Consider the following 72,089-nt stretch of genomic DNA (forward strand, 5'->3'; position numbering starts at 1 on the left):
CTCGGCAAATGGTGAGACCTTAAACAGTCCAAGAACTGAAAACAAGCTATGAAGTGCTGATATATTCTCAGACAATTTGGTTTAGTAGGAGAGAAAATTTAAAAGTAAAGATATATTCCTCTTTCTATTACATTATATTGTTTGTACTCCTAGTATGATGCTTTAATAAACCTGGAATGCCTTGAACAATTTCAACCAAACTTGATACACAGATGACTTACACTCTGGAAACAAATATTATGGGGGTAAGACACCCCTAACACCTCTTGGGGTGTGTGTTCTGTTAAAATACAGCCTGTTGTGCCTTAAAATGGCTTCTATAGTACTGCCTTAAAATGGCTTCTACTGTACAGCACAGTGGAGTTGCCATAGTAACGGCTTCATAGTACAGGGGACTCTATCTGATAAGGGGGCTTCATCTGGTAAGGGAAAAAATCCAACATTAGAAATTACATTTGGTCCGAACACAGGATTGGGATAAACAAATACTCAGGCAACGCCAGGTTAACAGTTAGTAATGTGAATAAAAGTTTACCTTTGGTTACTGTATCTACTTGCAAATCTGAAGAACATGCACATTCATATTTTTCTCCCATAGTTCTGAATACCATGAGCACTAACTTAATACTAAAGGATATTTCAGTGAGATTTATTATATCAAAGCTTTCAAAATTACTTAACAAATGTGTGTGTGTGTGTTATTTTGTACATTTGGTTCCTAAGAAGAACATTCTAAGACATGATCAATCTTGAAGTCTTTTGAAGAAAGAGCAGTGTATTGACTTTTAAGATGTGATTTTTACATTGATTTAAGGCTATCTGTTGAACTACACTGGGGGGGAAAAACCCACAATTTAAATACTCCATGTTAAATAACTGACATGAAAAAGACTACATGGCAGTAATGATGGTCTGTATTTCCTTGGAAATACACCACATTTTTATCTAATGCACCTGTAATCTGTAAACCTTTGTAATATTGCAATCAAGTTTGCTATATAAGAACTTTATTATTGGTTTTAAAATGCCTCCAAGAAAGGTTGTAGTCTTACATAGGATTCCCTGGGACTAATTTTTATTTTACTTTATTCTACTATAGCAAATAACATTCCTCTGTAAATTGCTTTGATTATTACTTTGTCTAGTACATTTTACATTGTATGTGATGATTATCTTTTAATAATATAACATACATTTTAGCTTTCTAGTTTTAAGAGGAAACATGAATTTGTCTTAAAACCAAAAACATTGTTTTATTTTAACTATTGTGATTAGGAATATAATACCGGTGCTTGTTTATGTCTTCATTTACCATAATGTCCAGAAGAGTGTATTTATTACAATAGTTGGTGTTGTAGTAAAAACAAAGCATTTTATAAAATTACTACATTTATTATGGCAAACATCTTTGTGAGTAAGAGTACATTATATCAGATGAAATTGTTTATAATTCACCAAGCTCTACACTACACATGAAATTAGGTTTTTTTTTTTGTATGAAAATAATCTAGTTGACTTTTGTTTCTTGAATGAATATAACAAAATCTAAATCCTGGTTTTTCTATTTAAGATTACAGTACTTAATTTTATATTTTCCACAGCCAACTGCAACTTTCTTGACCTGGCTGTTCCCGCAGGCCTGGGGCTGTTGATTGAAATCCAGCCCCACGTGATTGAATGGTTGATATCTTATTTTAAATAATTGTATTTTTAATATTTTTATGTTGTTACTTTTGTTGTGAGCCGCCCAGAGTCCCTAGGGAGTGGGCGGCATACAAATCTTCGTGACCCGTCAAAAGCGTGAACGTCATAAGTGCACCGACAACACCGTGGTGCTAAAACCGCGGTTTCAAAAGCGCGCCGACAACAGCGCGCTGACAACAGCGCGCCGACAGAAGCGCGATTTCATTTAAGGTAAGATTTACAGTTAGGTTTAGGGTTAGGTTTAGGGTTAGGTTGAGGGTTAGGTTTAGGGTTAGGTTGAGGGTTAGGTTTAGGGTTAGGTTTAGGATTAGGTTTAGGGTTAGGTTTAGGGTTAGGTTTAGGGTTAGGTTGAGGGTTAGGTTTAGGGTTAGGTTGAGGCTTAGGTTTAGGGTTAGGTTGAGGGTTACGTTACAGCGCGCTTCTGTTGGCGCGCTTTTGTCGGCGCGCTTTAGGGCTAATTAGTCGCTAATTCGGTGTGCGGTTTTGTCACCGCGCTTTAGACACCACGGTTTAGTCAGGCGCGCTTTTGTTGTGCGCGCATTTGTGGTGGAACCACAAATCTTATTAAAGTTGCAAAGTTGCAAAGTTCTAGCTACTGTGCTCTTATCTATCTATCTATCTGTCTGTCTGTCTGTCTGCTTGCCTGCCTGCCTATGTTTCCCCAAAAATAAGACAGGGTCTTATTTTCTTTTGACCCTTGAAATAAGCGCTTGGCCTTATTTTTGGGGAGGTCTTATTATTTTTGAGGTGCAGGAGGTGGTGAGTGTGGTCATCTCATGGTTGCTGCTATGTTGCAATATTTTTGGGAAGAGCTTATTTTCGGGGGAAGGCTTATTTTAGTGCATGTGTTCAAAAGCCTGATTGGGATTATTATCCAGAAAAGTCTTATTTTGGGGAAAACAGGATATCTATCATCTATCTATCTATCTATCTATCTATCTATCTATCTATCTATCATCATCATCATCTATCATCTCTCTCTTTCTCTCTCTCTCATCTGTCTGTCTGTCTATTTTTCTATCCATCCATCCATCCATCCATCCATCCATCCATCTCTCTATATATACATTCACCTATCTATCTATCACATTTATATGGCCATCCCTCTCATAGAAGCAATTCTAGGTGGCTTACAACTTTGAACATGAATTAAAGATGGAATTTATTGTAGTGAATCTGATATCAACACAGTAAATTTAAAAACTAATGTAGAAAAGAGCAAAAATGATTTTACAAAATATGGAAGGCTTTCATTTCTGTTTTAAAAGAAATGATATTTCTGTCAAATTACTTTTTATATGCATAATAAGCAGTGTTTGGGAGGATAAAAAAATCTAGAGGCCATCACCATGGTTCCAAGTCCCCACCCTTTTATTTACATTTCTCATGGCTATCATCAACTTTTTTAAAAAACAAACCCACACTCTGTAGACATCCCAATGGATAACAGTTGCTTTTATCACAATACACTGTCAAAAGCAACTATCCAATAAGTTACACATAGGACATTTTGTATCCTCACACACATTCAGAGGATTCTCTACTAAAATGATATGTTCTTCTGAACAGATGTGCCCTTGTTGCATGCTAGTATGTTTGTACTGTTACATTGTGAGGGGATCTTTAGGGTTAGCATAGATCAGGGGTGTCAAACTCACAGCCTGAGGGCCAGATGCGATATGTGCTGGCCACACCCATACCTGGTTTAGCGAACAGGAAAAAAAGTTCTGATACGTCACATAATGCTGCTGTGACAATGCAAGTTTGACACTCATGGCATAGATGATCTTTAAGATGGCTTTTGAAAGTGAATTTCCCTTCCCTGGTTCCTTTTAGCAAAGGTCAGAGTTTGTTGTAGAAAAATCAAATCCAGAAAGCACATACAGATAACTGATTCAGCTGGACTCATTAACTTCTTTACATACATAATAATAGATGAATAAATGTACAATACCAATAGTAGATTCTTTCAATGTGGTAGAAGTTACAAGCAGAACACAAGCACAGAGAACAGGTAGTTTCATTTCAGAGTTAAGACTTAAGTTTCTGTTTCAATTCTTTGCACAGACTCAGAAGGTTGCAGGCTAAACCACACCCTGCCCCATAGCTCTTTCAGCTCCCATTGGCTGACCTTGTTGCTATGCCTATTCATTGGCTTGTTATCATGTCTCTCCCAGTCATGAATATTCTAACATGATGGGTTATGACCCAGATGCCACATTCCAACCTTATAATGCCTGATACCAGTGAATCTGAGGCTGCCCAAAATGAATAGTTCTTCACAATTATTCAAGTGAAGAGGTCAGTCAAAGAAATATGAATATTGCATTGCTTTCAGAAATAACAGTACAATCATATATCAGAGAGTTAGTACGTCATACCTGTGTATTTCACTTCCCACACTATTATGCATATCACCTCCCTATTCGCTCAGCATTGCCTTGAGCCATTTCACAAGGCCAAAGCAGCAAGTGGAAATGTAATGAAGTAATAGAAGAAAGCTATAGGCATTTTCTACTAAGCAAATTAATTAAAATAATTCTTCATTCTGAAAGACCAGAACTCTATTTATTTGCATGGCTCAATCCCTTTCTTTTGACTTCCTCTTTACTTAAGATCAGAGGGTGTGGTGGGGAGAGACATACAAGTCTTTTAAATACATAGAACAAATAACTAAAATAATTTATTTTAATTAATCCTCTAGATCCCAGTGTTTATCTATGCATGGCTGCCCTCTCTAAGGGCAAGGTACGAGGGAAAGGAATAAAATGTGTATTGTGACTGTGATGTTAATTCTACCGTGTATGTATTTTCGTGTGAAGCTGACCCATATTTTGGCATCGTCATGGTTGGGAATTGTGCTGAATATGTGAGAATTGTCACTACTGTCAATTGTTTTTTTAATGGCTACTGGTAATAATCTATAATCCAACATTAATGAGTTAGACTTGCATGGTGATAAGATGAATGATATCAGTGTGCCTGAATCTGCAATCTATTAGGTACTGTATTTTTCAGAGTATAAGATGCACCTTTTTTCCTAAAAAAAAATAGGCTAAAAATCTGGGTGCGTCTTATACACTGAATACAGCATTTTTTGCCTCTCGAAACCCCACCCCCTTCACCAAAATGGCTGTGCAGAGCCTTTAGGAGCCTTGCAGAGTGCTCCTGGGGGCTGAGAGGGCAGAAATGAGCAAAAAATGGGCTGTTTTTTGCTCAATTTTGCCCCCCAGCTCCCAGGAGCACCCTGCAAGGCTCCTAAAGGCTCTGCATGCCCCTTTTTTTGACAAAAATGGGCCCATTTTCACAAAAAATGAGCCATTTTTTGCTCATTTTGGGGGGGGGGGACCTCCCAGGTGCACTCTACAAGCCTCCTAAAGGCTATTCATGCCCTTTTTTGAAAAAAAAAACTGCCTTATTTTCGCAAAACGCGGGCCATTTTGGGGAGCTCTGCAGAGTGCAAAATTTTTTTAAAAAAATTTGCCTCTTTAAAATCTTGCTGCATCTTATACTCCAGTGCGTCTTATACTCCGAAAAATATGGTATAGCGGTTGTGAAAGTGCTGATTTTCTGCCTGTATGGCAGCTTAAACTAGAACAACATGAGCAACAGCAACAGTACTTAGACTTATATACAGCTTCACAGTGCTTTAAAGCTCTCAATAAGCAGTTTACAGAGTCAGCATATTGCCTACAACAATCTGGGTCCTCAGTTTACTGACCTCAAAAGGAGTTGAACTGGTCAGGATCAAACTGGTGGAAGTCGGTAGAGTTAGTCTGCAATGCTCCATTCTAACCACAATGCACAACTTCCGTTGGCTCAAAGGTTGCACCAGGCTTTGAATGATATGTTGAGGCCCAGGGAATAAATGTAGTAAATAAATTTTTGGCTCACTTTGCCTTTCAATTAATTTTTAACAGTGTTTTAAGTATCTTTGCTGCTTATAACGTTTTGACTTGGTTGTATGCATTGTTTTTATATTTAAATATTTTTGTGGCCCAGATAAGCTGGCACTATTGAGAAGTGAAAGGGATGTATTATGCTCTTGTAAGGATTTAGGCACCCCATTTTGCTTTTTAAAGCTTCCTAAATTTTGACTTAGTCAGGAGAATTTTGCTGGCCACTAAACAGATGTTGGCAGGCTGCATGTCATCCTGAGGATGTACTTTTTAGAATAGAAACAGAACAGGAAGGACGCCACCTTGAACTATTCTTTCTTGTGAAAAGGTTTTTTTTTAAAAAAAGGGTTAGGAAAAGCTATTCCAACAAACCAAAATAACTGTGCAGGGCAATGAACAGATGGGAGGGGCTGCTCCTGTCACAGCATATAGGAATCGGATGGAGTGCAGTCATTTACTTACAATTTACTTGTCCCTATCAGAAAATGAATATATTTATTCACAGTCTTAAAATAAGGCTAATTTAGAAAAAAATATTATTGGATTCTTCAATGGATATTCAAACAGAATTGATTGCCTATCTTCCTATGCCACAGATGCAACTATTCTAAAGGGACACAAACAGGGATGGGTTCCTGCCAGTTCTAACCTCTTCTATAGAAGAGGTTCCACAAATCTACAGTGCCGTTTAGAACCGGTTCCAGCTCCCTCCCCCCACCCGTTGGCACATCATCAAGATGAAGAGCGAGAGGAGGAATTCTGGGAGTTGAAGTCCACAAGTCTTAAAGCTGTCAAGTTTGAACACCCTTGGGGTTCTTTTTTCTAAAGGGTTAGGTGTGCAAGGGTCTTGTAACTTGACAGCTTTAAGACTTGCGCACTTCAATGCCAGAGTTCCTGAGCCAACATTTTGGTTGCTAAGCAAGAGCGTTGTTAAGTAAGAGCGTTGTTAAGTGAGTTTCACCACATTTTACAAGTTGGCCATGCCCACCCAGTCATATGACTGACAAGCCACTCCCACCCTGTCACATGTCCAGCACACCATTCCCACAAAGCAGGCCACACCTACAGAAGAGGTACTAAAAAAATTTGGACACAAAACATACATGATTTAGCCATGTATACCATTTGAAATATATGGGTGAATAGTCTTAAGTATGGACACACAGACTCTATAATGGGCATTAATATTTGGTTCAGATATCTGGAATATATTTATTTTTGAGGAACTTTGGAACTATTGTGTCTGGAGTGTGCAAAATAAATTTATCAGAGACATATTAGTAGTTGACATGACAAAATGTGTATAAACCTTTTAATTGCTCCTATGTCTAGTAATTATCTATACTTTTACAGCCCAGGTATTGTAACCCTGCACACAATAGTTTCTGAGTGATGCCATTGTAGCAAATACTAAGTGAACAGACAGAGCTCTTGTAATCTGTAACCTTTCCTTGCCTTGTTGTTATGAAGATTGACAACTTTTGGAGAAAAGTGCCAAGAAACTTTTCAAGGATGTAGCTGGATTGATTCTGTTGTCAAAATGACAGCCAGAGGCATAGTGAAGTTGCAAAAGGAAAATACATATGTGTGGGCTGCCATCATAAAGCAGAGGTGCTACTTGACAATTGGAAAACTTTTGCTTCGGAAGCAGGGGAAACTAAAACACGATGCTTAATGTTTCTGTCAAATTTGTTAGATCTTGAATGATAAGTATTCTAGTTACTTACGTGACATGTTGCCTTTTCCAAAAAAACATTCTAGTTATTTGCACTACCTGTCACCTTTTCCAGGCAAACCTTCGTGTGTATGTGTGTGTGTGTTTGTGTGTATTGCAGTCCCATATTATTAAATCGTATTTGACATTGGTTTGTCATCTTCGAGAAAATTTAAGTCATTGATGAATAATGGAGTTACATGGTTCTCAGCAGTTCCATAATTCTATTATAATATCTAGTGTTTATACAACATGATTGAATGTGTGATCCTAATAGCTTGTGGTCATGCTGTGCTTGTGCGGTATATTGTTAGGCTTACATTTTATGTTGCTGCTGCTGCTGCTGCTGCAAATTGGACCTTTTTCAATTCTACTTCATCAAATGAGGGAAGCTTTAAATGAGATGACCATTCTGTGCTACACAGAATTGAGCTCTTGGTTTGGCTTGTGGCTGGAAGTGAATCATTTGGCTTTGTAGCTTCTGAGACAAACTGCAGATCAGAACATTCTCCAAATTTGGAAAAATTTAGAATATATTTTTTTGATTGCAAAAACATACCTTCACAAGACATAAAAATATGTAGCAGTTGGTTAAAATGGATCTGATTAATGTTTATACTGTTTTATACTAATGAATACAGCCATGGTTTAATACATAACCAGGGCAAATGAGTTTATCAATGTTGATATATCAATGGCAAACCTAGATAACATATTAGAAAGCAGAGACATCACCCTGCTGAGAAAGGTCTGTATAGTCAAAGCTATGGTTTTCCCAGTAGTAAAATATGGACATGAGAGTTGAACCATAAGGAAGGCCGAGCACCAAAGAACTGAAGCTTTCAAATAGTGGTGTTGCAAAAGACTTTTGACAGTCCATTGGAATGCAAGGAGATCAAATAAATCAATCCTAAGGGAAATCAATCCTGGCTCTTCTTTGGAAAGACAGATATGGAAGCTGAAGCTCAAATACTTTGGTCACCAAATGAGAAGAGAGGATTCATTGGAATAGATGTTGGGAAAGACTGAAAGCAAGAGAGAAAAGGGATGGCAAAGGATGAGATGGTTCGATAGTGTCATTGACTCAATGAACATGAATTTGGGCAAACTGTAGGAGACAGTGGAGGACAAGGGGACCCGGGGTGTTATGGTGCATGGGATTATGAGCAGTCAACATGACATAGCAACTGAACAACATTAATATATATATAAACAGCAATAGCAATAGCACTTATATACCATCCCATAGTGCTTTACAATGTCAGCATATTGACCCCAAAAATCTGGGTCCTTGTGTTATTAACCTCGGAAGGGTGGACGGTTGAGTCAACTTTGAGTCTCGTCAAGATCAAACTCCTAGCTGTGGGTGGAGTTAGTCTGTAATACTGCATTCTAATCACTGCACCACCACATCAAAAATGATTAGCTCATCTCTAACTGAGAAGTGAGAGATGCTAATGTTCAGTAGAAAACTCCATATGACAAAGCTACATACAATGTCACTTGGACATTTCTACAGCAGAATCTCATACCTTAGTAACATTAACCCAGTGATCCATACCTTAACATTTTTTACTGCAGGGGGAAGAACCAATCATGTCATCATTGGTTAAGTCAATTTTCTCTCCCTCATTCCCACTTCTATATAAAATCAATATTCTTACAGACAAAATATTCAGGAGATCTCTTCTAGATTGATGTATAACCAGAAATTGAGACTTGTGGGAGAGGTAGAGAGTTGTTTTAACTTTTTATGAGTAATCTATAACTTTCAGAACAGAAAAATTGATAACTTCCATTTTGGTGCTGATAGCATGATCCATTGGTACTTGTCTTATATGCTCAAAAACAGTATTTCCTGTTACTTGTTGCATTTTCCTTTGTTTAAATCAAGAGAATGACAATCTAAATGCTACTGAATTAAATAGGTTGATAGATGATGTGCATATAGTTTTAATCACTGTTATAATCAGTGTTATTTCACTCATGTGGAAGATTTTTCTTAAGCATGCTGATTTTCAAGGACATCATACTACATGAAGAAGTAACTCATTAGTATCCACCAGCTCACAAAATAATCTGATTCAATGCATTCATTAATAGTACTGCAGCCTTTTACTAACTTAATGAATAGAAGAGACTAGAATAGAAGAGACCTTGGAAGTTTCCTCTTCTCTTGTAATCCTTTGCTTGTAACTATTGAACATCAAGTAACTTAATGATGCCCTGTTCAGCATTTAAAGAATGGACAGCTGACAGCTGAATTTTCCTGTCAATTAAGATTACATCTTAAAGGAACTCAAGAATAAAGTAGTTTGTGTCATAAGATGGCTCCTAACAACTTAAAAAAATTTTTTTTTGCAGTGCCTAGTCCTGTGATGGTGAACCTATGACACGTATGCCAGAGGTGGACCATAGAGCCCTCTTTGTGAGCACTTCAGTGGTGGGATTCAAATAATTTAACAACCGGTTCTCTGCCCTAATGACCAACTGGGTAGGTGTGGCTTGGTGGTCATGTGACTGGGTGGGTGTGGCCAACTCAACATCACTTGTGTCGATGGGCACTTCGTCTTAACTGTTAGAATGTAACAAGGGTTGACTGGAGAGGCAGTTTCTGTAAGCAGGGCAATAAAGATTAGGCTAGAAACAATACCAGAATGTTTCCTTCCCGCCTTCCTTACAGGATTAGCCTTGTAAAGTAGAAAAAAACAAAATGAGATTTCTTCCGACAACCGGTTCTCCGAACTTCTTAGAAAGTTAACAATCGGTTCTCCTGGATAGGTACGAACTGGCTGAATCCCACCACTGGAGCACATGCACTGTCACCAGCTGGGTTACATCACATGCATGTGTGCTGGCCAGCTGTTCTCTTTTGGGTTCTGGCATGCACATGCTGCCAGCCAGCTGGTCTTTGCGTGAAGGCCAGGTGGCTGCACCTGCATGTACCAGATCTCAGAAGAGACCAGCTGTCCAGCACGCATGCATGCAACAGAACCCAGAAGAGCAGCTGGCCGCCCCGCACATGCGCACCAACCATCTGTTTTCAACTGGGTTCTGATGCTTCCAGTTCACATGGAAGCTCCAGTTTTGGTACTCGGTGCCCAAAAGGTTAGCCATCACTGGCCTACTCAGGGTTGGTTGATCCCAGGAGCTAAATAGGCCCAGTCTTGACTTAATACTTGGAATGCGACCATTCCAGAATTTCAGGGCTATACACTAGACTGAGAAAATACAAGTAGTCATCCTGGACTACTGCAAGAAATAGTCATCAGAAATGAACCTCAACTAAAGGAAATGCTACTATTAGTTCTGCCTCTTGCATTCACACATATACATCAGATTGCATTATTTACGGTAACAATAACCAGCAAGTTTTATTTTTTTTTAAAAAAAATCCACATAATTAACTTGCTATGAGTTTCTTTTGTTTATCTAGAAGAGCCATAGCAGAAATCTGAGCTAATAAATAAATAAAAAGACATTGGGCTGGAGAATATAGAGTCGGCCTGAAAGATAAGATACACAAAGATTACATTCTACTGTAGATAAAATGTGAGGGGAGCAAGCTTTGGAATATTTCATGCAATAGATTTTAGGATAACATTAAAAGACAGGAAGCTATTATTCATTTAGAATCTGAGCTGAGCCAACCAGAAGGCAGAAGAATAGGGTGAGAAAATCAGGAATTATGCCAAGAAGTCATCAGAGGCAAAGAACAAAAACAAATCAGTGCCACCAAAGAATATATAAAAACTAGTGCCAAGAAAAAAGTTACTGTTCAAAGTCCATTTCCCAAAAAAGTCTTATGTAGATTTTTCCAATCAGGAGTTTGTGTATGCATGTGTGCGTGTGTGTTTTGGAGGCCAGTCCAAGGGATGAAGTTGGTCTACTGCTTGAGAATTGTAAATTGATGTACTCAAAATGGTCCAGACCAGTAGTGGGTTGCCAATTTTTTTACTACCGGTTCAGGTACACTCCTGAGCATGCTCTCTCTCTCGTGCAACACTTCTGCCCATGTGCCCACCAGAGTCCAGGTGTGTGGGCGGAGCCTCCCGCCACCACTATTGGTTTGCCCGATCCAGGCTGAATCGGGAGCAACGCACCTCTGGTCCAGACCATTATTGGGGTAAGAATACCCATCTCTTTAATAGTTCAGGGAATGTCCACTTCTAGAGGGAGAGTTGGTTGGATTATCTGTTTTTGGGCACCATAACTCCCACAGGAAGCTTGAATAAAATTATAAACCAATTCATTCCTATGTAGAATGTTAGAACCCCGTATAAAAATACTCCCCTAAGTTTTTGTTGCAGGAATTGCATGCGTCTAATTATCACTAATCCATCTGTCCCCTATTCATTGGTCTAATTACCTTTGAAATATAAGCCTATAAGATAGGATTTTAAAGTGACTGTTCTTACAATATTGTTCTCAGGAAAAAAAATGTAAACCTAAGTTTGTTTCTTCTTGAAAGTTCATTTTTATTTTTATTTTCTTTCTCTTTTTTGTTTCACTCTTTTAAAGAGATGACTTGTTTCTGGGCTACGTATTTCATTTGTGGCCCCTTCCTAGGACCTCAAATTGAGGGATATTTTGGAATCTCAGCTAGGTTCCCCCAAGTCCTTAATTGATACTTTGCAAGAGAGCAGAATGGATTCCTGATCCAAGTGTTGATTCCAATTATGGACTCATTGTAGTCACAGGGATAAGCTTTGGCCTTAGATTGCCTCATGTCTCCTGCTCAGGGAAAAATCCCAAACAAAATAATTTTCATTTCAGTTCATTATATACCCGGAGTTCAAAGGCTCAGAGATACTAAATGAAAACGTCTGATGAATGGAACCTGAACTGTTCACAATCAAACCCACTAATGCCCCATATCGTCCATTTGGTTCTGGTATTCTTTTCATGTAAAATATTTTCTTAGTTTACATCAGCTTGCCAGTCATCTTATTTCAGAAAATTAAATGAAAATGAGAAGCTCTGCTAGCTCAATCTACGCATTATCCAGTTGGTAAACTATCTACACTGCAAAGTGAAACAGGAGGAAAATTGGTTTATAAACCATGATTTCTCTTGAGGGCGTGGGCAGAGCTGAGCAACTTTGTTTGTTAGCTGGGGATTTGGCTTGCGTGTGATTTGCAGCTATATGTGTAGCGGCGCTATATATGATATAATAATAAACCAAATTGGTTTGTTAGTATTGAGGACTTGGTTGAACATAGGCGTCGGAGTCACTGAGGTACTTTAACAGGCTTTATTAACCCAGGACACAAACTCAGAACAAGAACAGTAACTTCAGCACCTCGCACTTCTTGAGAGCTATTTATATAGGAGCTGTCAAACAGGGCAACCAATAGAAACACTTTAAAACCCCGCTTTCAGACGGACGAGTCTTAGCCAATAGGCACGAGCCTTTGGTTGCCGGGCTGTCAGTCATACTTCAAGGACGTTAGACCGGTCGCAAGTTGAGGAATTCATAGTTAGTATGCCACATATAGCATAAAAGAATAATAAGAAAGTTTTTAATCATTTACCCAAATACTTAAATCATTCTGTGGCTTAAGTATCCTCTCCCATACCCCATGTACACATTTGAGGTGGGCTCCTTGTTTGTGTTATATTTAAAAATGTGGGTGTGCAAAGGCCATTTTGGCTAGGATATTCCAAGAGTCAGGATCGCTTAAAGGAGCGTCCATAAGAGCATTTCTAATCAAATAGAATAGAATAAAGAATCTGAACAGGGAAGCACTGCTAGGATGAGTCATCTATTACAAAACATGCAATATATTTCTTCCCCTGAGGAAACATTCCTCTGAATATTTCATCACAACCACCAATGTGCTCATCTCAGATCTGTGAAATCTAGATTGAACTGTGAAGAAACCCGAAGGATCTAAAATGGGAACGAAAGACAAAGAGTGACTTTGTTTTACAAAATCAGGAAAGACTTAAATCTCATATCCCTCAGATATGCTTTTTAATTGAGAGGGCTCACTTCCTTGTCTCTAGAAATGCAGTATTAGTAAGTTAAAATTTATTAAGAAGGCGCTTGCCGCTAATGATTGGGGAAAATAATCTGAAACATTTGATTCTTCTTTCAACTGAGACCAAACTTGCAGAGCATATAAACCATGATGATGTCTTTATGACTTTGCAGGATTGAAGCCAAGGAAGAAATACTTTGTACAGAGGTTTAACAACATTGTGAGTGAGCAGCTTAACAGAAGGATGATGTTTTTAAGGTGATTTAAAGCAGCCATGTCAGGGAGGGATCAGACAACTGTGGGCGTGTTTGATTTGGTATCAAATGGTTGGTTTATATGATGCATGAATAATTATTTCTGCATGTCAGATGAACTGAGGAATAAAGAAATGTGCAAATTTTAGTGGCTCATTACCAACCTTGTGGTTCAAGTCCTTCAAGAAAAGCAAGTGGCTATGGCATGTTCAGTAGTGGAATTCAGCCAGTTCGCACCTATTGGGGAGAACTGGTTGTTAACTTTCTAAGCAATTCAGAGAACCAGTTGTTGGAAGAAATCTTATTTTGTTTTTTTCCACTTTACAGGGCTAATCCTGTAAGGAAAGCAGGAAGGAAACATTCTGGTGTTGTTTGTAATCTTTACTGCCCTGCTTACAGAAACTGCCTCTCTCGTTAACCCTTATTACATTGTAACAGCTAAGTTGAAGTGACCATCGGTGTGAGTGATGTTGAGTTAACCACGGCCACATGCCCACATCATCACTGAGCCATGCCTACCCAGCTGGTCATTAGGGCAGAGAACTGGTTGTTAAATTATTTGAATATCACTTCTAGGCCTGTTGATAAGACTTGCAAATAACAAAATGATAACATCTGATGGACAGGTTGCTATCGAAGCCCACCTGGATTCTGCTAGATTATGCAAATATATGAACTACATTGCACATGAAACTTAGCCATATGTCTTGAGGTGGAAGGCGGTATTGATGGGGAGTTGAGTTCCCGAATTGTTGGACAGATACCAGACTAGGAAAATTTGCTTGGTCATGAAACACCTTTCTGAGAATACTTAGAAATGAAGGCAGTGTTATCCTTGGGTTTGAAAGCGGGTCTCCGGGCGGGCTGCTGCTAGAGGTACTACTTCGTGTATTTATTTTCTTTGTTCCTTTGAGTGTAAAAAGGAAACAAAAATGCAGCTATGGGAAAATGCACAATAGTCACACTGGCTGACAATATCATCTGGACCATTATGAATGAGACAAAGTGACTGCATGACACAAGTCTCATCTGGAAGCACAAGAAAGGGATAAAGAAATTCTATCAGTGGTGGGTTCCTATCGGTTCGGACCGGTTTGGCTGAACCAGTAGTGATTTGGCAGCCTGGATCTCTGGAACCAGCAGCGACCCAGGCCTGCCACGCCCCTGAACTGATTCTCCGGGCACCACCATCGGTGGCACCATCTTGGTTCTTGTTTCTGAACAATTTTTATCATACTGCACAGGCGCATGCAAGCATGCACGCACATGTGTGGCATGCCCACGAGCGAACTGGCAGTACTGACTGTCGGAATCCACCCCTGGATTCTATGTACAAAAATACCTCTGGGGATGTAGACTGCACATACCTCTAATAGTAATCCAGGGCTCCCACCTCCTAAATGGACCTCCAGAATTGACAGTATCGAACCTTCCAGATGTGTTAACTCTCTGAAACTTCAGAAGATCCTGAAAGTTGAAATTCATTGTATTTAGAGAACCGTCAGCTCAGGCAAGGCTAATCTAAATGAACATAATGTCTGACAGAGTGCCACATTATCAGTCAATGAGGACAGTGGATTTTAGGTACTGCAAACGGCAGTCATTCAACAGTATGATTCATCATTCAAAGGGTGATATCCTGCCAACTGTCTTTCAACGGAAAAATTGTCTCTTCCAGTGTACACATTCACATTTGAAAGTGAACGTGTCAGTAGCAGCTACATGTTCTCTTTGTGCAACATATGTCGTGATAAGGGTGTTTCTGTGGTAGGGGTCTCCAAGGTGGGCTGCAAAAATCTGGACACTTAGTAGAAGATAACAAAGAATGAATGTTTTCTTTATCTTTTTCCTGCTGTCTGGTGGCCACTGGGATTTTTGCAATCCAGATGTGATAACTTGAAGGGATTCAGAACATTTGACCCCAAAGTGTGCGTGCCTGTGTGTGTGTGTGTGTGTGTGTGTGTGTGTGAAATCTGCCTTTTAAAAAGAACCTTCTTAGAACATGAAAGAGAGGTGAAGCAACGTCTGTCGGCAGTTGACTTTATTGGGTGATAAAAAGGGTTGCGATGCCATTTCCTCACAAATCACACAATTGTTATACATGCTGCAGACAAAAAAGCACTGTATCCACCCACCACCAGTCTTCTATAATGAAACTGCAGTTTCCAATCAACTTTCACTTATACAAATGAGAGACAGCATCTTCTGAACTGTGAACAAATGTCAGATCCATGGTAAGTTAACCAAATGGTGCTGCAAATTGGAAAAAAAATTAACCAACCACCAATGCTCATTAGAACTTCCTAAACTGAAACAACTGACGCCATTCTTTCTTGCAAATGCATTCCTTGCTTCCAAATGAGAGCCAAGTATCTGTCTGGGTATCTACCTTTGCATTATCTATTCATCCATTCCCTTTTGCTTGCAAATACATGAATCCAACTGGAATAACCAAACCTTAATTTAAAACATTAAAAATGTTACATTCTGATCAGAGCTATTCTTCTGAAGTAACAGGCTACTTAGTCAAGTCATGCAAACTAATAACAATGAATGTTTTCTTCCATGGGAATAAAAATGTTTTATTGAAAATAAAAAATAAAATAAAAATATTTTGGGGGCAGGGGGGAATTCCAAAATCTTAGCAAAGAATCTGTTGGAAGAAACGTCCCTCTAGGTTCAGTTCCAAGTGGAAAGAAAGACACTGGAAACATGGAGACTGCTTGGAAAGATGGTTTAATGGTGGACAGGACCACATGCTTTGAGGTCCTGGGCAAAAAAGCACATGGATGAGAGACAGAGATAGATTTATGTACTCTCTTGAGCCCTGCCTGTCAGCCCTCAGGCTGCCATCCAGGGGGACCCTGTCCATCGCCATGCCCGCTCTGCCATGCTTGCACGCCATTAACGCTGCCACGTTGATGTTGCCTCTCTGATGTTGATTGAGCCTGTAGCTGCATGTGGCTCTTCTACTTGGGTGCAACTGCCTAATCTGATGTAACTCGGATGTGCCTAACCAGGAAAGATGACAATGATGACAATGAGTGGGGGTGTGGCTGAGGGTGTGGGTCATGGTGCTTGGTGATGGTGGGTGGGTATCATCTGGGTGGATTTGTGGGTGGAGCTGGGTTGGGTAATGGTAAATATATATAAGAGTGATGGTGTTAACTTGGTTAGAACTGACTTGGACTTGATTACTTTTGTATCATTGTCATTTAGTGCTGGTTATCACGTAGTTTCTTAGACAGAGATACTAGTTTTTCACTGCCTTAGGGTTTCCTGTTCCTGTACAAGAAATGTATCCCATTGGTTGTCAGATTGGTTGTCTTAGCTAACTTTGTAGGCTGTCTGTGTCCCAGGCTTGGTTGAGCCTTGCTGGATGATGATGTAATGAAGGGGCTTTGGGCAATTCCTCTTATGGCTCTGCCTGAAGGAGGTAGATCTTTATTATATAGAACAGAATGGTCCATTTGGGGGGGAATGAGTTTCTGCCTCTCTTTTAGGGGAAATATTCTGCCCTTTTAATATTTCCTAAAATATTTCATTTTTCTAGGAGAGGGGTAGGTGCTAACTTCCTACAGATCATACCAGTGGTGGGTTTCTATCGGTTTAGACTGGTTTGGCCGAACTGGTAGTGGTTTGGCAGCCTGGGTCGCTGGAACCGGCAGCAACCCAGGCCTGCCACGCCCATGAACTGGATCTCTGGGCGGTGCCATAGATGCCACCATCTTTTTTGCTTCTGAGCATGCACAGAGCAATTTTTGTTGCACTGCGCATGCGTGCACTTCCCTATGAATCATGCGCATGCAGCACTCCCACCAGCCAACTGGCAGAACCCATCTCTGGATCATACCTTTATTAAGGGCAACACAAATTATCCAGAATTCATCTGGTGCAGTACTACTGAAAGTATGTCTGAAAGAGAAAGAGGGAAAAAAAGTCTGATCCACATATTGATGTAGGTGTCTGAATTGTGTAGTCTACAGATCAAAGTCAGCCTTAAGATGGAGATGGGGAGCCTTGAGAGGTAACCCTTGGGCACTCCAGCTTTGAAATCCAAAGGCTATTAGATCTGTTGGGAGCAAAACAGAAAGCAAATTTAATAAAACATTAAAGTCTTACTAACATTGCTCACTAAACCTAGGGAGTGATTTTATTTCATGTGTTACATAAGTTGAGTAGTAACACCAAGTAGTTTGAGGGAATTGGACCTTACAAAGTTAATTCCTTCAGGTTGTAGAATATCTCCCCCAATACTTTCCATGTTGTTTTCAAAGCCAAGTAGCATACTTAAACTTTGAATAGTTTGTACCATGTTGAAAGTTGAATATTTACCTATATGTAATACTTATATGTATATTAAATTAATAGTGTTGTTATGCTGCTGCTTAGCCTCACATGGAATCTGCAAAATAACTCATAAATAGAAAGAATCAACAATAAAGTAGGCATGTTGCTATAAAGTTAATAATTTACCAGGAGGAGCCATTAGTAGTTGATTAAAGAAATGCACAATATTGTGTTACTTGGGAAAGGAGCCAGAGTGTGGAAATGACAACACATGCATGACCTCAATACTCATGGATGCAATCCGGAAGTGGTATTCAGCCAGTTCTTTCTGGTTTGGGCGAACTGGTAGCAGTGGCTACAGGAGGCTCTGCCCACCCCCCAAAGCAGGGGTGGGTTTCTCGCCCTGTTCCAACCGGTTCGGTTAGAACGGGGCCGCCAGCGTCCTCGTGCACATGCGCGGTGCACGCATGCGTACTAGCGTCTGCGCGATGCTCCAGCTGCTCCTGGACGATCGCGCAGGTGCTGTATGTGTCCTGCGCATGCGTGGAAGCGCAGAACTCGTCAAAACCGGGTAAGGACTGCGGGCGGGCGGGCGCGCCCTTCGCCATTCCCGGAAGTTACTTACTTCCGGGTTCGGCGACCAACCGGTTCGCAGGGACCGCCGCGAACCGGTTGAAACCCACCCCTGCCCCAAAGTAATGTACACACGCTCACATTTACGAACCAGTAGGGAAGGTAAGTGAATCCCATCACTGATGCAATCACAGGATTTGTGCAACAGCACCATCGTCATTTTTTCCTAATGCCGCTGTGCCTGATATAAACGTAAGAAAAAGTACAAAGATGCTGAAATCTGTTTTGGAGCGATCATACTTGCTTTGAAAATGACGAGCTTCAAAATATGAGTGAGATGACAAGTTCTTTGTATAGCACTGCTTCATAGGGAAGTGCAGGAATGGCAACGGCAAACCCGGTGACATGACGTTAAAGGTGAGTGACCACTATCTCCATGGTTACAAACATAAGGATGGTAAATGTTTAACTACAGCACTTTTGAGAGGCCCTACAAATTGCCTTTTGGTGGGGGCCCACATTCAATTCAATTTGCGGCAATGCTTTTCCGGGTTGGGCTACGCTCGGAGCATTTTTGGAAGTCCAGATCACCAACCATGGTGCTCATCTCACTGAAATCCTGACAGCTCCTCCTACTGATGGAGATACTCACTCTGCAATTTAAACAGTTAACATGTCTCTTCAAGTGATTTTTATAACTCCCTGGAAAACTGATGAGGGCATAACATCCCACTAGGACCTGGCTGCATCTTGGATTCTTAGCACCTAGCATTCAATGTATGTATGTATGTATGTATGTATGTATGTATGTATGTATGTATGTATGTATGTGTTTGTTTGTTTGTTTGTTTGTTTATGTCAGAGTTCCAAGTAACACTCCCAACGAAAGAAGACTCTGGGGCTAGAAGTTCCTCAGTTCCACTTTATTAGAGATATCATATTGGCACATTTGGGAAAACCCAAATCTGAAAGCTTCCAGGTTTTTCCCACCCAAGTGAAATTTCAAGTCCCTTACTCTATGTGATGGACATCACATGGCCCAATCAATGCACCGTCCCAAATAGGATACCTCCCAGTCATGCCAGTCCAGGGGCAGGCTGAATCCCTCTGTCTGTCTGTCTGTCTGTCTGTCTGTCTGTCTGTCTGTCCTGTCTATCATCTATCTATGTCTATCATCTATCTATCTATCTATATACTACCTGCCTGCCTGCCTGCCTGCCTGCCTGCCTGCCTGCCTGCCTGCCTGCCTGCCTGCCTGCCTGCCTGCCTGCCTGCCTGCCTACCTACCTACCTACCTACCTACCTACCTACCTACCTACCTACCTACCTACCTATCTATCTATCTATCTATCTATCTATCTATCTATCTATCATCTATCTATCACATTTATATAGCCACCCATCTCACAGAATGTAACTTTGGGCAGTGCACAATAAAAGCCCATTTCTCTCAGTGCTTCAGGCACTGCCAGAAAAACAATATCAGAAATTTAAATGGAAGAGGAAACTCATTAAAGGACAATTTGCTAATCTCTCTGAAACAAGTTCTGGTCCCTCTGAGATACCCCCAAATCAATTTCTTGTTCCTTTCTGGAATGAAGAAGAGCTTTAGGATCAGATAAATGAAACATATCTCTAAATTATTTAGATTAGATAATCAAATCATAAATATTCCTTTAAGCCAAAATATATCTCCTCACCAGAATATTGTTTACTATTTTGTTCCTTACCACAAGTATCCTGCAACCTACAGGCGAAAGAATATGTTCTTTAAAGTTAATTCAAACACTAGAGAAATGACCCGTGATTTAAACACATTTGTTATAATTAGGCACCTTAGAGGGCTAGCAGGACTGACTCCAAAAGTTATCTTCTTACAGAAGACCAATTAGCGGTCCAATCCACAATCGGATTAAACTGAAGGGTAACAGAGTTTACTCTGAAGTTCTCAATGAAAATAAATTACCCCAAAGCCTGAGATTTATCTTTAACTAGGTTGTGAATTCTTAGCAGTAAATCAATGCAGGTTTGAGTATATGGTTTTCAGAAGTGAGAATTAAATGTTCCCAGTTGTTTTCCAAATGTTTCCTCACTCTATCCAGCAGATATACAGCGACTGCAGCTCCCGGAATTTCTAGTTGGTGTATGATTTCTGTCTAACAAGGACTTTTGGCCAGCTTGCTATCAGCTTTGGATTTAAACCAGACCAATCTTTGCGTCTGCAGTCTTGGAAATGAGTAGTTGTTTGAAATGACTTTTACATGTTGGCCACCATCATAATGCTCCTTCAGCTACATGACTCTGCTAGAATGCTTAAAAAGAAGATCCTGGACATGTATAGAGGCGTGACCCGACAAATGCATGCCCAACAACAGCACACCGACAAAAGAGCGCCGACAGAAGAGCCATTACAGTTAAGGTAAAGATTAGGGTAAGGGTAAGGGTTAGGGTTTGGGTTAGGGTTAGGGTAAGGGTTAGGTTTAGGTTTAGGGTTAGGGTTAGGGTTAGGGTAAGGATTAGGTTTAGGGTTAGGGTTAGGGTTAGGTTCAGGGTTAGGTTTAGGGTTAGGTTTAGGGTTAGGTTTAGGGTTAGGTTAGGTTAGGTTTAGGTTTAGGTTTAGGTTTAGGTTTAGGTTTAGGTTTAGGTTTAGGGTTAGGTTCAGGGTTAGGTTCAGGATTAGGTTTAGGGTGAGGTTAGGGTTAGGTTTAGGGTTACATTTAGGGTTACCTTTAGGGTTAGGTTTAGAGTGCGCTTCTGTCGGCGCGCTGTTATCGGCACGCTTCTGTGCTCATTCGTCGGCACGATATCAACCTCACACTTTTCTCCCCGTGGTTTTATCGGCGTGCTTTTGTCGAGTGTGCATTTGTCGGTGAGCCGTATAGAGGTTGCCCATACTTCTAGCAACCTTATTTATGTCACCATTAGCTGACCAAATCTTTGCAAGACTACCACTGCTCTGTCAGTTTAATAGTAATGGTGTGCCATGGAGGCCACTTCAACAGTTGGAACCACAATAGTTAAAAAAAAATGTCAAGCTTTCCTTGTTTCTGCTTCACACATAAACCAAGCAGTTTCCCTGGCAACAGTATGGAAAGGTAGTCCCTTTGGTACCTTCTGGGATTTCTTTTTTTCAGTTTCCAAATCTAGCCCAGAGTCCTGAGATTGCCTGTTAATCTTCCAATCCAAGAATTTATTTTTATTTATTTGTTTATCGTACATACTGTAAATGCCACCCATCTCGCCAAAGGTGACTTTAGGAGACTTAAATCAATAAAATGCCAATATAAAACATTAAAATAAATATTAATATTAAATTTGAAGTCAAATTGACCAAAAATGGAAAGAAAAGGAGCAAGAGGTACACAGGGAGAAGGTGGGGTCTTATATCAACCCATTAGCCACCTCCAGAATGACATTACCACCTTTGGGGTCCCTGGCCAGCTGGTAGAGCTGGGTCTTCAGGCCCTTTTGAAAGGCTAAGAGGTGGGCGTGGATCTCACCTTGGGGGGGGGGGTGTTTCATTGTTCCAGAGAACCAAAGCCATGACAAGAAAGGTTCTTCTCCTGGACGCCTGCCAGCTGCAATTCCTTGAGTGATGGGGTCTTTAGCATGTGTCTTCTGCCAACATGGACAGGTCAGGCTAATCCAATAGGAGTGAGATGGTCCCTAGATGCTGCTGTTTTTGTATCAGAAACACTGAAGTGCTTCCAGGTTGAAAGGCTTAGCCGGTGACATCACCATTGCCTAGGAAATGCCGGGTTGGGGGATCCTTTCATATTCCCGTTAAGGTGCCCCTCTATTTATCCAGGGATGGGATTCAAACATTTTAGCAACCCGTTCTCTGCCCAGTTGCTGGGTGGGTGTGGCCATGGTAGGCATGGCCTACTTGGCCTCCTGCACCATGGCAGGGGGAGGGGTGGGCATTTTCACACTCCGGAGGCTTTCCTCAAGCCTCTGGGAGGGCGAAAATGGCCTCCACCCAAACTCCGGAGGCACCCCAGAGGTGGAAAGAGGCCCATTTCCAGACTTCCAAAACTTCCAGGTGACCTGTTTGTTGCCCTCCCTCCCATGCCTTCCGCCCTGAACTTACCGATCCCTGAACTTACTTGGCATCCAAAACGGGCTGCGTGGAGACTCCGGGGAAGGGAGGGGCAGGGTGGGCGGGGCCAGCCAATTGAAACTATCAATTCATCGAACTAGATGTAAAATTAGCATCTGGTTTGCCCGAAATGGTCCGAAACGGCTGAATCCCACCCCTGCATTCATCTATTTGCATTTGCACATTTTTGAACAACTAGGTGGGTAGGAGCTGGAGTGAATGATGGGAGCTCATCCCATTGCTCAGCAGCACTTGGGTCTTGAACACAGTCTTGCTGGTTTTAAACACAGTGTTCCAACCATGTGAGCCACTGGGCTCCTCTGGTTGAGCAGATAATCTGCAGCCATGCCATGAAGGGCTGTAAAGATGATAACTAACACCTTGAATTGGACCCAGAGGCAAAATGGCAACCAGTGCAGCTCATGGAACAATGGTGTAACTAATCCAGCCTGATCCGACTTAGCTGGTGGAGGTCATCCAGGGTCACATAAGTCGTGTTACTTAGCTGGGCAGCCTGGGAGAAGGAAAGATTAACACACACTTCAGGCTCCCAGAATGAATGAAACACCTTCCCTCTAGAAATTGCAAATCTTTCACCATAATGTCATTCTAAGTTTACAACTTATAGAGGGCATTTAAAGGAAGCAAGAAAGTTTCAGAGAAGAATGACAGTTTCGCAGGCAGGGAAGCTCTCTCCTGGAGTCAACAACTTTGATATTTCAGGAAAACACCAGACAAATCTACACAGACTCTACTGAGGGCAGTGTTTTGTGTAGATCCCTGCAGTTTAATATTTTCTCTTTTCTGTGTTGAGTAAGCACAAGAGAATTACTTCAAGACCTAGATCGGCAAAGTGCTGCCTGAAAGAGGTTTTTCTTGCTCTCCTACTATTTAGCCGCAATGTGCATAAATGGACTCATGGTCTCTCATAATATTCCTTGAATTTTGAAACCAGCCTCAAAGAAACAGTCATGAGCTGCGTTCAAACTGCTTCTGCAGGATTGGGGGAGTGTAAAGGATGGGAAGTGGTGCTAGAGTGCTGGTTTGTTATTCAACACTGAGAACTGAAGGTTGGATTTAGCTCTCTTGTTCAAATATATTTCTCCTCTCCCTCTTTCCCTCTCTCTTTCCCTCTCTCTTTCTCTCTCTCTCTCCTCTTTTTCTCTCTCTTTCTCTGCTCTGTCCAACTTTCTCTCTTTCCCTCCCTCTCTCTTGCTCTCTCCCTCCTGTCTCACTTAGTAACAGAAATGTGGTGGGTCAATTGTGGTTATAAGTCGAGGATTATCTGTATACCAGGGGTGGGTTTCTCGCCCCGTTCCAACCGGTTCGGTTGGAACAGGGCCGCCGGCGTCCTCGTGCACGCGTGCAGTGCATGCATGCGTACTAGCATCTGTGCGGGTGGGTGGGCGGGCCCTTCGCCATTCCCGGAAGTTACTTACTTCCGGGTTCGGCGACCAACCGGTTCGCGGGGACCGCCGCGAACTGGTTGAAACCCACCCCTGCTGTATACTGTTACTAGCAATAGCACTTAGACTTATATACCGCTTCACAGTGCTTTACAGCCCTTTCTAAGTGGTTTATAGTGTGAGAACCAAGAAATATAGCCCATTGATCTATTAGATTCAACGAATCCTATGTTTAATAGAAGGCCCCAGAAGAAAGAGATATGAACCAAAGTTTTCAGCTAGGATGATTTCAAAATTTACCAGAAATATTTGTAATCCGGCTGAGCCGTTGCTAACTGTGATATATGTTCTTTTTGCAAAATATGCACTTGTATGGATTTGTTTAAAACAAGAGGAATGAAACTGTTGGAAAGGAGGAATTGAACGTAATATACAGAGGTATTCATGGAAAGTGACAGTTAGTGAAGTTGTGAAGCATGTATGTGGTTAGAGGAACAGTATAAAGGATAGGGTTCAAGATCAGCTCGGAGCTCTTTGATTTATAGCAGTCCTTGTAGGACTTGCTATATCTTATTCGCCCATTGCAATGACTTATTAATTCTACTACTGCTACTATATTTTTTATATCTATTCATTTCTAACGTTCCAAATTATTAGAAACAATGAACCTCTGATCATAAAGTAAGAATTATTGCTTGTGTCGTTACCTTTGTTTCCTATTGGAATTTTCCTATGACAATAGAATCAGCATATTTTGCCCCCCAACAATCTGGATCCTCATTTTACTGATCTCGGAAGGATGGAAGGCCAAGTCAACTTTGAGCCTGGTGAGATTCGAACTGCCAAATTGTAGGCAGCCGGCAGCCAGCAGAAGTAGCCTGCAGTACAGCATTCCAACTACTGCACCACCTTGTTTCTTAGTCATAATTGTAGGCTCTATTTTTTCCCCTCATTTACTGCCAATAGTTTGATTCTACAGCATAAGTAGCAAAGCTGGTTGAATTCCCCTATGCATTTCCATGGGAGGAAGCCCAATACGTATATCCAATGGGATTATCTTCATTAGTTTAGTTTAGTTTAGTTTTATTGATCTTATATGCCGCCCACTCTCGAAGGACTGCGGGCGGCTCACAATAAAACAAGGGAAGGGGATAATACACAAAACAACATATTAAAATACACAACAGTCACAATTTCCGATGGGCTGGATATTTCGAAAGCCCCCCGGCCTGCTGGAGCAGCCAGGACTTAACGGCTTTGAGGAAGGCCGGGAGGGTAGTAAGGGTCCGGGTCTCCATGGGGAGATCGTTCCAGAGGGCTGGAGCTGCGACAGAGAAGGCTCTCCCCCTTCATCCTATCATTGTGGATAGGATTGCTTTGTTAAAAGCCTGATCAAACTATGTGTATATTGTTTTGGTGTGGTCTCAAGGCTGCACTTCAGTGGCAGTCACAGCTGCTTCGGTGTCCTAATGACTATACTCATTCAATGCACATAACTGTAAGCACATTTTCATCATATTCTGGTTTGTTTTTTTTCCATTCACCACATCAACAGTCTACATCCAGAAATGTAGTACATGAAGTAATCCTCAGAGGAATATTTGGCTTTTTATTTTCATTTGAAGGTTAGCCTTGATTAGCCTTGCAAAATTCAGTTCGCTGAAGGCTCATCGCCTCTTTAGTCTCTTAACATTAGAGTAAAATGGGAACATTGAAAAGCTCACAAATGCTCCTACTAACACTTATGTGCATTTTCTATCGCATAAAAGAGACTCTATGCCACTGACCTAAGCATGAGACAAATATTAACCGTTGCTAGGCAACTAGAAACAAAGCCAATGTACCATATGCTTGAGCAGCCATGTTGGATTTTCTGCATAAAAGGTCAGGATGACTTTATGTATACCAACCGTCAAGTTCCACCTTGCCATGAATGTAAATTAGAAATAAATTGGTGCTTCAGCAGTCTATTATTCTGGTTCCAGAATGAAAACCCAGTCATTAGAAAGACAAGCTCAAGTGTAATTCATACACAATATCTAGATTCTAGTTTTTTAGATGCCTACCATGATGGATAGACCCAGTGTTCGGTGTATCTCTGATATCAACTGGCTAGCCAAAGCAGAATTTTCATACCATATATGCTGTCGAAGTGGAGGGATGTGTGTGTGTGACAATTGTTGGATATATCAGCCTGCTCCATCCATTCATCCATCCACCCATCCATCCACCCATCCATCCACCCATCCATCCACCCATCCATCCATCCACCCACCCATCCACCCATCCATCCACCCATCCATCCATCCATCCATCCATCCATCCACCCATCCATCCACCCATCCATCCACCCATCCATCCACCCATCCATCCACCCATCCATCCACCCATCCATCCACCCATCCATCCGAATAGAGCTGAAAGGGGCCTTGGAGATCTTCTAGTCCAACCTCCTGCTCCTATGACTTCAAGGAGTTTGCCATCACCTTTAAAACTGTATCTGGCTTAAGATGAAGCTCTCTCCAAGACTACCTGCTTGAAAGTCCAACCTCCTGCTCAAGCAGGAGACCCATTTCAGACAGATGGCTGTCCGGTCTTTTCTTAAAAATCTCCAATGATGAAGCCCTTATGACTTCTGAAGGCAACTTCTGTTCTCACTGTTAGGAAGTTTATCCTTCATTCCAGGTTGCTTCTCTCCTTGATTAGTTTCCATCCATGATTTCTTGCCTTCTGGTGGTTTATTTTGGAAAATAAGATGACTCCCCTGCTTTGTGGCAGCCCCTCAAATACTGGGACACTGCTATCATGTCACCCCTAGACCTCCTTTTCTCTAGACTAGCCATAACCAATTCCTGAAATCGTTCTTCATGTGTTTTAGTCTCCAGGCCTTTAATCATTTTACTTGCTCTTCTTTGCACTTTTTCCAGTGTCTCAACATCCTTTTTGTAATGTGGTGACCAAAACTAGATGCAGTATTCCAGGTGTTGCCTTACTAAGACTTTATAAAGCAGTACTAATACTTCATGTGATCTTGATTCTATGCCTCTGGGTTGTTGTTTTTTTTGTTGTTGTTTCAGGTTGTCTTCTTCATGATACAGGACAAAAGAGAGATCACCTACTTTCCATCCCTATTCTGCTGCTTTTACATATATAATAGGATTAAAGCTGAAAGAACTAAAAGTTGTCCCAGAACTGTCCATTCCAGTTACCAGAGGTGGGTTGCTCCCGGTTCGGCCCAGATTGGTTGAACCGGTAGTAGCAGTGGCGGGAGGCTCCGCCCACCCACCCGGATGCTTCTGCGCATGCACAGAAGCATTGCGCACATGAGGAATCGCACCCGAACTGGTAGCAAAAAAATTGGGAACCCACCACTGCCAGTTACCCAATGTACCAATAGTTCTCTCTCTCTCTCTCTCTCTCTCTCTCTCTCTCTCTCTCTCTCTCTCTCTCTCTCTCTCTCTCTCTCTCTCTCTCTCTCTCTCTCTCTCTCTCTTCCCTCCCTCCCTCCCTCTCTCTCTCTCTCTCTCTCTCTCTCCCCCTTCCTTTTGGCTGCCTTTTTATCCCATTTGCTAGTTAACTGCTTTTGATATTTGTTGATATTTAATAAAACAAACATAAAGTAATCTTTTTTTGCTAGCTGAACTAAACGGCTCTGATCTGGATATGCTGGAATTAAATTAGACTGGAAATTACCTACAGCAATTTTCTAGCACTGACAAGGATAGCAACAGTAAAGAGTCAAGACAGTGGATGAACTGTAGATGGTGGGGAAATGGGCTAGGAAATGGGAAAGGGATCAAGACCCCAGAAAGCCTTTTCCAGGGAAACTGCATATCTTGCAGCCCCTCTTACAGGAACTTACTCAAACAACTGGGTATCAGTTTACTCCTGGCTACTGACTATCCTATCCAGTGTCATGTTTGCTGTTAATGGGAAAGAGATGCACTACACATGGGGGAGCTGTCCTTGAATTCAGAAAATTCAACTAGTGCAGGAGACAGTGACTAAATCCTAAATAGTGTCAGTTAACCGACAGATAATAAATTCCTCTGTGAGTAACGCATTGGTTGCTAGTGTGCTTCTGGGTGCAATTCAAGGTGCTGGTTGCCAGCTTCCAAACCTTTCATGGTGTAGGACTGGATTACCTGAGGGACCATCTTTTTCTAATTGTTCCTACTCATTCTTTTTGATTTGGCAGGATGGGAGTGGTCTAGCTATCATGGATCATGGCAGTGGTGGGATTTAAATAATTTAACAACTGGTTCTCTGCCCTAATGACCAGCTGGGTAGGTGGGGCTTGGTGGTCATGTGACTGGGTGGGCATGGCCAACTCAACGTCACTCACGTCGATGGGCTTCGCCTTAGCTGTTACAATGTGCTAAGGGTTAACTGGAGAGGCAGTTTCTGTAAGCAGAGCAATCAAGATTAGGCTAGAAACAACACCAGAATGTTTCCTTCCTGCCTTCCTTACAGGATTAGCCCTGTGAAGTGGAAAAAAACAAAATGAGATTTCTTCCAACAACCGGTTCTCCGAACTGCTTAGAAAGTTAACAACCGGTTCTCCCGAATAGGTGCGAACCGGCTGAATCCCACCACTGGATCATGGAATGCTAGTTGGCAGGGCCCAGGACAGGTGCCTTCTCTGCTGTAATGCCAATCCTATGGGACCTTCTCCCTCCAGAGAATAGGATGGCCCCAACCGTGCTGGCCAGTGATGGGTTTCAATTTATTTTACTATCGGTTCGCTCGTGGTCATATAAACTGAATAAATAAATACTTCCTGGGGCAAAAATGTCATTTTCTCCCAGCAGTGCTGACTGTGAACCCTTCAGTGAAGCTGATAATTGAATCACGTGGCAGATTGCTCATCTCTTTCCCCCCTTTCTTATCTTTATTGGGACAGAATTGTGTATGTGGACACAGATCCTCAGATAAGGTAAGGAATGAATTAGTGAAATCTCCGTGGGATCTGCCCATCTGGATTTTAGGTGTCCCATCAGTCAGACCTCAAGGAGGCAGATGGGTAGCTGTTATTCTGGAGGCAGAGGTGGGTTCCTACCAGTTCACATCCATTTGGTAGAACCGGTTCGTCAAATCTACCGAACTGGTTAGAAAAGGTTCCACCAGTGGACCCGGAAAGCATGCCACACCTACAGAAGAGGTTCCAAAATCTTTTGAAACCCACCACTGGTCCTTGGATATGATTATTCTACACTATCAGGCTCATATTTATAAAACTGAGTGCCTCTGTGAAAGGTAAGGATGACTACTGCGTTTGTGGTGCAATCAGAACATTGCGTGTGTTGAAGTTGTTTTAACGCAAACCAAAGATGCCTTTAAAAAAACAAGTTGACATCCTATTCTTATGCATGCCAGTGCTGTGTGTGAGGTAATTTAAGGTGGTTCTGACACGTGTCGTCGGCATCTTCATATCCGGTCACATGGGCGGCAAGCCACTCCTATCCAGTCACATGGGTGGCAAGCCACTCCCACAAAGGATGCCACACCCACAGAGTAGGTTCAAACAATTTTTGAAACCCACCACTGTCCGGAGGCCAGAGGTGCTGTTCCACAAATGGCCAGGCAGGAGGTTCCCTATGTAAAGCTGGGCCAACAGGACAAGTTGAGATTGTTGCTTTTCTGTTGACTTACTTGTTGCAGAGATATATCACCATCTGAATTGCTGGAACCAGTTACATGGTTGGTGCTGGTGGTGGCCCTTAAGCTTTTGGTGCTGGAGATTTCAGTATAGTTTCACCTATGTGAAGACACAGCTTTTCCCAAGTTATCTTAGCTCTGGCGCATAGAAGAGGCAATCCATTAGATCTCCAATTTATCTTGGAGTAGTTGGGATGTGATCTGAAACCGAAGGACAATTCTATCATTTCTTAGTTATGGTCAAATCATTCCGGTTGCCTGGGATCTCGCTTATCTTGACAACGGCAGGGAAGAGGAACTTATTAGATTGGTCTGTGTCCTAATTATCTGGTGGATCGGGAGGGGCTTGGTCCTTTCCTTTCCCCTGCTACCATTTGATATCAGCATGAAGCAGCTGGATGAGGTTATATGACAACATGATACAAGGCATCATCAATATGCAGATGACTGCTGATGGGTGCTGATGGGTGCTGTGTTAACAATGACAAATGGAAGAGGCCAAACTTAGATTTAGCTTTTTATGGAAGCTATAAATCTCACCACCTATAGGAATGCAAGAGCTAAAAAAAAAAAAGGAAAAAAGAGCTAACCCCAGAAGCTAAAGTTCAGTGCAGAGAAATCCAAATCCTGGAATCAGAGTTGAGTGTAATCTTGTATGGTCCATAGGCGAACAATGGAATTGGAAGCAGCATACAGTCAGGAAGACAGCTTCACTAATGGAAAGTGAATTGCCAATAACTGACTCCCAAAAGCTTTTTTTTTTTTTACAGCACTGACTCCGGAATGCCTATTTTCCCCTAATGATGCCTTATTAAACAACTTTATTCTGCTAACGTGGTGTGTGTGTGTATGTGTGTGTGTGTGTAGTGCTGAGGATCTTTTCCTGTTCATCGTCTAGATTGGGTGACTAATCCAGCCACTGTTCTTCAGCAACAGGTGGCTGATTATCTGCCTGCTCCAGAGATGCTCATCCTCCACAGCGCTCTCCCTCCACCTCTCTCTTGCCGCACACTATCCCTCCTTCTCCCTCTTCCTCATATGAAAATATCTGATCGCTCCTGAGCTGCAGGATCGTAACCTGAGAAGCCGTGCACCTCCAATTCAGAGTCTGATTCATCAGACATCTCTGGAACATCCAGTTGTCATCTCTATCCCTGGTTGGACAGGTGATGCATTGACTTAGAACCTGAAGATCCCAATGAGGAGGAACAGGTTTAGTCTGAATCCTAGCAAAATGAAATAACGTGGATATGGAAATGTTGAATTTTTAGATGTAAATAGAATTATGTTCCCTTGGACAGAATTGGTTTGCAATTTTAGGAATCCTCATGGCTCCTGTTTCAGTAGCGGGTAGAGACTATACTTAGAAGAGACTTCGCGCATGACATCTCATGCACCACCTGTATCCTTTCCTGCATCAAAAGTATTCTGTACCTCATGACTATTGCAACTCATCCTACATGGAGCAGCTCTTGAAAAAATATATACAGTATATGGAAACTTAAAACTTTCAAGTCTGCAGCAGCCCCAGGCTGTGTTGGAGACCTTCAGAGTTGCCCAAATAAAATTTCTACTCCATGAACTGTGGTGGCTGCCAATCAGCTGTCAGGTTCATTTCAAGGAGTTTGCCATCACCTTTAAAACTGTATCTGCCTTAAGATGAAGCTCTCTCCAAGCAGGGCTGGATTTAGATGAAAAGAGGCCCTAGACTATTCCACTTATGAACGTGGCACGACAAAACCGCGAAGCCCTTATCCGCGGAGACATAAGCGCGTCGCTAAAGCCGCGACGTCATCACCGCGCGTCATCACCGCCGCGACAACAGTGCGGCAACAGAAGAGCGCTTTAAAACGGCGCCGCGGCAGAAAGCCGATTTCAATTAAGGTAAGGGTTAGGATTAGATTTAGGGGTTTGTTTTAGGGTTTGTTTTAGGGTTAGGTTTAGGGTTAGGTTTAGGGTTAGGTTTAGGGTTAGGTTTAGGGTTAGGTTTAGGGTACTGAGTGCTTGGGAATGCGCAGATTTGCCCTCCGGGATTATGTCATCGCAGTAGGGTCACGTTTTTCCTTAGCGCTTCGAACGGCGTGAATTAGTCTTCGCGCTTATGTCTCCGCGGATAAGGGCTTCGCGGATTTGTGGTGGAACCACTTATGAGGCCCTTTCACCTCCCATTTTTAAGTTTGTAAATTACATGAGAGACAATAAAAGACATCATTACTGTGATATATATATCAATATATATCAATATATATAACTGGCCTCCTGACGGAGGGTGGCTCTGCTCTGCAGCAAAGGCAGCAAGGCCAGCCGCCTCCCCTGCTGCGCTCAGCTGCCCAGCTCAGCCCCCTCGCCCTCACCTGCCTGGCCACTGGTGGGCTCCGCGTCGACGGGGCGGCTATTGGGAGCGGCCGCGCCTCTCGCCCGACCGCCAGTGCCGGGAACGTCGGTGGGCTCCCCAACTGCCGCAGCGCTGGAACAATCTTAACCAATACATTTTTATGTTTGTTTATTAGTCATATGCGTAGAATTTCTCCTTATTTTCGGTTCAGTGTTTTAGTGTTCACTGTTTTTAGAATAGTGTAATTTTAATTTTTCTAACAATTTGAATGTAGGCCCCTCTTGATCTTGAAGCCCTAGGCTGAAGCCTCGTTAGCCTATAGGAAAATCCGGCCATGTCTCCAAGACTACCTGCTTGAAAGTAAATCCACTTTGTCCTGTAAGATCTGGGAGAGAGGCCTTGCTGAAAGTTGTGTCTCACTGTTACCTTATATTAGCCATTGTCTTTCAGCTACATTTCTTCATCTGAAAATATGTGGTACAATGATGCTGCTCGATGTTTCCCATGGATTTTTATCTTTGTTAAGGAGAGATTATTGGCGACATATAATATTTTTTGTAATATTTACATTGTTCTAACAAATAGAATGGTTCAGATCAGGAAATATTCGGGTAAGATTAGTAAGATTATAGCCCGTGGGTTTTTAAAATAAAACTTGTTCTCTAAGATCTGCAAAAAAATAATAACCCTAGATATTTACAAATCCTCCAATTTATGTAGACAGTACAAATTAATTAGAATTTTTTAAATGTAAATGTTTCTACTTGATCTCCCTGACAAAGTACATTTTCCTGTTGCAAGTTTTAAAAAGATAATTATGACTGTGAGGCATAAAAACAATAATTGAAAACATATTCTTATTCATATCATATTACATTTTTGTAATATGATTAAAAAAAATCTGGTGAGAACAATATGGCCACATTTGCTTCATTTTAAAAAATATTTAGAAGTCGAACAACAATTATTAACAGTAGAGAAATCCACTATTATCCAATCTTCCCAATATATTCCCTTTTGTAAATTATCTACCTTCTTCTTTCCCCTTTTTCAAAACTGATTCTCTTATATAAAGATCTACTCTTCCAACTTGAGAGAGAGTATTATTTTTTCCAGCTCAGGGTTACATGCTTAATCTAATCTAATTGGTTCAGGCTATAGTTAGGAACAATATCCTAGAACCTAACCTAGAATAAGTTATAGCTTTCTTTTTTCTCCAAACAAATAACTTTCTGTCTTCAGAGCATTCCAGAGAAATTCTATTCATTAAAGAAACATCATGATCCATTAAATTGCCATTAAGTTGTTTTACAAAAAGAACAGCTAAGCCATCCTTCATAACAAACTACTTTATCCTGTTTGTCATTTTGCCCCTTCTCCAATGTCAGTAGAAGGATGCTCTCTTCCCTAAGGTCTTTTAATTAGAAATCTTAGGAATTGAAGCTTACCTAGTGGAGAAGAACTAATTTCCTCCTTCTGAGTTTAATTTCCACCAGGATATCAGAGTACGGTAATATAGTTGTATATATAGTAGGGTAAAATATGATAGCTCAGTTGTCATGAGGGCAAATAGAATATTTAGAATAGAATACCTATATAAAGATTAAGTAATTTGTTGACTTAACTTTGGTGAATGGAAGAAAGAATGAGATAATTGGGGGAAAGGTTGAACTAGCAAGACCCATGATTGATTACATAAATTAAAATGGGACTACAGAGCCACCTTCACTACTGACTTATTGTCTGTCTTGGACCAAGCTACTTACCTTTGGGGGATGGCAAGAAAAGTGGGACAATCAGAGGAAAGAGTTTGAAATAGCTGTTATTTGTGTCTATCTTACTGGATCAGTAAGCCACCCAGTCTTACTAGGGATAATAGCAATAGCACTAAGTGCTATCTAAGTGCTTAGACTTATACACCGCTTCACAGTGCTTTTACAGCCCTCTCTAAGCTGTTTACAGAGTCAGCATACAGCCCCCAACAATCTGGGTCCTCATTTTACCCACCTCGGAAGGATGGAAGGCTGAGTCAACCTTGAGCCTGGTGAGATTGGAACTGCCGAACTGCTGGCAATCAGCAGTCAGCAGAAGTAGCCTGCAGTAGTGCACTCTAACCACTGCGCCACCATGGCTCATAATGACAAATAAGAGCATTGGGGGGGGGGGGCAGACGCTAAAGCTGAGGAAGACCAATTTACATAGCACAGGTAGTTCTCAACTTGCAACAGTTCATTTAGTGAATGTTCAAAGTTACAACAGCACTGAAAAAACCCAACTTATGACCGTTGTACCATCCTCATGGTCACATGAACAAAATTTGGATGCTCGGCAACTGGTTCATATTTATGACGGTTGCAGTGTCCCAGGGTCATGTGATCCCCTTTTGCGAGCTTCTGACAAGCAAACTCATTGGGGAAGCCAGATTCGCTTAACAACCATGTTCCTAACTAACAACTGCCATGATTCACTTAACAAATGTGGCAAGAAAGGTTGTAAAATGGGGGGAAATTCACTTAACAAATGTCTCACTTAGCAACAGAAATTTTGGGCTCATTTTTGGCCGTAGGTCGAGGACTACCTGCAATTGCTTGGATAAAGGCCTTTTGAGAAGCGATCAAAAAACACAGACTGGGCTCACACTTCTCAGTGGCATACAGTGAAGCTTGTTTGATACTGGCTTATGTTGTATGAGCACAGCCGTGGTTTTTTAAACCATGGTTTATGACCTATCATGATTTATGGCTTAGCATATTTATGTACCTAGTGAATGTAATACCCAACAAGTCATGGTTAAAATGAACTTGGCTTACCTAGAATGCCCATGGTTTCAGGTCAAGCTACGAATGGAAAGGAAGGTAAAGACCTACCAGCTGTGATGCCTATTGTATTTTCTCTGACACTTTGGAAACTTTAACGTTTTGTCAATTAAAACTATTTGCCTTTTCATTTGCTTTATTGAGTAATTGCTGACTATAAGTTTAAATGAATTGTGGTTTTAATTGGCTATTGTGCTTAACACCACTATTATGTGAACCTGTTTGAAATCTTCTCTTCAACTCCACTGTTTTTAATATCTCAATAAAATCTACCCTGAAGTCCTGCCCTGGAGTACTTGGGGAAAGCTTAATAATATGTTGCTATAGTCACCTGGTTTTCATCGTTGATTATTTTAGGCTACATTGTTCTTAGGCTCTGAGTTATAGCTTTCTTCTGTCTTTCTTCATCTAAGTCTGCAGTAGACAGACAACGCGAGCCTAATGAGGGTTTCCCCCCTTCTTTTTTTTGTCCATGCGTCAAAAATTTCAGTCCAAATTGGGAGGTTTGGAAGGGAATTTTATTATAAAAATAATAATTGCCTTGAGTTTATTTTTCCCCAAAGAAGAAGAATCAAACATTGCCAATTCGATGCTGAATTAAATTTGATTTAGAGCGGGGGTGGAGGGAGGGCTTCTGGAAGTAAGGAAAAATGCTGGTTTAAGGTTGCTCATTCTGGATCTAAGGAGTATACTTTAAGAAAGGACCAGAGACAGAAAGAGTTGGATTCAGGTTGTTGGGAGATATGTCCATCTGGGTTCGGTTCCAAGTGGGAAGAAAGACACTGGAAACATGGAGGCTGCTTGGAAAGATGGTTTCATGGTGGGCAGGATCACATGGCTTGAGGTCCTGGGCGAAAAGGGGAAGAGATTCTGAGAGTGCCTGGGTTTCATGCCCTCTCTGGGCTTTTGAATTTCAGCTTGTATTCTGATTGTTTGTCAGACTCCCATGGTTCCATGCAAGGGTAACTTTGTACCTCGTCTGCTTCCCAGGCTTGGTTGAGCCTTGTTGAGTGATGAAGTAATGAAGGGGCTTTGGGCAATTCCTCCTATGGCTCTGCTTGAAGGAGGTAGACCTTTGTTATGTAGAATAGACTGCCCCAGGCCTTAATGGCCCATTGACAAAGGTGGGGGGGGAATGAGTTATTCCCTCCCTTTTAGGGGAAATGTTCTGCCCTTTTAATATTTCCTAAATATCTCATTTTCCTAGGAGAGGGTTGGGTGCTAACTTCCTTCAGATCATACCAGTGGTGGGTTCCTGCCAGTGGTGGGTTTCAAATTTTTTTTGAACCTACTCTGTGGGTGTGGTCTCCTTTGTGGGAGTGGCTTGCCAGCCATGTGACCTGGTGGGAGTGGCTTGCTGGCCATTTGTTTTCTTTCTTTCTTTCTTTCTTTCTTTCTTTCTTTCTTTCTTTCTTCCTTCCTTCCTTCCTTTCTTCCTTTCTTCCTTTCCTTCTCTCTCTCTCTCTCCTTCCTTCCTTTTGTCTCTCTGTCCCTTTTTCTTTTTTCTTTCATCTCTCTCTCTTTTTCTTTCTTTCTTTCTTTTTTATTTCTTTCTTTCTTCCTTTCTTTCTCTTTCTCTCTCTCTCTCTCTCTGTGAGTCTGTTTGTGTGTGTGTGTGTGTGTGTGTGTGTGTCAGTGGTGGGTTTCAAAATTTTTTGGAACCTCTTCTGTAAGGGTGGCCTGCTTTCCGGGTCCACTGGTGGAACCTCTTCTAAACAGTTCAGTAGATTTGACGAACCGGTTCTACCGAACTGGTGCGAACTGGTGGGAACCCACCTCTGGTTCCTGCAATCCGATGATGTTTCTACCCTTAACTGTCCTTAAAATCTAGTTAGCAAATCCAGATTAAGCGCTGACACTTTCAAGAATTTATAAAGGTTTGGCCCAGGTCAGTTTTCCCAGGACCATGATAAATAAAGGTCCAGAAGAACGAAGAACCCTATAAAGGGGGTGGCTGAGAAGGGAGATGAAAAAGAATGATGAAACCAATAGCAAAAGCCTGTTTTCAGCTTCATGTTTCAATCTGTTTTAACATTAGAGAAAAAGATGCCCACCATGGGGCAGGAGGAGGACTGTCTGCTGTGAGGAGAGAAGCTGAGGGGACGAGCGCTGCCGCTGGGCCTTGGGCACAAGAGAGACACTGGCATGCTTTCATGTTTCCATGCTGAGGCATATCTGTGTACACCCAACTCTTTCCTGCTGTAGTGACTCTCCTTCCTCCTCAGCTGATCAATATCCAGCAAAAGGCAGAGGCCAAAGCGAACAGCAGCCGAGCGAAGATATCTAATTGCAGCCTCCCGTAATCTCTTCTGCAGTCGTTATCATTAGCGTATAGATTTCCAGCCCAATTCGTTTATCTTTTCCAGCCTCCTGTCTGTGCACCTGCCGGCTTCTTCTCCTGGCTGCAAATATCTGCTTATCGCCCTTTCTCATACTGCGTTTTGTTTACCTCGGCCTTTGTGTCTTACCTCTTTGGTCATTTATTCTATCAACCTCCTACTTCGCAGGCCTTGTTGCAAGGAAGTCAGCTGTGTAAGTTGCGGAGGCTGGTTATTGGGGGCAATTTTGTACGGTCTGCTGTGATTTTCTTTTGATGATCTCAGGTCCAGATCAAGAGCTGCCTGCTTGTGGCCCCACAGCCAGCATGGATGTATTGTGGTTTCACGAGGCAGATGAAACTGTTGGATGTTGAGGTCTCGGTGGCTGGAGGTGGGGGGGGGGGGAGAAATCTTGCATTTGAATGTGACCATGTCTAATGTTGTATCTTCAAATCACCCAGACTTTGCTTACCATTAAAAAAAAGCCCCACATAGTTCTTTGCTGCAGTATTATTCAGTATTGAACATATACTGTGTCAGCCCTGCATTTATATTCCTTTTAGAATTTTGGCCTGCCACACTTTCTCTTATTTCATTATGCTGTTTCTTTAAGTATAGTCAATGGGAGGGGGGAATAGACAGCAGTGAGATTGTGGAATGTATTGTTTTCATTTTTTACTAGAAGCCAAGGTCATCCTTTGTCTCCGCACTTTCACACCTGGCTGGAAGTAGCTGGGTGTGGATGCCAGCGTGGAAGAAGAAGATTGGACCATGTGATGGATTGTGGGTGTGGGGACAAGATCATGAACTTTTAACTGGGTGAAATTCTGATGTCATTTCCAGTACTGGGATTAACACAGATGTGCCTAAGATGTCTGCCTTATTAAACTGGAACAAAAAGGATCGTTTTGCCTTGGACTCTGATTTAATTCTGCATGATACTTGGAATGCTGACATACTGTATATTAGGAAACAACTTTATGAAGGTATACCTAATGAAACAATTGTTTTCAAACCTGTGTTCCATAGGCTCCACAGATTGAAGAGCCATGCACCCTTTTCTGTGCTAACATTAGCAAAGAATGACTCCAGCTCTATTTTATTTGTTTATTAAATTTATATGCCACCCATCTCACCTAGAGGTGATTCTAGGTGATTTGCTATCCATAAGAAGCAATATCAAATATTAAAACAATAAATGATAAATCTACTGTTGATTTAAAATTCACAAGGATGGGGAGGAAAGAAGAAAAGAAGGAAGGAAGGAAGGAAGGAAGGAAGGAAGGAAGGAAGGAAGGAAGGAAGGTGCAGATGGGGAGGAGGTGGGTGTCTTATCTTATTCCATTAATTGCCTCTATAATTTAACATCTCCATTGGAGTCCTAGGCAGAGACATATCAAGAAGTCAAAAGCATGGGTGCAGATCTCACTTTGGGGTGGGGGCACAATGTTCCAGAGGGTGGGACTAAAGCAGAAAAGGATCTTCTTCTGGATCTTGCCAGCCAAAATTCCTTGGCCAACAGGGCATTGCTCCTTCTGCTGACGTACTTGGGATGGGCAATCTCATTGGGGTGAGATGGTTCCTCAGATAACCTGCATATATGATATTCTTGAATATACTTATTATCATACTATTTGATATACTTGAAAAAAATCATAAGTAGAAAAAAAAACACCAGGACAGTCAGAATAATCCACTGTTGGTTTGAGCTTCGTGCTTGGCAATTTGGTTACAAATGTTTCATCACCATTCGAGGTGACATTGTCAGTGCATTTTGAATTGTGCTCCTCTGTCAGAATACAGGTCTTTAAATACCTTTTAATGAGATGCACAGTGGTCTGAACTCTGAATTCAAAACGCACTGACAATGTGTCCCCTAATGGGGATGAAACGTTTGCATTGTTTCAAATTGCCAAGCTTGGCGCTCAAACCAATAACTTAACTACCAACCCGAGCAACTAATATTCAAACACATTTCAGAGTAATTCACCTTTTTTATTTTATTTTATTTTATCAATTTCATATATACATTCACAATTATATGATCTCATAACTGTTATTAATAATATGTATTTATAACAATTTTTCCCTACAGTAGACAATATACTTGAAGATTGCTTTCTTAACATCCCATAGATCCATCTTATCTTACAACGGTCCTACTTCTTCTTCCCTCCCTCCCTCTTTCCTTCCCTCGTTTCTTCTCTCCTACTCCCCTTCCTTCCCTCCTTCCTTCCCTCCCTCCTTCCCTCTCTCCTTCCCTCCTTCCTTCCCTCCTTCCTTCCTTCCTTTCCTCCTTTCTTTTCTCCTTCTCTCCTTCCTTTCCCCCTTCCTTTCCTCCTTCCTTCCCCCTTCCTTCTCTCCTACATTCCCTCCTTCCTTCCCTCCTTTCTTCTCTCCTTCTCTCCTTCCTTCCCTCCTTCCTTCCCTCCTTTCTTCTCTTTCTTTTCTCCTTCCTTCCTTCCTCCTCTCCTTTCCCTTCTCTCCTTCCCCTTCCTCCCCTTTACCCTTCCCCTCTTCTTCCCATTCCTCCCCTCTTTCCTACTCTTACATTCCCTCCCATTCTTCCTCTGCCTTTCCCTTTCTTTCACCTTTATCATTGTTATAAATCATAGGCAGTTCTGTTTTAAAAGACGGTAGGGAAATGTCCATTTTTTATCTTAATCAAACATAAATATCTGAAATATCCATTAGAACTCAGAAGGATGCATTAGGTTACGAATTGCATACTAGAGTACTGGTCCCATTCTCCTTTTACTTTCAGTTGCAAACTTTTATGCCCATTTATGCCTCTGCAGGGGCAAAGAGTATGAGGAGAAGGGATATACTTTTGTTTTTTGGGATTTTAAGTAGAGCTCTACTTTACATTTGTATTTTACACAAATCCCAACGACAACATTTTCAACTTTTGTGTGTGTGATAGCAGTTTAACAGCTATGGAAAAGTGTTAAAAATGGAAAAATATCCTAATGAGAAAACAGATCCTATTCTTCAGAAACTGGACTAAGTAAAAGGGGAGGAGAATTTATTGTTTTTCGTTTTCTTTCAGCAGCCAGACAGGGTGGATCCTACATGATAAATGTTAAATTTAATCTTCCCTTTTTCCTCTTTTTTGTGCACTATTTTTTTCTTTTTCTTTTGTTATTGTTTGGGTTGAAAATATGTTTTTTTTTTGTTTCATTTTGGTTGTTTATTTTACTGTTTGTATTTTATTTTCTATGAGAAAACAATACGTTTAAATAACAAAAAGAATCTAAACTAACACTTCGTCACCATGCGAGGAGACATCGTAAGTGTGCTTTGAATTCAAAGTGCACTGACAATGTCTCCTCAAATGGTGGCGGAGTGTTTTGCAACCAAATTGCCAAGTTCGGAGCTCAAACCAACAGCCCAACTATCAACCCAAGCTACCAATATTCGAACACATCTCAGACTGGACTAAGCTTGAGATAATTTAAAAACCGATGACTTCTTGGGTGCAAAACTGGACAGGCAAAATGCTTCCAACTGGATTAATAGTTGAGTAGAGCATAAGCTTTTGATAAATAAAATTGTTTGGCAACTTGATAAACTTTAGTCGACTGTTTGCTGAATCTTGTCTTTTCATCTTAAAGATACATGGGAAGGTAATTAGATACCGAGTCAGTCGAAAAGAAAGCAGTGGTGTGTGTGTGTGTGTGTGTGTGTGTGTGTGTGTGTGTGTGTGAGGGGTGGCTTCCTGCCAGTTCTAACCTCTTCTATAGAAGAGGTTCCACAAATCTAGAGTGCCATTTAGAACTGGTTCCATCTCCCTCCCCCCGCTCATCCTCACATCATCAAGATGAAGAGCAAGAGGAGAAATTCTGAGAGTTGAAGTCCACAAATCTTAAAGCTGTCAAGTTTGAACAGTCCTGGGTTTTTTTTTCTAAAGGGTTAGGGGTGCAAGGGTCTTGTAACTTGACAGCTTTAAGAGTTGCGTGCTTCAAATGCCAGAGTTTCTGAGCCAACATTTTGGTTGCTAAGCAAGAGCATTGTTAAGTGAATTTCACCACATTTTATGTTGGCATGTCCACCCAGTCACATGGCCGGAAAGCCACTCCCACCTGGTCACATGGCCAGCAAGCCACTCCCACCTGGTCACATGGCAGGCAAGCCACTCCTACAAAGCAGGTCACACCCACAGAAGAGGTTCTAAAATTTTTTGAAACCCACCATTGGTGTGTGTGTGTACAGAAACATGGTGGGGTGGTTGTGATGATGGTGATGGAAAAGGAGGAGAAGAAGGATGGGAAGGAGAAAGAGAAAGAGAAAGAAAGCTTCTCCTAGCAAAAGCCAAGTGGGGACAAGTACAAAATGTTCTCTCATCTTCCACTGGCATTCTCTCTGTCCCTTCAAGAATTTATCTTGGCTTACCAAACCCTCAGTGTGTGATGATAACCTGAAGAAAAGTGTTTGGAGGAAGGGTGTCAAAGATATACTTGAGTAGGCACATTCTTCTACAACATGGTCACTAACAGTCACCCATCTCCTCCCACTTATGACTACAGGACTGTAACTTTGTTGCTTGTATCCTTACGATTTATATTTATATTGATTGTTTCCTGATTGCTTATTTGTACCCTATGACTATTATTAAGTGTTGTACCTTATGATTCTTGACTAATGTATCTTGTTTTTTTATGTATACTGAGAGAGCATATGCACCAAAGACAAATCACACGTGGCCAATAAAGAAATCTATTCTATTCTATTCTATTCCAGTGACATGTGGTGAGCTTTATGGCTGGTGAGACAGCATTTTTTTTAGACTTGTGGGCTTCAACTCCCAGAATTCCACAGCCAGGCATGCTCAGTTCTGATTTAAAGTGACAGCATTTTTCCCCCTTGCGAAATTAGTTTTCCTCCATTCTTTTTCTTCTTCCTCCCCCTCCTTCCTCCCTTTCTCCCTCTCTCCCCCTCTCTCAAACAGACACAAGCACACAGAGAAGTTGGATCCCTCTCTCGCTCACTCATTCTCAAACAAACACAAACACAGAAGTTGGATTGGATATATTTTCCAATGGCTTGAAAGCAGCTCCTCTGCCATACCCCCCTCCCCTGCTGCCTTCCGATCTGAGCCTTTGATTGCAGGTGGAGCCACGTTGTCTTTTCAAACTTGTAATCAGTGAAGCTGGGCTTATATACTTTTATCCAGCTGTGTGTGTGTGTTTGAAAAGGCAACGTGGCTCTGCATGCAATCAAACTTTTTGAATTTCTCCCCCCACCCCCCACAGATGCACCTTTTCCAGCCGTTTCAGAGAGGATTTCAACTCTGCTCTTGCCTGCCCTCATGAAAAGAAAAAAAATGTGAAAGGAGAAAGGCAAGAGCTCTGAGGTCAGACTGAGCTAGTTGCTCCCAGAGAACTCTAAAAAGCCTCTAAAAATGTCCTCTACAGGAGGCGAGAGAACCACGTGCCTCCTTTGCATAAGGAATTTTTCGCCTTTTAACCCTTGCTTAACTCTGCTCTGCTTTATGATCATAAAGATAAAGGAGGCACATGGTTCTCTTGCCTCCTCCTGCAGTTAAGCACAGTCATCCACTGTGACTCTGTCAGCAACTACCTTAGCTTTTTTCCTTTTACATTTGTTTTTCTTTTCATGATGACAGTGGTGAGGCCCTGCCTCCCCTGACTGCATGTCCCTGTTCTATTCTATTCTATTCTATTCTATTCTATTCTATTCTATTCTATTCTATTCTATTCTACTCTACTCTACTCTACTCTACTCTACTCTACTCTACTCTACTCTACTCTACTCTACTCTACTCTACTCTACTCTACTCTACTCTACTCTATTCTATTAACAAAGGAATCCTATACCCCTTTTCAACTGGGTTAGGCCAGATCCAGATTTAAAGACAATTGCCTTCCCTTTAGTTTAGCCGCCCCCTTTTCCCTTTACAAGAAATATGTTATGAAACTGTGCAAAGATTTCAGATAAAATTTTTATCTACCAAAATTTCCAAACAATCTCAATTAGCAGATGCTTAAATTGTACCCAAGACACAGAATCATTTTAATTTATCACCCAGAATGTATGTTATAAGTGTATTATTTCATTCACTCCATGTTTCAGTTTGTGTTATAATGAGAAGGGCAAGTTTCCTCTCTAGGATAGTTTTCCATTTTTAAGCATTTCTAAATGTTGGTGAACAGCTGTCACAAAAATCACGCTGCCAATTTATCACTGGAGTTTCAAAATTGCTAAATGGTGATGCGAAGGAGCACTCTACTTATAATTTTAGTGCAATGATTTGGAATGTTAATTTTTGTTCTTTTTCTTGGGGTTTTCTGTATGGTGTCATCGCCATATCTAGTTTTGTCTTGTTCTGGCCCATGAAGAAATGGTGATCTGCAAATGTCCTTGAACTCCATGGTACTTCTTAATTTAACAGAGTGATTCAAATGTTGGATTAATATAAGAAGTCACGGATTCAACTCTCCCTTTAGTTCTGATATTAATTAAAAGATCCTAGGCTGACATTCTCTTTCAGCCAAACTTCTCATAAAAGTGTTATGAAAGATAAAGTAAATGACCTCTTGATCTTCTTGTAAAGGAAATGTTGTAAATATAATAGATATTTGCCTTTAAATATTTAAAGCATTTCTATACGGACTATTATTTAAGCAGATCTGTGCACTGCATAACAATAAAATGCCAAGGTAAATGTGCAGCACAGTATAGAAAGAATTCTAATGTAACTATTTCACCTAATTACTAAGTCAGGCAGAATATTCTGTATAATATCAAACAAATGCAGGTCAAAAGTTGTGATGGGTACTGAAATGACACTAGGCTTATTTCATGGGGGGGGGGGGAGGAGCATTCCAGTAAGTGGCAAGTATAAAAGGAAAGGTTCTTTTTCCTGCTGTTGTCATGTATACAATATTTGTTGTTTCTATGTGAGAGTCAGCATGGTTGGTGTATTTAGATGTGGCTCAATGCATTGATGTTGGGTTGTTTTATTTTACAGGCATGTAACTGTAAATAATCCAATTAATATGTACTGACTACTTGTCCTATGCTTGACTCTTATTGTAGCTTAGCTTCTGGCAGATATAAACACATACATAAATATGTGAACATATATATCTGGGTCATATGTACACTTGGCAGGGAAAATCCCTAGAAGCTGGAGTTTTAGGTTGGCAAGGCAAGGAAAATGGGCAATATTTGGAAATATTTGTTTCTGTCTAATCTTTCTTTGCTTATTTTAAATTTATAGTTGTTTTCTTTTCAAATAAACACAAATTATAACTCAGAAGTTATTTTAGGCAATCTTGTTCCTAAGTTATTTAAAGCTTTATTAGTTAATGCCAAAATCTTAAATGCAGATCAAGAGTGTAATGAAACTCAGTGTATGATTTTCACTGACTTTGGGGAGGAAATGGGAATCAAGAGTTTTCTGGCCAGGATTTCTGATTACCTGAACAACCATCTGTACTCTCACAGAATTCTGAGAAATGCAGAACTGGATCTATGTGGTCTTCACTTAACAACTCTTTCATCTAGTAAAGATTGGAAGTTACGCCACCAATCCTCACATTTTTTAATTGTGGTGAATCTCACTCATTTGGGCACTTTGTAACCAGCGTACATTTATATCTGTTGTAGTCTCCTATGATCATGTTGTTGGAAGAAATGTGGGTTCAGTTCCAAGTGGGGAAAAAGACACTGGAAACATGGAGGCTGTTTGGAAAGATGGTTTTAATGGTGGACAGGACCACGTGGTTTGATGTCCTAGGCAAAAAGGGGATCACATGGAGGCTGCTTGGAAAGATGGTTTATTGGTGGACAGGACCACATGGCTTGAGTCCTGAACAGAAAAGGTGACCACATGCTTCAATGTTGGTGGAGAAGAAAGAGAAGGAAGAGTAGAGATGCTGAAAGTCCCTGGTTTTATGCCCTCTCTGGTCTTTGATCTTGATCTTGTATTCTGATTGGTTGTCAGACTCCCATGGGGCCATGCAGGGGCAACTCTCTAGGCTGAATTTTGAATCCAGGTTTGGTTGAGTTCTCAGATGCCATGTGGTGAGTTTCTGTGAAAAGCTGATACTACCTTTATTATGTAAAGTGGACTAGCTCAGGCTTTAATGGCTCATTGACAAAGGGGGGGGGCAGGAAGCTGCAGGGAGCTAGCTACTCTGTATTTTTAAAACATGTTTCCTCCTTTTCACATCCAGGGAAATATAATATTCTGCCTTTCCAATATTTCTTAGGATATTTCACTTTTCTAGGAGAGGGGTGGGTTTTAACTTCCAGCCAAAGCAATAATTTGTTACACCAAAAGTACCATGTTGGGCTTGTTCCTTGACAGCCTCTATTTATTCATTCAGCGATAGGCAGATAGCACTTATCTTTTAGTAATCTTATCTTAATTGTACTCTTACATCTAACTTAACCTTTCTGCATTACTATTAATTATTACATTATTCCTATAAGCCTATTAACTAATTTGCAGAGTTTTCTGTCTTTTCTCTTAGCACAGTGGCCTGAGTTCAGTTTCCATTTTTATTTCCAGCTCTTCTTCTTTATATGCTGCTGAGATTCCACCCAGTTCTCCCTCCCTCCCTGCGTGCTTTTTTTTATTTTATTACTTCCACAGTCTCTTTACACAGTGTTTTCTCAGCCTACTGGTTTATACTGTAGGCCTGTTTTTCTCTCTCTTTTAGATAATCCCCAAAGTAAACTGTATCTTTCATCCCAAAGTGTTTCTCCGTTGCTTATGATAGCTCTTACCCAGTCTCTTTCCTTTTGTCAGTCTAATAAGAGCTCAGTTCTTCTCCTCTCTCTTGTCAGCTCAGATATGTCCACTCTTCCTCCAGTGCACTTCAGATTCCAGCACTGTCCAGCCACTCAGCAGTCTGACCTTCCAGGCATCCATCTCCTCCTGAGTTCTGTTTATTAGTTAGCAGATGGCAAGGCGGTGAAGAAAATACAGAGATTCCTGTTTCTCCTAGAACAATTCTGAATGTACTGTGCAAGAAAGAACACGAATCTTCCAGAAGCTTGGCGTTTCCCCCCAAGTCACTGAACATGGGGTGGTGGGGAGAGAAACTGCCCTGGGCTATTACACAGTTTTACTTCTCTCTACAGGCGTTTGAAGAAAAAGTTCATACTTTCCAAACTTGTTTATGTTCACTTCCATCCACAAGTCTCACAAACACATACATATGATGCAGGAGGGGGTGCACAGGTAAACCCACCAGTGGCTGGCCAGGTTAGGTGGTCTTAATAGAATGGACCTTATAAATTCATATTAGCTTGGCTTTTCATTCTAGTGCCCTGGAGTTCCAAAGTTGACTTTTAGCTGGAGTGAACTTTCTCTCCAACTTCCTCATAAGTATTAAAAATAGGGCTGAACAGTGTGGCAAGACCCTGTAAAGGAGGGGCACAGGAAGCCAGGCGTGGGTGAGAGATAGAACAGAGATAAAAACTGCTGACAGCTTAAGACATTATAGGAACTTCTCTTTTTTGTATTTTTCCTATGTACTTCGCTGTAACATTCCAAATGAACTTCCCCTTTTCGAAATGTCATGCTTGTCTCGTGTATGGAAACGCCTTGAGAATGCACAGTGTGGAACACGGCATAAAAGTAGCATCCTGGGCAGAGCCCAGGCAGTTCAGATTTTGGTGTGTGAACACGCTGAACTCGATGCATCAAATAAACCTGTTTCTCTCACCTTCGTGGTATCGAGTCCTGGTCTTTCGTAAGTAGATTACAAACCTCAATCTGCTGCAACACACACACACCGATTTCTTTACTGTGTTGAAGAATGAAGTCTCTTAGAAGATTTGCCGACTACAGTACATGTTTAGCTAAAGACTAAACATAGATCTGTTTTCCAGAGTTTGCATTCTAGGTTTTTCCTGTCTGCTTTTTTGAATTAATGGATATTTGGCTGATTCCTTAAATGCCCTGACATTGAAGGGCATCTATTGAAGGGTGAACTATTAATTTTGGGCTTGGACAACCTAGAACTACGCCGACTAAGTTCTGACCTAAGCGTAGTACACAAAATTGTCTGCTACAATTGTCCGCTACCGGTCAATGACTACTTCAGCTTCAACCACAATCATACATGGGCAAACAATAGATACAAACTCAAGGTAAACCACTCCAAACTTGATTGCAGCAAATATGAGCAACAGAGTGGTCAATGCCTGCAATGCATTACCCGATTCTGTTGTTACATCCTCAAACCCCCATAACTTTAACCTTAAACTATCTAGCGTGGACCTCACCCAGTGGTGGGATTCAGCCAGTTCGCGCCACTTCAAGAGAACCAGTTGTTAACTCTCTGTGCAGTTTGGCAAACTGGTTGTTGGAAGAAATCATTAGGGCAGAGAACCTGTTGTTAAATTACTTGAATCCCATCACTGACCTCACTCCTTTCCTAAGAGGTCTGTAAGGGACAGTAATGGTGGGTTTCAAAAATTGTTCGAACCTACTCTGTGGGTGTGGCTGCCTTTGTGGGAGTGGCTTGCCGCCCATGTGACCGGATGGGAGTGGCTTGCTGCCCATGTGACCAGATATGAAGATGCCGATGACACTTGTCAGAACCACCTTAAATTACCTCACACACAGCACTGGCATGCATAAGAATATGATGTAAACTTGTTTTTTAAAAGGCATCTTTGGTTTGCGTTAAAACAACTTCAACACATGCAATGTTCTGATTGTACCACAAATGCAGTAGTCATCCTTACCTTTCACAGAGGCACAGAGTTTTATAAATATGAGCATGATAGTGTAGAATAATCATATCTAAGGACTAGTGGTGAGTTTCAAAATTTTTTGGAACTTCTTCTGTAGGTGTGGCCTGTTTTCCGGGTCCACTGGTGGAACCTCTTCTAACCGGTTCGGTAGATTTGACGAACCGGTTCTACCGAATAGGTGCGAACTGGTAGGAACCCACCTCTGGTAAGGGAGCATGCATAAGCGCATCAGAGTGCCTACCGTCCCTGTCCTATTGTCCCCATTTATTCGTCCCCATTTCCTGTGCTCATGTCCATGTTTATACTTATATCTGTTATCTCGTACATGTTTGACAAACCAAATAAATAAAATAAAAATAAAATAATGGTTCTCTTATGTTTACATAATAATGAGGTTCCTGCCTTACCAGTTTCATTCCTTACAATGGGAAGACTGGAAAAAGCTTTGGGCCAGTCCTGTGCTAGCATCTAAGTTTCTCGTGTCAGTCTAAGAATAAATAGTCCATCCAGAGCAGTCTTTCCCAGCATGGATATGTACAAAAGTGTGGAGTAATCAATTTCCATAGAGGACATCATTTGCGGCCTGCTACTGGCAATTTGAGGTACAGTATATAGCTGGAGGCACATTTCTAATGCTGATTATTTGATGCAAAAGCAAAAATGGAAACTCATATATAAGTACATAAGAAAACCTTTTCCCGCCCTGAGGTCTGTGGTTTAAAGACTCTTGCTTTCTATATTAGCAGATGGTTCCTAAAGCAGTCTGGAAACATTTACAAACATTCCTTTAAAAATAAAGGCAGAGTAACTCCTGAATTTGCATTAATTCCATAGGTACAGACAGATGGAGGGCTGGGGGAGGGTGTCCATGGTATGTGATAGGTCCAGGCTAGAAAGCTTCTTATTGAAACGGTGCTACCCTGCAAAACCCTCAATTTTGAGACAATTTTGAAAACGAGAGCCTATTTTGTGAGGAAATGTAATTTGAGCAATATAATACAATGGAAAGGCATATTCTATGCCGGTATCTATAAAAGCATCTGTGCCTTCATAAATAAATTAATATACACAATCATAATTAAATACATGAATTGGATTTTATGACATTTTTGCAGCAATTGGTTCCCCCCCCCCCTCTCACACACACACTTTTCCCCACTTCTTCGCAATCTGCTAGTTCTGCAGTCTGAATCATTGGGTTATAACTACAATGCCTCTGTGCCACCTCTGGGTTTCTGGGCACTCTGACTACAAGGGGACATTGTTCTCTGCACAGATGTTTGACTGCTATGCTTGGCTGGTAACAACATCAGACAGAACACTGATATGACTCACCCATTTTACTAATTTATCAGAGCAGCCTTCCTTGAAATCTCAACATAAAGTCCTATGCCTTCTCTGCCTGAAAGCAAATAAAAGCCTTGAAGCCAATAAAAGCAGTGAAATGAGACACCGAATACAAAACAACTAATCTGCCCCCCTCCCTCTTTTTTCTTTTTCTTGTGGGTTGACGTAGGTTGTCTTTACAGCGAGAGCTTTAGGAATCCCAGAGTAAAAAAAGACAAAAACACCATCACGCGACAGGCAAAAGTTAGAGCAGAGGAGAATGCTACACTGCGGCAAGCGAGAAATAACAGCAGTAGAGATCTCCTGCTACTGCAAATAACTACCATTTGGGATTTCATGGCTTCTTTGCAGGATTACAGACATTACAGACAACAGTATGTACTTAAGAAGTGTTAAATGGACAGCTCAAAATATAAACGGAAACCTTCCATTCCATTTATAATTCCATTTTACATTAACAAATGCCTATTGGGCAAATGTGTTAACTGTATATACTGGGATGTGGTCTGCTTCCCCCCCCCCCGCCCCTTTTAGTATATTTGTCAGTAAACCAGTGGTGGGATTCAAATAATTTAACAACCGGTTCTCTGCCCTAATGACTAGCTGGGTAGGCATGGCTTGGTGGTCATGCGACTGGGTGGGCGTGGCCAACTCAACGTCGCTCAGGTCGATGGGCGCTTCACCTTAGCTGTTAAAATGTAATAAGGGTTACCGTTTCTGTAAGCAAGGCAATATGTCAGGCTTGTGCACCATATTTTCTTTTGGATCTCTGGCCTGCCACACTTTCTATTATTCTACTATGCATTTTCTATTTTGGGATTGTATGGAGTTAGATGCTATGTAGCCATAACAAAATTCTTTCTAGGAAGCCAAGGTCATTCTTTGTCTCTGCACCTCTGCACCTAACCGGAACTGGATGGGTGGAAGATGTCAGCATGGCAGTGGAAGATCGGACCATGGGATGGACTTGTGGGTGAGGGGGCAAAATCTTGAACTTTCAACTGGAAGCTTTCAGATTCGGGTTTTCCCAGATGCGCCAACATGGCTCTCTTCATAAATTGGAACTTTGAACAATACTTTGCCTTGGACTCTGATTTAATTTTGGATGCTATTTGTAACCCTGACACAATAAAGATTAGGCTAGAAACAACACCAGAATGTTTCCTTCCTGCCTTCCTTACAGGATTAGCCCTGTAAAGTGGAAAAAAAGAAATGAGATTTCTTGCAACAATTGGTTCTCCAAACTGCTTAGAAAGTTAACAACCGGTTCTTGCGAATAGGTGCGAACTGGCTGAATCCCACCACTGCAGTAAACCCAATCATGCAGTTCAGGGGTGGGTTGCTGCCGGTGTTGCTGCCGGTTCATTTCACACACACACCAGCCACGCATTGCTCGTGTATGCACAGTTCAATGTAAATTGTTCTGCGCATGCACAAGGACCATTAAAATCTAATAAAAACCTTGCCGGCAATGGCAGCAGAAATCAGGGAACCAGTTTGGAGGGCATGGCCAGCCTGGGTTGCTGCTGGTTCTGGGACCCAGGTCAAAATACCACTACTGGTTTGCCCGAACTGGTGTGATGTGGTAGCAACCCACCCCTGATGCAGCTTTGCAATATATGAACTGGTTCTAAGCTTCATTACCAAGATACCAGGCAACTCCCAGAAATTATTCTGTTTGAGAAAGTTCTGTGTTCAAGGGGAGGGCCAGGTGGAGATGGGTGCCATGCCTGTGGTTCCCACGACACTGGAACACTTCTGGCAGTCTTCAGAAACTGGGTGGCTCTGTTTCTGCTGCTCCAGAGGAAAGGCATGGAAGATTTTTGCTCTTTAACTCTGCAGCTGGCTGTTGCACAGATCCTCAGCAGATAGACCCATCACACTCAATGTGTAGTCCTCAGTGGAACAACATCTACATGTGTTGGAAGAAATGTCCATTCTGGGTTCAGTTCCAAGTGGGGAAAAAGACACTGGAAACATGGAGGTTGCTTGGAAAGATGGTTTAATGGTAGACAGGATCACATGGTTTGAGCTCCTGAACAGAAAAGGGTGTCACATGCTTCCAGATGTTGGGTAAAGAAGAAAAGAGAAAGAAGGGCTGAAAGTTCCTGGCTTTATATTCTCTGTTCGGCTCCACCCCACTTTTCCTGTTCCTGTGGGTCAACCTATTCTCCAAGCACCCGAGGGTGGGACAGGAAATAATGGATGGAAATGTATCAAGAAATGACCCAATCTAGAACTAAGGAGAACTTTCCTGACAATGAGAACAATTAAATAGTGGAATGGCTTGCCTCCAAAATGTATGGATGCTCCATCACTGGAGATTTTTTTAAAAAAATTGGATGGCCATTTGTCCAGAATGGTATAGGGTTTCATGCTTGGACCAGGGGGTTGAACTAGAAGACCCACAAGGTCTCTTTTAACACTTGTAATTCTACTATTCCTACCTCATGAAGTTTTCTCTGTCCTCTTGAAATGAGGCCATTTTGGTGTCTTGATGCTCTTCCTCCATTATTTTTGCCTTACTCTAAGGCAATTCCCCCCCCCCAAATTTGGCAACTTAAAGACTTCAACTCCCAGAATTCCACATTCACTGCTCTGAGGGATGACTTTGCTGTCTCACTCCTCCTTCCCTACAGTGACTCCCCCCTCCTTTAGAATCTTTTCCCTTGCCATAAAAAATGGAAAAACAAAGAAAATGGAGGGGACATCCTCCATTGGCTGACTGAGATCATGCAAAGTAGCTTTAAAAAGAAAAGGGAAAGATGTTGACAAAGTACCATAAGGATGACAAAAAGTCATCCCAAATTTCGGATGGCAGTGAGTCAGCCATTTGAAAGGTGATGTTTTGACTCTGAGAAATTTTTAGATGAAGTGTTTGCCCAGGAGGAAGTTCAATTTATTATTGATAAAGAAAAAGTCATCGCTCTGGAACAGAAATGGATAAAAGTTTTGATGGCCATGTTATAGTTCTTTGGGAAATATCCCTAAATAAGTTTGGTGTTAAAGCTTGTTTGGGGTTTATGCTACAATTTTCCTGGGTTTCCCGCTTTACAATACAGATTAACAGAGTTGAAAAGGACCTTGTACAGTAGCTGTGGTGGGTTATGACTGGTATGCCCCAGTATGGGTGTACCGGTGCCTGCCAGGAGCACCAGGTACTGTTCTGGTATGGTGCTCCAGAGGGCCCACGTGTCTGCCTGCACTCCTTACCGGTATTTAAAGTTTTTGGGGCTTCCGTGCATGGAGCGTATGGCCCCTGTGCGATGCTCTACTGAGTAGCTGGAGCATCCCGGGTGGTAAATATGCATGTGTGTGTGAGCTGCGTCTGTTTATGTGGTGGGCGCCCGGCCCCATTGCACTGTATCAGTTGCAACAGAACCTGGAACCCACCACTGTACTGTAGGTCATCTAGTCCACCCCCCTGCCCTGCCCAAGCAGGAAACCCCACACCATCTCTGACAAATGGCAGTCCAATCTCTTCTTAAAGAATCTCTTCAATGGAACCTTTGTTCCATTGGTTAGTTGTTTTCACTCTCAGGAAATTTCTCCTTATTTCTAGGTTAAATCTCTACTTGATCAGTTTCCACCCATTATTCCTCGTCTAACCTCCAGGTGCTTTGGAAAATAGCTTGACCCCCACCTCTCTGTGGCAACCCCTCAAATATTAGAACACTGCTATCATGTCTCCCCTGGTCCTTCTCTTCACTAGACATGCCCAGTTCCTGTAACCATTCTTCATATAGGCTCAGGCTATGGGTATTTGGAACTCCACCTAGCATTTGGTCCTCATGAGCTGGAAAAAAGATTTCAGCAGAGATTCATATTATCACAAAACATAACTTTACAAATAGAGCATTTTCCATATTTTTGTTCAAAACTGGGATTGATGGACATAGTTAGAACTTGGTTTCTTGTTTAAAATATGTATATGTTCTCCCTGAAAAACACTTTTATGCTCTTTCTCTCTCTCTCTCTCTCTCTCTGCTTTTATCATATTAATCTCAGCTAGGACCTTGGGGGCAAATCCTTAACTTTGTTCACTAACACATTTTTCAAATCCATCAAGAGGTTAATAGAGAAGAACAGAGTGAGTTGGTTTTTAGAGAAAAGCATACACGCTACAAGGACAAACCAAACAGATTGGAAAATAATTTATAGGGTAGAGAAAAATAATATTCTGGAAGAGTATCTTCAAAACTCGGGCAAGAAACGGAGCTTGTAAACTAGGATAGATTTATTTCACGCATCGCTTAGAGGAAGAACAACACATTCTGTATACAAAATGACGGTAAAGAGTTGAATCACCATTTGGGGCTGGAAGAAATATTTTGGGATTGCATAAGCTTTGCAATTCATAAAAGTAGCCACACTTTTGATGCTTCCACCTGAGTGCTAAAAAGACATTCCTCTGAATGCACTGGCGTTCATTTCCTATATTTCTATTCTTAAGCCATGTTGCATGGACCCTAAGCATCCTAGTCCCATATCAGGTCCTTTATCTGCTTGCATCTGTCTTAATTAACAGAATAACAGAGTTGGAAGGGACCTTGGAGGTCTTCTAGTCCAACCCTCTGCACAAGCAGGAGACCGGTATCAAAGTTGCAATGTCACGTTGCCATCAGGTGACATTTTGCAACATTTCCCCCATTCGTGGTGCTGGGGTGGGCATGGCCTGTGGGTGACACATCTGGCCTGCGGGCTGCCAGTTTGACACCCCTGCTACAGCATTCCAGACAAGTGGCTGTCCACCCACTCTCCTTTTACAGCCCTCCAGAGATAGGGCAACCACAACAGTCTTCTGGCTCGGAGACTGCAACTGGTCCAGAATGCAGCCGCGCGAGCGATACTGGGTGAGCCAAGGTACACCCACATCACACCTATCCTCCGCGAGCTGCACTGGTTGCCCATTGGTCTCCAAGCACGATTCAAGGTGCTGGTTATTACTTTTAAAGCCCTACATGGCCTAGGACCTGGGTACCTACGAGACCGTCTCCTGCCACATACCTCCCTTAGACCAATAAGATCACACAGGATGGACCTTCTCCGGGTGCCTTCAGCAGGACAATGCTGGCTGGCGGCGCCTAGGAGTAGGGCCTTCTCTGTTGCCGCTCCGGCCATATGGAATGAGCTGCCTCCAGAGATCCGGGCCATCCCCACTCTCATGGCCTTTCGCAAAGCCATTAAAACCTGGCTTTTCCGGCAGGCCTTCTGATTGGTGTTTGTTGTGTTCTTTTTTAACTTTGTGTGTCCTATTGTTTTTAAGTTCTTTTAATTTCTTTTTATTCTGTAAGCCGCCCGGAGTCCTTCGGGATTGGGCGGCATAGAAACCTAATAAATTCAATTCAATTCAATTCAACTTCTGAAGGCAAGCCATTCCATTGGTTAATTGTTCTTACAGTTGGGAAATTCTCCTTTGTTCTAAGTTGCTTCTTTCCTTGATTAGTTCCCAACAATTGTTTCTTGCCTTCAGAAGCTTTGGAAAATAAGTTGACCCCCTCTTCTTTGAGGTAACCTCTCAAATATTGGAACACTGGTATCATGTCATATAATTCCTTTCTCCTTTATGGTATCAGCTCCTCTCATCCGGTTTGCTCCATTTCAGTTTTGCCCAGAACTTTGCTGCCAATTAAGTAATGCTCATTTCCCTTACTTCTCTTTTAAACATTTCCAAGAGTTTGAATGACATTCTCCTTTTGCTTTTTCTGTTCCTGTCTTTATCTCTGTCTTCATTTCCTCTTTCCTCTATGGCTGAGTTTTCTTTTAGAACATTTGCTTTTAAATCTTCTCCTTGAGGATTGCTGGGGAACTGCTGATGTGCTAGATAGCTGGAGGACAGTAAATGTGTTTTTTTTTTAAAAAAAGAGGAAATAGAAGACCTAACCGTATCTCATTATTTTTTAAAATGTACTATTACTAGTAGATTGTGGAAGGGCAGTCATCTTATCTTTATTGCAGCAAAGATATATTTGACATATTATTATCCCATGGTACTCTGATTCAGAAATGTGTTAGATGTAGGCTTGTTAAGTACATGACAATTAAAACAACCCATAGATGATTTGACACTCCTACTATAAAAACATTCCTTAGTGGTTTCTTCTCCAGCTGGATAAGGTGCCACAAGGCTTCATCGTTGATCATTAATATTTTTATAAACAATCCCTTGATTAAAAAGTGTTCAGCAAACAGCAAAAGTCTTTCCTTGGATGGAAGCATAAAATTGGATTCAAAGCTTGACAAAAATGTTTGTGAAGGTAATGTCCCTTGGCAATTTTACTGCTTGAACTCTATCAGTTTTACATACACAGATATACTTGCTGAATATATTAAAATATTAGAAATACTATTATTTGTGCCTTTTAGAATTTTTAAGCCTTCTTTTTTTTTCCTGTCTTGTTTTTCTCAGAAGTCCACTTCAACAAGCTAATCTTCTTCATGCTTTGAATGCCAAGAACCTAAGTGCTACTTCAGAAGTACCCATTGTATTCAGAAAATTAACATTGTTGTTTCATTTTTTTGGTCTATTTTCTTATTGCTTTTGGAAATGGATAGTAGATGAATATTCAGATAATATATAATAGGAAGGTTAAATTGAGAAACCTCCCCCCCACCAAAAAAAACCCAAATAGCCATCTAAAACAGAGCAGGTTGATGGGATAGAAGAAAAAGAGCTAAGACTAACCATTCAGAAAGTAATTTGCAGTTTTTTCCTTCTCCATTTTGCAGTTTCTTCTTCTTCTCCATTTTGCAGTGTGCTCTACTGCATTTCAATAAATAGAACAAAAGGTTGGGAATGCATCTGTCTGATTTCTATGAAAAATATGTGTCTTTGTTCTACAGAATTCACAAATACTGAATTCACTCCAAATTTCTGGAGTGGCTGTGTCACAGGGTGATTGCCAGCAGCAATGATTATTTCTCCCTGCAATTCTTCTGCCTTCAACTCTTTGTTATCCATCACCTTAAGGGAAAGGATACAACTCTAATAAAGACTATTGGGAATTTTCAGATTAATTGGCTTTATCCTTCCCCCTGTTTTAACTTTACGGTTAAAGAAAATTAAGATATTTTAAATTGAAACATGGTAACTTGACAACTTAGGCTGATAACAATGACTAGTCGTTGAAATAAAATTGGCCCCACATTACCAGGAGATCTGGGGAGCTGAAAGGAAGAGGTTCTGCTTTTGAGGGGCAGCATTGATTCTGTGTAACAGCCTCCTGCTTATCATCAGGCTAGTGACATTTTGGAGCCTTGGGACATAGTGGCTCAGTGGTTAAGATGCTGAGCTTGTCCATCAGAAAGGTCGGCAGTTCGGAGGTTTGAATCCCTAGCGCTGTGTAATGCAGTGAGCTCCCATTACTTGTCCCAGCTTCTGCCAATCTAGCAGTTCGAAAATATGTAAAAATGCGAGTAGAAAAATAGGGAACACCTTTGGTGGGAAAAGCATTCTGTGCACATTTGGTGTTTAATTATGCTGGCCACATGACCATGGAGACGTCTTTGGACAGTGCTGGCTCTTTGGCTTTGAAATGGAGATGAGCACCACACCCTAGAGTTGGGAATGACTAGCACCAGTGGTGGGATTCTGCCAGAGGACTGGAAAAGAGCTGATGTGGTTCCCATCTTCAAAAAAGGAAAAAAAAATAGATCCAGGAAACTATAGACCTATTAGCCTGACCTCAATACCAGGAAAGATTCTGGAAAAGATAATCAAGCAACGAATTAGCGAACACCTAGAAGTAAACAAAGTAATAGCCAAAAGCCAACATGGGTTTGTCAAAAACAGATCATGCCAGACTAATCTTATTGCATTCTTTGACAAAGTGACAAAATTAGTGGACCAGAGGAATGCCGTCAATATAGTTTACTTGGACTCCAGTAAGGCATTTGATAAGGTAGACCATAACCTACTACTAGATAAAGTAGAAGAATGCGGGTTGGACAGCATCACCACCAGATGGATTCGTAACTGGCTGACCAAGAGCACTCAACGTGTAGTCCTCAATAGAAGTGCATCTACAAGGAGGGAAGTATACAGTGGAGTACTCCGAGGCTCTGTTTTAGGCCCAGCACTCTTCAACATCTTCATCAATGATTTGGATGAGGGAATAAATAGGGAACTCATCAAATTTGCATATGACACCAAGCTGGCAGGAATAGCCAACACTCCAGAAGATAGGCTAAAGATACAGAAGGATCTTGACAAACTTGAACATTGGGCACTATCTAATAAGATGAAATTCAATGGTGAAAAGAATAAGGTTCTACATTTAGGCCAGAAAAATGAAATGCACACGTAGGTGGTAGCTTTCTCAATAGTAGTAACTATGAGAGGAATCTTGGAGTCCTAGTGGACAACCATTTAAATATGAGCCAGCAGTGTGCAGCAGCTGCCAAAAAAGCCAACACAGTTCTACGCTGCATAAACAGAGGAATAAAATCAAGATCACGTGAAGTATTAATACCACTTTATAATGTCTTGGTAAGGCCGCACTTGGAATATTGCATTCAGTTTTGGTCACCACGATGTAGAAAAGATGTGGAGACTCTAGAAAGAGTGCAGAGAAGAGCACCAAAGATGATTAGGGGACTGGAGGCTAAAACATATGAGGAACGGTTGCAGGAACTGGGTATGTCTAGTTTAAGAGAAAGAAGGACTAGAGGAGACATGATAGCAGTGTTCCAATATCTCAGGGGTTGCCACAAGGCACCTGAGGGTAGAACAAGAAGCAATGGCTGGAAACTAATCAAGGAGAGAAGCAACTTAGAACTGAGGAGAAATTTCCTGGCAGTTAGAACAATTAATCAGTGGAACAGCTTTCCTCCAGAAGTTGTGAATGCCCCAACATTGGAAGTCTTTAAGAAGATGTTGGATAGCCATTTGTCTGAAACGCTATCGGGTTTCCTGCCTAGGCAGGGGGTTGGACTAGAAGACCTCCAAGGTCCCTTCCAACTCTGCTATTGTATCAAATTGTATCATATATTGAGATAAATTCAGAGGTGGTATTCAGCTGCTTCGGAACGGTTCGGGCAAACTGGTAGTGGCAACCTACGGGTGGGGTCCCTCTCACCACTCCCATCCCCCTATGCCAGCTCTATGCCATCCTATTTAGCCACATTTTCTAAGCCCCATGCATACTTGCAAGCCCCATGTGCGAGCAAGCGCATGCATGGAAGGTTGCATATGTGTGCAGAAGGTACTCTCTCTCACGAAGTGAGCATGGGGCAAACCGGTGGTAAACTTATGTGAAACCCACCTTTGGATAAATTCAATTCATTTTCAGCTGTGATTCAACACCACTGTTGCGATCACATCGTTTTCCACGCAGAATTTTTTTTTCCTCCTTTGGATGTAGCCAACAATTTCATCCAAACCATTGAAGATTTGCTATGACAGTCAATCATTAGTACATTATGTTTAAAATGAAGGGGTATTACCTATTCTTTTTCTTCTTGGCAGGAACATCATTTATTTTGTTAAAGAAGGTGCGAATGTTTTAGATGATGCCTTGATTGGTTTTGGCTGGCTTTTTGACTTCATACAGTTGCAAATAAGTTTGATTAACAGGCAATGTTTTAAGAGGTATGGGCTCATGACCAAAATCTGCCGCCAAAATATGACCCCAGAACTGAGTAAGGTTAATAACACTGTGGTGCTGTCAAACAAATTGGGCGTTTTGGTTTTATGAAGTGACATATTAAGCTTGCCTTCAATGCTGTGGTAATAGATACTTATGAAAATATTCACTGCTGTCATTGCGTGATATAGGTAGACTTGGCAGCAGCATCCAAGATTTTTAGGCAAGATTAGTGATATTGATTCTTGTCTGTTTCTTCCTACATCAAATGTCCTGACACTATCAATTCAATTATAACTTTTTAGGGAAATGTGGTATGACAGCTCAACAAATTATGTACATCCCTCTTGCAAATAAAGTGTATTAGAAGATTCACATTGTTCTGTATTGTTCTGTCAAGCATTCTAATTGTTTAGAGTCTCTTCTACAGATGCCATACACTGAGATACAGATTTAAAAAATCCTATATCTATAAGAAACCTTGTCCCCTGTTCTAGAAGCTAGAGAGGTATTATACTTTCTTGGCCTGACTCCTGAGGAAAAATGCAAGTTAAAATCTTTTCTTCTCATACATGTTTCCAAAGAGAACATTTAACGGATTATAAAGCTGCAGGGTCTTCAGCATTCAGAGCTGTGTCTCACTTTGTTTCACCTGGACCTGTTAGCAGAACCCAATTAAGCTTAAAGACAATTGATCCAAAATTGACCAATGTCTGAATTGCCTATTGGCTTCTATAGATTATTTTTGGAGAAATGTGTCAGAAAATAGGGTTTGAATATATGACCACTCACCCTCTCTCAATAGAAAGCAAATAAAAGTTAGTGTTGTTCTACCTTTTCACAACTTCCTTCAATCCATCTCCTGTAAACACAACTCAGAGCCCAGTGAGGCTAAGACAGGGCTGTCAAACACCCGCCCCGCGGGCTGGATGCGTCACGTGCTAGCCATGCCCACGACTGGTTTAAGGGGGGGGGAGTCCCATTATGTCATGTGACGTTGCCGTGATGATGTGAGTTTAACATCCCAGGACTAAGAAATAGGACCATGGCTTTTCTGTCATACCTGCATAGTGAATTAAGTCATGGCTGGCTCAAAGTATAGGATAGGGAAACAGAGGAGACCTTGGTTTCCTTAGGGATTACATATTTTTCAGAGTATAAGATGCACCATTTTTCCTCAAAAAAGAGGCTGAAAATCTGGGTGCGTCTTATACACTGAATATAGCATTTTTTTCCCTCCCGAAGCCCCGCCCCTTCACCAAAATGACCGTGCATACCCTTATGGAGGCTTTCAGAGAGCTCCTGGGGGCTGGGGAGGGCAGAAATGAGCAAAAAAACGGGCTGTTTTTTGACACCCTCAGCCCCCAGCAGCACTCTAGAAGCCTCCATAAGGCTATACATGCCATTTTTTTAAATGAAAAAAGGGCCCGTTTTCATGAAAAACAAGCTGTTTTGGGGAGGTTTGCAGAGTGCAAAAACTTTTTTCCCCCGTTTGGAAAGCTCTTTAACTGATTGATAAGAATTACATTGATCAAATGCTGTGCCAGCAGAAACAAAGTCTTAGGTGCTGGAGATTGTCAGCGATTTCCTTCTCCAGCACATGGATAAATACACCTGGAAACATCTACCTACCTACCTACTCTCTCTCTCCCCTTACCTATCTACTGTATTTCTCTCCCTCTCTCTTTCTATTTCTCCTTCTCTATCCCTCTACCTACCTACTACCCCCCCTCTCTCTCCCTACCTACTTTCTCTCTCTCTCTCTCTCTCTCTCTCTCTCTTTCTCTCTCTCTCTCTCCCAACCTACTTACTGTATTTCTCTCTCTCTCTCTCTATTACTCTCTCTCTCTCTCCCTACCCATGTGCTCTACATGGGGCTGCCCTTGAAGAGTATTCGGTGACTTCAGCTAGTCCAGAATGCGGCCGCGCGAGCGATTGTGGGTGCACCTCGCTTCACCTACATAACACCTATCCTCCACGAGCTGCACTGGCTACCTGTCGATCTCCGGGTACGCTTCAAGGTGCTACTTGCCACCCATAAAGCCCTCCATGGTAGTGGATCTGGATACTTGAGAGACCGCCTACTGCCAATTACCTCCACACGACCTATTAGATCTCACCGACTAGGCCTCCTCCGAGTTCCATCTGCCGGTCAATATCGACTGGCAACTACGCGGAGGAGAGCCTTCTCGGTGGCAGCTCCGACCCTGTGGAACGATCTCCCCGTGGAAATTCGTACCCTCACCACCCTCCAGACCTTCCGCACAGCCCTCAGAACCTGGCTATCCCGTCAGGCCTGGGGTTAAGACTACAACCCGCCTGAATAGTATGAATGTTGTGTTTTAATTATGTATTGTCTTATATGTTAAAAGTTTCTCTCCCCCCCCCCCTTTTAAGTTGTGAGCCGCCCTGAGTCCCCCCAGGGAAAAGGGCGGCATATAAATAAACTTTAAATCTAAAAAAATCTAAAATCTACCTACCTACTGTATTTCTCTCTCTTTCTTTCCCTCACTATCCCTCTATCTACCTACCTACTTTTTTAAAAAATTGCCTCTTAAAAACCTTGGTATGTCTTATACTCCGGTATGTCTTATACGCCGAAAAATAGGGTATATATGTAAAGTGTGTGTGTTTGTGTGTGTGAGAGAGAGAAAGAGAGAAAGAGAGACAGACAGACAGACTAAAAGTGGCTACAATAGAAAGGATGCACCTTGAGGGAATGGAAGTTGAATGTTAGCAGATGTTTTGGCAAGGATAATCAGTGCATAAAAGCCTCTTTGGGCTACTCCATGGGCTGGAAGAGTCAGGTGGAATGATGTGAAGTGCTTTGAAGAGGCATTGCTGCCATAGTAGGGAGCCCCTTGTCAAGGCAAATTGCAGCTGCCTCACACAATGACACATATAAGCCTCTGCCAGGCAAGATTTCCATTCTTGTTAATTTCCAGTTTTCATCTAGCCCTGTAACTAGAAGAGGGTATATTCCTTCTGGGGAAATAGCATTATTTTTATTATGGTTAGTTGCACAGCCAGCCAGATGTTTAAACTGGACCTGACATTTTTATCTCCACCATCAAGTCCTTCCCAAGGACCGGGATAAAGCGATGTTGTTGTTTGATGGGGTTAAAGATACTGTTGCAGGATGTAAGCTTGTTCAAGTAGACCTGTCTTTTGCAGTTGACTGTTGATGAGTTTCATCAATGCTGATGTGTTTAAGTGGTGCTCTGGGTGTTTCGGGATTGTTTCCAACAATGCCAAGGTCATTATGGGTACTAACTTTCCTTTCTTTTGCTACAGTCGTACTGCTTCTATTTACAGGCAATGTTCCCTCTAATTTTTTTTCAGTGTGAGTGGAAAAGTATAGTGTTTGAGCAGCACATTTTCATACCTGAGCACCTGGATTTTTTTCATAGATGTCACCCAAGACAACAAAATTAGTGTTATTTGAAACTCAATTCTACCATGTAAATATCCATTAAGTAAAGAAATCTCCCTATACAGGTAGTCCTCAATCTACGACCATAATTGAGCCCAAAGTTTCTATTGCTAAATGAGACATTTGTTAAGTGAGTTTTGCCCCATTTTACAACCTTTCTTGCTACAGTTAAGTGAATCACTGCGTTTAAATCAGTAACCTGGTTGTTAAGTCAGTCTGACTTTCCTACTGACTTTCCTTGGCAGATGGTTGCAAAAGGTGACCCCAGGACACTGCAACCGTCATAAATATGAGGCAGTTGCCAAAGATCCAAATTTTGATCCTATGACCATGGGGATGCTGCAATGATCATGTGTGAAGAACAGCTGTAAGAACAGCACTTTTTTCAGTGCTGATGTAGCTTTAGTCATTAAGTGAACTGTTGTAAGTTGAGGACTATACTTTCCCCCTTACTATCCAATAGTCTGCAGTGATTTAGAAAAAGAAAGGGGAGAGGAGGGTGGGAGGATAAGAAAAAGAGGCAGAAATAAGAAAGAGAGAGAAAGAGGAAAGGAAGAAAGAAGGAAGGAAGGAAGGAAGGAAGGAAAGAAAAAAGGAAGAAAAAAGGAAGAAAGAAAAGAGGAGAGGAGAGAAGGAATAGAGGCCAAAAAAGCAAACAAGGAAAAGTAGGGAAAAAACTTTCACTGGAAAACACTATTTTTCCATCAGTGCAAAACTTTCCTAAACAAGGTTAATTTTCTGGATTTTGACTTTCCGGTCCAGGTGGACCAAGAAGCCTTTATTTTCTTTTTCTAAAATCAAATAAAATCTGCAGAGCACCAGCACGCCATATGAAAAAGAATTTGTATTTGCAAGTAGGTTGATCACCAATCCATGACAAATAAGCTGAAATGCAATATTTAAAACATTCCTACTAAACAGCAGTCTGCCTTCGCTGGATGGCTTGGATCTCTCGCTGACTCTCCATGAAAGCACCGAGATAGAAACAGCCCTCCTGTGTGACATTGGCAGTAGGGAGATGGGGGAGGGGTGCCTCGCCCTCTCCTGGGGAGCCCTGTCTGGGGAAGAACCCCCCTCCTCCGGCCTCGGGACCGTCGGTTTCTCCGACGGGTCTCCCCCCCTCCTCTGCCCCCGACCGACTTCCTTTCCTGGGCTTTTTGCAAATGAGCCGGACGCAGCCGAATCTCTCTCTGTGTGTGTATGTGTGTGTGTGAGCGCGGGTTGCCCAATCCAGTTCCTCCCTCCGTAGTTTTGAACCTGGGAGGAACTGGTTTGGGCAACCCGAGAACTCCGCCTGACGCCCGAAGTGCTTTGCACGAAGAAACGCGGCTTGAGGCACAAGGACGGTCCTGGCTGTGGGGCGCAGGCCCCTAAAAGCCTCTCTTTGGTTCCCTCCTCCTCCCCCTCCTTCCACAGCCTGCGTGACGCTGCCGCCGTAGGCTGAGAGCTGCTGCTGCTGCTGCTGCACAGCTGAGGGAGGGAGAGCGAAAGCAGAGGCGGGGCGCCAAACTTTGGTTAAGGCAGGCAAGGGAAAACGCGAGCCAAAAGGAAGTCTTGCTGGGAAGACGCGGCAGCAGGGCTTTAAAGGGCTCCCCCCTCCCCAGCCAGCCAGCCCACCCAGCCCATTCTTCCCCCGCCACAACTGTATCCAACAGGCCAAGTTGCTGGGAGGAGAAAGTTTGGGCTGCAGGACATGAGATTCCTCTGGGGAGGTCCTTTGCGGGAGGCCAGTTCTAGCCGCCTGCAAAGGACTTCCCCACGTTTGCTTTGGTAGAAATCTCTGCGCGGGAGTTAGAAACTTCTGTGCGGGGATTTCTTTCCATGTGCGCGGCCGCGCACGCGTGCACCTTAGAGGGAACAGTGTTTACAGGTCTTTCTATTTTGTGATTTTCTCCAGTTCTTTCTCTTCTATTTTGTCATTTCCAGGTACTACAATGTCCACTCTCCAGACTTTTAAAAATCTTTCTTATCGACAATCGTTAAGTCTGGGGTGTTATAGCAATAGCAATAGCAGTTAGACTTATATACCGCTTCATAGGGCTTTCAGCCCTCTCTAAGCGGTTTACAGAGTCAGCATATTGCCCCCAACAACAATCCGGGTCCTCATTTTACCCACCTCGGAAGGATGGAAGGCTGAGTCAACCCTGAGCCGGTGAGATTTGAACAGCCGAACTGTAGAACTACAGTCAGCTGAAGTAGCCTGCAGTGCTGCATTTAACCACTGCGCCACCTTGGCAAGCACCTGTTATGTGACAGGTGCTTGCCTGTTTGAATTCTAAAATCCCAGAGTGCTTTAGCCTCTTCATTTTCTGTTACTTCGTCTGTTTTATGGTCCCACCAGTCCTTGCTTGCAGCAAAATGGTTTTTTTTTTTTTTTGCAAACATTCCAACTTACCATTGTTACTACTTTGCTTTGCAGTTGTTTGTAGTCTGTTTGTGAGGTCCTCTTGCAGCAACTAACTAGGAAGCCCACCGTCTCTTCATCTACTTTGCAGAGACAGCATTTGCTGTCCGTTACTGTCTTCTCAACTTGGGCTTTCTATGCATTTTGCTCTTAAGGCTTAATGGTTCTTTCTTTTAGACACAAACTTGAGTCTCAGCAGATTAACCTCGTTTGGATGTGGAAGATAGCAGGCTCAGGTTTGGTAAAGAGTTGAAAGAGAAATCACTAGGAAATTGCCAGTGTGCAGGCTACATTAGAAAGCAGAAGAACATCAAGCAACAAAACAATGGTAAAGCAATTTGGGATTGAAGCCAAGAAAAAAAAAACATGGGCATCTGTCCTTATAGTAATGGACAGGAGTTGAGCTCATCTCCAGAGTATGCTTATCGTAATTTGGAAATTATAATGTACATGAGCTATACGTCCGGGGAAAACATTTTGCTTTCTCACATGTGAAAAGCAAGGATGGCTGTTATCCATAGTTTAGTAATGATGCTTTTGGACTCAAGAGAGGCAAAATGAGCAGCTGAACTGCTGTGAATCAAGAAAGTGAAGATTTCAGCCTCCATGAATCAGGTTACTGCTGAGATTCATGCCAGCCTGCCAACTTCTTGTTGCTTTGCTATGATCTGTTGCATTTAATGAACTGTCAGTTGGCTGTGATCCATCTCCTCTTTCACTCGTTCGTCTTCTACTGTTATTCTATGGCATCAAATGAACCACATTTCGGCTTAACAGGACCCGAACTGCACAGGGAGGAGCAACAAGATTAAAAACCCAAGGTCCATTTTCGATTATATATTTTTTAACTTTCTCACAAAATAATTGTAAGCGAGCAGGTCCAGGCCTCTAAATCACCACGGGTTCAGCTTAACCATATTTAGATACATTTCCCTTTCTAAAGTTTAAGAATCCTTAAAAAAAAAAATCTTCAGATTTCAGTGAAAAAGTTAAATACCCAATTCATTATTTTCTGCTGGAACCAATAAGATTTTTAAATGTTTGGTGAGATGGAGTTCACTTGTTATGTGTGCAGATCAGTGGTGGGATTCATTTTTTTTTACTACCAGTTCTGTGGGTGTGGCTTGGTGGGCATGGCATGGCTTGGTGGGCGTGGCAGGGTGACACTCTAATGTGTGTGGGCATACACATTTTAGGTACACATTTTATAGTATAAAATCTCCATTCCTTTCCCACGCCAGGGGAAGGTTACCGCAAAATCCCCATTCCCTCCCGATCAGCTGGGACTTGGGAGGCAGAGAATAGATGGGTGAGGCCAGTCAGAGGTGCTATTTACCGGTTCTCCCAACTACTCAAAATTTCCGCCACCAGTTCTCCAGAATTGGTCAGAACCTACTGAATACCACCTCTGGTGCAGATGCAGAGGGGTGTTTTGGGACATTAAATATGATAAGAAGCCAATAGTTTGCCTGGAAATGCTGTATGCAGAGGATACTAGTCCTGAATGCCCATGGAAGACAAGTACAATTGCTGCCGGTAATCAAATTGTGATATGCAAATCAAATTAGTAATCTTCTAATTCAAGTAATCTTCTGGGTATTTTAAAGCTAATAGGCTTGCATTCTCTGATTCTGCCTTCTTCCAACATTCAGAAATTTCCTGGATAATCTTGAGAGGTCTTCTGGTTCCATATGCTCCGATGACAGATATGGTTGCAAGGTGTGCGCTATTACGATTTTTGAGTTAGCGCTTTCTCTTTTTGAAATGCCAGTTAATACAAGACCAAGCTTCTCTCTGTACTGTAGTGGATTAATTGCTTGGGACTTCCTTGGCCCTGGAAAATTTTAACAAGGTTGCAACATCAATATAGGCAACTTGGGTAGAAATTATGATTGCTTTCCTATTGTCTGATTTACCACATTCCCAGAGATCCTCCAGAGCTGAATAGATGCTCCATAAGCTAAATAGTAGTGGACTGAGGACATTCTTCCTGAGATAATTTGTTGGTCTTATTGTGGTCTACAAAAGGAACAAAGGACTTTAAGCAATGCAAATCTGAAAGCCGGCTTATAAAGGGCCCCGGAAGTAACACACTGTTTTCCAATTCATGATGTAAGAGCATTGCGGGGCCCCACAGCGTGAGTGCTGGTGCTAACATAACTGTTTCTTGTTTTCTGTTTAACTTGCCTGAATGTTTAGATTGGCTATGTTCTTAATGAGGAGTCATTGAACGATGGGGCAAAAGGAACTTTGCTTTGCCTATCTCTCGGGACATGATGAGGCCCTTTTGTGGGTCCTTGAGTAGTTGTCAAAATCATGACCTAGATTAAGCTTCACCCTAGGATATTTTCCTTGATTGTAGTTCCAAAAATTCCCATGATGGTATGGTTTCCCAGTAGTGCAGCTAACTGGTGCACTACCAGCTAACTATCCTACCGCTATTATTTGTGTGCATATCTTCAATATTCCCAATTTTCTCTATTGTTGGTCCCAATATGTTTTCTCCTTCTCCCTAGGGGAACAGCTTCATGACATTTGATGGCTGCGGCCTTGATTTTGCTTACCAGGACAGAAATCATTGCCTAGGTCATTCAGTAACTGCCAACACCTTTGGGATACGTGGACGGGACCTTGCTTGCATATGTCAGTGACTCGAAGTGTTTGCTGATTTGGATTTTCTCTCCTCTCCTAACACCTTTTTTTAACTCCACATTCGCACTCTTTGTTCCATGATTAAAAAGGGGGAAATGTAAATATAAGGACCATCCCAGGCTATATTAACACCTTTTTGCAGAGCCTTAATCAGGAGTGGTATTCACTTACCTTCCCTACCGGTTCACAAATGTGAGCTCGCTTGCTTCACTCACATGCGCCACCTCCGCGCATGCGTTCAGCCTTCCGTGCGTGTGCTTTTGGCTAGAAAAGGGCCTAAATGGGATGCCATAGAGACAGGGCGGGTAGACAGGGCCGCCAGCAATTTCCACTAGCAGTTCAGGTGAACTGGTCCGAACAGGTAGAATGCTACCTCTGGCCTGAATGTCTGATGATTATCATTCAATTATTACTATCATTCTATTGAATTAATGGTTTCTGTGCTGATTGTTTCTGGAAATTTTTGCTTGGCTAGATCTGTAAATTCAAGCCCTATTCCTGTTCTTAAGGAAAACCTGGCAGCCCTGGCATACTGCATACTGTATATATGCAAGTATCCCAGTATTTATGTTTTCATTGGGTAAATTCAGATATGCCAGTATCATCCTCGTATCTTCTTTCTTTTTCATTGATTGTATCTTGAAGACTTGTTTTCACTTTGACTTTTTTGTACAGGAATGTCCCTGCCATTCTCCAGATCCAGAACTGCTATTTTCTGAAGTATTCTATACCTGTATTCTCTGTTATGCATCTTTCCACTATGATAGTATCATTCAAACGGCGATCAATACCTCCATCCTTCGACTGACTATTTCCAATGTCACCACCATTACTATAAGGAGATTATAGAATAACTGCATCAATCATGGTTTGCTCTTGACCTTGCCAATGTTGTTGAGCCTAGCTGAACAACCTTCCTCTTTGGATGATAATGACATCCTTTTTCCTTGGTTGGCATGCAATGTCATAGTTTAATTGTTCTTCCTTTTTGGGTGGTATTTTTACAACTTGGGCTTCTCGTGAAGATTTGACAGAGATAAGTGATCACACTCAGTGTCACTGCTACTGTTCAGTTCACCTGTTGAGTAGTCTCCTGGTAAAAATTAGATCAAGAGACTCACAGCAGCAAGTCTGTCCAATTTTTACCTCAGCAAACAAGGAAGGGACATAAATGCCAATCCAATGCCAGCTGCATTCATTAGAGAGAAGATGGAGACCCAGTTTCCTTTAACTAATCATTTGTGGAAGATATGAACCTGTACAATCCTACTCAAATGGCCAACAGCCAATCAACAAAGCAGCTTCTGCCTGTCTTTGCAAAAGTGACATGTTTAATTTCCACTGGCAGCAACTTGTTCCAAATTAAGTTTAAGGATGGGGCCCAGTTATTGCCCACACTTCCCCTTGGGTGCCTGGCCACTGATTTTTATTTGCCTTATGGCAGTGGGACAGTCAGCTCTCCCACTGCAGTCAAAACCATTTCTCTCACCTTGTTTGGCAAACAATTGGTGGCAGGAGAAGCGGAAAGAGAAGGAGGGGAGAGAGTCTTTTTAGCACCATCTCTCCTCGTAGCAAAGGGAGCCACTCCTTCCACCCCACAAGGGAATTGCTAAAGATCTGCTTTCTCTTGTATCTATTTTTCAATGGGAATGGAAGCCCATAACCAGAGGTGGGTTCCTACCAGTTCGGACCTATTCAGTAGAACCGGTTCGTCAAATCTACTGAACCGGTTAGAAGAGGTTCCACCAGTGGACCCGGAAAGGAGGCCCCACCTACAGAAGAGGTTCCAAAAATTTTTGAAACCCACCACTGGTCCTTGGATATGATTATTCTACACTATCATGCTCATATGTATAAAACGCAGTGCCTCTGTGAAAAAGATAAGGATGACTACTGCGTTTGTGGTGCAATCAGAACATTGCGTGTGTTGAAGTTGTTTTAACGCGAACCAAAGATGCCTTTTAAAAAACAAGTTTACATCATATTCTTATGCATGCCAGTGCTGCGTGTGAGGTAATTTAAGGTGGTTCTGACAAGTGTCATCGGCATCTTCATATCCGGTCACATGGGCGGCAAGCCACTCCCATCCAGTCACATGGGCGGCAAGCCACTCCCACAAAGGAGGCCACACCCACAGAGTAGGTTCGAACAATTTTTGAAACCCACCACTGCCCATCAACCATAGTAAATCTATGGTGGGCTTATACCTGGGCTGCCAGAGCCAAAGCCTAGAGGTAGGGCCATCCTTTGGGTCTTGAGTGCAGCACAGCCTAAGCTCTAAGGAGGGCAAAGCTTTAAGCTGCCCTGTGGGGGAGAACTGAGAGAAAAGAAACCAGCTCCCCAGCCACTCAATTTCAACTTCTCTTTAGTGTCTGGAAAGACGACAAGATATAAGAGAAGCATACTTTTTTCCCCCTCTCCTTGTTCTATTTTTCTGCTGCAAATTTGGGAAATAAATTACAGCTGCATGTTTTTTGAATTATTAAACTTCTCTTGTGTGGAGGTGAATTCTATAAAAAAATTTTTTAGAAAACATACACAATGAAAACACATACTTACTAGCACTGATGATGTTACCAAGTTGGGTAATGAAACAGCCATATCTTTTTATAGTCTTCCAGCCTCCGGTCCTATTTAGAGATTTCTTAGAGATATTCCATAGATGTAGCTATATTAGATTTGTTTTTGTTAAATTGTCATGGTCTATAGAACTGATAGGGATGTGGTGACTCAGTGGCTAAGAGCTTATCGATCAGAAAGGTTGGCAGTTCAGCAGTTCGAATCCCTAGCACGCATAATGGAGTGAGCTCCCGTTACTTGTCCCAGCTTCTGCCAACCTAGCAGTTCGAAAGCATGTAAAAATGCAAGTAGAAAACTAAGGACCACTTTGGTGGGAAGCTAACAGTGTTCTGTGAGCCTTTGGCGTTTAGTCATGCTTGCCACATGACCACGGAGACATCTTCGGACAGCTCTGGCTCTTTGGCTTTGAAACGGAGATGAGCACCACCCCCTAGAGTCAGCTCATATGTGCGAGGGGAACCTTTACCTTTATAGAACTGAAGATACCTTTTCACACCATATCCATAAGAAAAGATAGAATGGCTTGACGATTGGCAAGATTGAGGAGGAATTCCTTGAGCTTCATGTACCAAAATCTCCACTTAAACAGTATCTGGCCTGCTTCTTAGTGACTTTGCAAGGTAAACCATATTTCTTAATCTGTCATCTGCAGTCATTTGCATTTCATTAAAATAAATAAACACCATACAGTAATTGCTAACTCAGCCCATTTGTACAAAGTTACCCCAATTCTCAGTCATTCCTCTGGAGGCCATGAGAATAAAATCTTTTCCTGTCCTCTAAAGTCCTTCAGTTCTGTAGCCTGATTGTAAGTGGAAGTGAATCTCTGACTGCATTGCTGTCACCTCCCCAGGGATCTGACACTTTGAGACAAGGCTGTGATTAGGTTCACCGATGGGGTACTGATTGCAAGTGTCACTTTAACTTGAAATACAGACTTAATTGGATCCCAAAATTTCCTCCCACTCCCTACTTGATAAAGATGTTCTACAGGACCAAATGTTTTAATTTCACTACCTCCTCTTCCACTTTCTTTGAGCGGAAGTTCAAGGAGGCCTTTGCATCAGGGACAGGATGAGTTAGCGGTATATTTTAAGATGACAAACTATATCTGATTATCCCAGGATTCTGTCCCCGGTTGTCTTCAGTTGGAACCCAGAACTACTACATAACATTGTAGGAGTATCTGGCATCATAGGAGTATCAGTCAATGTAAAGCATTTCTCACAGAATCTATAAGCTTTTCAAATCACCTAATGGATATTTTCCCCTTCCCATCCCTCTACAACAGGCTCGGATGTAGCAGCAGATCCAGGATGGTTTACTTGGCTTCCCTTTATCCTGCAGGTAGAGATTTAGAAAATTAACATACAAAGTTTTTTGTGCCATCTATCTCTAAGCCAGGAAGGCTGATAAATTTCTGAGCAACAGGCTGCTACTAAAAGACTTAAAGGTCCCATATTTAATCCTTGAGTTCCTCTGAGATCGCCATCAGAAGCCCTAGGAAATACTGGGTTGTGGGGGAGGACTCACTGGAAAATCTCTTTCTAGCCAATCTGCCATAGTCTCATGAATTTAAGGAATTTCCATGAAAAGTGTCAGCCTCTGTTTTGCTGCTTGCTTTTTGTCTGCCGTTGAAACGGGGAGGGAGGGCATGGTATTTGGGTGTGGAAAATAATCTGTACAGGAGGACTGTTATTTGGGAGTTGTTCTCACCATTTACTGCGCATGTGGCAAGGAGAAGAGTTTCCCGCCAAGGCCAACTGTTCGGCATACCAACCTGATGATGCTTTTTGAAGATGTCTTCCACCTGACAGCTGTGGTGATATTGGATTGGACTATGGACTGGGGTTACCAAGGGGAGGGGAATGGGTCATGTATTGATATCTATTGCTTTTGCACACTTTTGCTCAGATCCAGCTTTGCTTAGCTTCTATTTACTTATAATCAGTAAAAGTACTCTTAATTCTGCAAAATGGAGTTGAGTGGTTTCTTTCTTGGTTATTAAGTGAAGCAGCCCTGACAAAAAGCTTTGTTGCCAGTTCTAGATTGTTGCTATGGCCTGTGGCCCTCAGGTAGTCAGATAGCTAACTTGAGATACATCCAGTTCAGGTTGTAGTATCACAGAAGTCATAAACAAGCCTCCTGAAGCTACCTATGCTTGACACATGCAAAGCTCGTGGGTGGCCATTTTCTACAAGAAAGAAATTCCTATTTCTGGGCTTCCACCAATCATTTCACTATCTCCGAGCGCCAGCGTTAAACTCGCGTAGGAAGATAAAGCAGTGAAACCATGTCAATC

Source organism: Thamnophis sirtalis, unplaced genomic scaffold, assembly GCF_051295495.1.
Source record: "Thamnophis sirtalis isolate CommonGarterSnake01/CBP01778 unplaced genomic scaffold, rThaSir2_p1.2 scaffold_6, whole genome shotgun sequence".
Classification (NCBI taxonomy): domain Eukaryota; kingdom Metazoa; phylum Chordata; class Lepidosauria; order Squamata; family Natricidae; genus Thamnophis; species Thamnophis sirtalis.